The sequence below is a fragment of the Cupressus sempervirens genome, chromosome 7, assembly GCF_028749045.1.
Source record: "Cupressus sempervirens isolate cs-2001-9-10 chromosome 7, ASM2874904v1, whole genome shotgun sequence".
In the NCBI taxonomy this organism is placed as follows: domain Eukaryota; kingdom Viridiplantae; phylum Streptophyta; class Pinopsida; order Cupressales; family Cupressaceae; genus Cupressus; species Cupressus sempervirens.
This window is the reverse complement of record NC_143124.1, coordinates 75,323,453-75,395,541: the sequence shown is the minus strand read 5'-3', so window position 1 is coordinate 75,395,541 and position 72,089 is coordinate 75,323,453. Positions and strand designations below refer to the sequence as shown.

General features: G+C 32.9%; 1 pseudogene; it reads right to left on the bottom strand.

The window, feature by feature from the left end:
- Window positions 1–38,536: 38,536 nt before the first annotated feature.
- LOC149545574 (linoleate 9S-lipoxygenase A-like) lies at window positions 38,537–60,201 on the bottom strand (annotated as a pseudogene).
- Window positions 60,202–72,089: the final 11,888 nt, after the last annotated feature.

The following is a 72,089-nucleotide window of genomic DNA, read 5'->3' as shown; positions in this document are numbered from 1 at the left end:
AAGCTTTTAGGACAATTTTTTGCAACCATTTAGGACTCTTAGTTTTCATGATATTTTTAAAAGAACTTTAAAATATTTGGAAATGAGGTTCATTTTATCCTTGATTGATGCTTTGAGTTTGATTTAGATTTTAGTGTGCACTTAGTGTTGATTTTGAACCTTTTGAAATGGAAACTTGAAGTTCTTTTTAAATTCCCAAAAATGAAGTGTTCCTAACTTTGCATGAATGCATCTAAAACCTTGATGTTGTAAGGATGCAAATGATTGGATTGGTTTAGTTTCACTTGTTAAAAGATTTTTTCTTTTTTGCAAATTTTTAATTTTTTAATGGATTTAAGTATGATTTGGGGGTTCATTTTAAGCACTAAAAAGAAGTGTGTATGATTTTACTTCTTTCAAAAAAAATGGCCAAGATCTCCCACAACAAGAAGAAGAAGAAGTAGATGGAATAAGAAGAATATAGACAAGAAGAGGAAGAAGAATTCCAAGTGCTTTGTCCACTTATAAGCTTGAAAAATCTGCAAACACTATGAGATAGATTATGAGTTCCTTTGTCTTTTTCATGCTCATGTGGACCTACAAAACCAATTTATACAATCCTACCAATCACAGAAACAAACAAAATTAGCCAAAATTAGCCAATGACATACAAAACTTGACTAAAAATGCTAATGAAGATGACCCATGCGGGGTCCCATCAGGCGTGCCAAAATGTATATGAGCAATGTTAGTATGCTAATAGAAACGAAATTTAAATAAAGCTTCTACAAACTAAAAAAAATTCATAAACTTCAAGATAGACTAAGATGAGCTCTCAATTGAGAATATGAGCCATTAATGGGCTCTCTCAATGAGAAGCTCTCTTGTTGACTGGCTTTGTCTAAATAGATAGGATGTATACTCAAGCTTTATGCTTCAAAAAGGGCTTCAAATGGAGTTGGAATTTGGGTGTGAGTGTATGGTTTTGATGTAAAATGGGTTCTTAAAATGGCATTATGACTTTACTTCATGGATTGTGTTATTTTGCAAAGGGGAAGGATCCAATTTATAGGCAAGAGGCTTGATGGATTAAGGGCTAAGATGCAAGGATGGGAAAAAGCTCATGGAGGGCTCAGATTGCATGAGAGGAGAGCACATGGATTGTGCTTCCTTACAGCCAATCAAGGAGTGACACATGTCACAGGGTGAGAGGATGGAGGAAAGGGGAAGGATGAGTCAACGAAGGAGGCTCAAGGGATAAAATCTTCATAAAGACCCTCATAATGGCTTGTAAGAGCAATAAAAGGGTTTGGAAGAGTCATTTATGGCCTAGTGGGCTTCATAAGGTTTTATGGTTGATATATTTTGAGGGAGATGATAGCAATTTCGACTTGGGCTTGATTAGGAGGGTTTTAAGCTTGCTTAGGATTGTGTAAATGATTAGAGGATGGATAAGGATGGTTTAGGATTAGCTTAGGGATAGGCAATTGGATGGCATTTAATGAGGGTGGGTGAAGGAGGAGATATTTGTTAACTTTGGCTTGGGTTAGTAAGTTTTAACCCATGTTTAGGGAATGTGACAAGGTTATGAGGGGATTAGGGTTAGGTTTAAAGATATCTTCTAGAAGAGTCTAGACTTTGGATGAGGATAAAGGCTTTCTAGAATAGTCTAGAATTTCCTAGGATGAGGATGAAGACTTTCTAGAAGAGTCTAGAACTTCTTAGGATGAGGATAAATTAGATTTTTAGAAAATAAATAAAGTTTTATTTATTTCAAAGGTTTGGGTGGAGGAGATATTTATTAAAACTTTTTTAATAAACATGAGGATTAATATTTAATCTTAATTAAATATTTTGAGTTGGGATTAGGGGTAGGAAATGATGGGATTAGCCTTTAATCAAAATTAAAGAAGGATTAGAAGATTTTGGAAGAGGTTAGTGGTCTTAAGGAAATTGGCCAAGTTTTGGGCAAAAAATAAATTTTTTATTTATTTTGAGTTTTTTGGTCAATTTATTAATTAAATAATTAATAAATAAGGAAATAATGTTTAAATAAGAGTTAAACATTTTTGGGAGGGATTCCTTAATTAAATATTTTTAATTAAGATAAAGGGATTTAATGGCATAAAAATAAATTAATTAATTAATAAATGATGATGTCATTAGAAATTTTTCAAAAAATAAAAATATTTTATTTTCTAAAGGTTTTTAGGTGTCTACAACTATGGCTCTAAATCTTGACATATCCAAATCTTATGATAGAATTAATTGGAGCTTCCTAGAAGTAGTTCTCATCAGCAATGGATTCAAAAGAAAATTCCTCCAAATGATTATAATTTGTGTCACGTCTACAAAATATGTTGTTAATGTTAATGAGGGTCCTCTAGGTTTATTTTATATACATACTTGCCTAAGATAGGGTAATACCCTTTCCCTATACCTTTCATTTTGGTTGCATAAGTCCTTGGTAGAAATTTGTAGAAAGTAAGCTTAGATCATTCAATTAATGAGGTCATAACACCTTCTAAACTCCCCTTAGCCACCCACCATCAATTTGTAGATGAAACTATTCTATTTGAAGAAGCTCTTATCTTTGAAATGGTGTGCTAGAATCCTTCCCTTTCCTCCTATGCTTCTCTTTTTTGTCAAAAAGATAATTTTCACAAGAATTTTCTTCTTCGACATGGACAAGGGATCCCAAAACAAGATTTCTTATATTTTTAATTACATAATTGCTCCAATCTCAAAAACTTATCTTACTCTATCCTTCTCCCTAGCTCGACCTTTATTATCTTTTTGGAATAACCTTATAGAAAGGTTTCAAAAGAAGCTTGCTGGTTGTGGAGGAAAACTTATGAGTTTCAGAGGAAAGCTTCAACTATTAAAAGATTTTTTTTCAAATCATATTAGTCTATTTATGACCCTACAAATTTTTCCTTCATAGGTGGTAGAGGCAATTAAGATGATACATAAAACCTTCATTTGGACTAGAGCAAAAGACTAATGCAAAATGTCACTGGTGGACTAAGATAGAGTCTATTTACTAGGATCTAAAGGAGGAATTGACATTAGGAGTATTAAGATATTAATAAGGCCATTACTATTAAATCTAGTTGGAAAACCATAGAAGGGAAAAAATGTTGGACTAAGGTTATGAGAGCTAAATATATGAATTATGGTCCTTCAGATAGTTTCCTTGAGAATAATAGCATCAATGGTTTCTCTCTCTTTGTAAGTGCATCCATAAAACCAAAGGAAACTTGAGAGAAGGAAGATTAATGCTTATTAGTAATGGTGGTAAGGCTCTCATTTGGTTAGAATTATGGAAGGATAATACCCCACTAAGGGAGTCCTGCTTTGAATCTCATATAAAGTACTATCTCAGTACTAATATTAGGATCATAGTTTAAGACTATCTGGAATAGAATGAAGGTAAATATTTGTGGATTAATAATATAGCCTTGTGGGAGACATTTGAAGAAATGAGAATAATTCCAAATATTGAAAGAGAGGAAGTTATTCACCTTACCTCTTTTTCCATGATCCTAGTTTATTTCACCTCTTTGAGGAGGATAAATTGCTTTGGAGATATACTAGTAGTGGTTCCTTCTCTATTAGATATGCATTTAACTCTTAGGGAACTACTGAAGGTAAAGGCCCTTTCTTGAATTAAATTTGGATTCCTAATTTATTCCCTAAAATTAACTATTTCTGGTCAGTGTTGCCCAATGGGAGAATCCTCACTTAGATAACTTTTTCAAAAGAGGGTTTCATTTACAAAGTAGATGTGTTCTTTACAAGGAGGACTTAAATAATATATTGACCACTTTTTCATCCTCGTAACTTATTCTAAGGTTCTATGGAGTCTTGTTCTCTCCTCATTATAGACTACTTGGGTCATGGTGAAATCTATTGCCCTGTGAATCTCTCAATGGATAAATTCCCCCTTTTCCAACCTTATTCTTATAATGTTAATTATGGAAAATGATTCTCCCTATTGTGGCCCTAATCCTATTGAAGGAAATAGAAAACTAAAACTTGTAGAGAAGAATTGAATCCAACTTCATCTGTATTTCATGTTCTTAAAAGATTAATTAGAGAAGGAATGAATGATGCTTCCTTTCCCAAAGGTGCTTTGTCCCCTAGCCTTCTCAATTTAAGAATAAAGTAAAATTGTAATATTAATCAAAGCTACAATTAATCTAAATTAGAGTAACGTATGGAAAAGAAAATTAACTAGATGATAACTACTAGAAACTAGTTGGATGAAGAGTAATGTGGAGGGATATTCTAAAGGAAATTTGAGGCTCATAAGAGCTAGAGGAGTAATTAGGAACTAGGAGGGAAGCATTATTATTGGTTTCACAAAAATAATAGGAAATTAGTCTAACAATTTTGCAGAAGGGATGGTGATGTAGGTTGGGATTAAAACTATTAAGAATAATGGTGTGATAAGTATCATTCTTGAAGAAAAATCTAAACTAATTATTGATATCCTTTAAAATAAAGCTCAGTGCCCTTGGACAATTAAATTGTATTATGGAAGATAGTAGTAGAACTCTCTCTACTTTCCATAATGTCAGAATTCAACATATTCTAAGAGAAGGATATAAAGTGGTAGATTATGTGGAAAAATGGGGTTTCAACTTTGGGTAAAAGTACAAGCTTGTGTCACCCTTTTACAAAGGAAAAGGCTAACAAAAGCATAACTATTCACCTTCAATGACATAAATCTTGTATTATTATTTAGAATTTGAAAATGAAGCAAACTAATGAAATGTGTAGAAATGGATGATGTTTAGGATTATATTTTTTAATAATTATTTAGAAAAATAAATGATATAATTTCCTATTTTTTAAAGACAACTTTTTAGTTACCAAACATGTTGGAAATTAGGGATCTAGTTCCTACCACAAAACTACATGGAAATAAAATTATTTCCCTTTGATCTTAGATTATGTTATAGATAACATATGCAACTAGAACAATCAAAAATAAAAATAGGCTTTAGACCTATATTTTATCTTTTATAATGATTCAAATTTCAACTTATTCAAATCGATAGTTTTCATCTCCCACCACATTTTTAAAAATAAATCTATTCCAACTAAAATAAAAATTATAGATTCTTGAAGAGGACTCTATCCTCTAGAACGTCATATAATTTTTAAATTTTTCTGATATGATATAGTATTTTTTTCTTTCTCAAAATTGACATCTTTTCAAGTGTTAAAATACATACTTGTAGATTTGTTAAATTATAATATACTATATCTAATTAAATCACTATGAAATTTATATGAGAATATTCTTAACTTTGAGCTCTATAAAATGGTTTTATATGTTATTAAAAAGATGTCATAAAAAATTATAAGAGTTATTGAAATGTTAGTTTTCTAAAATAATTTTTTTTCTTTAGTGATGGGATACTAACTACTATAAAATATGCATTTAATAGACATTTTCAATTGGAAAAGTGTAAGACTATATATTACTTAGCTAAAATAAATTTATTAAGGTCATATGTTTGAAAAAAATTGAGTTTGAGATAAAATTACTCAAATTTAGTCATTTTGATAAGTCAACTTGAAAGGTGACACAACTTTGTACTTTCACCCCTTTAAGGAATGGACAGTGGTAAATTGTGGTGATCACCCAAGAGCTAGAAGAAATATCTTTAAATGAAAGCACTAAAAAAAGTAAGATTTGAGAAGGGAAAGGGATGAGGTAGGTCCCTTAAGATTTTTTGGCTTGTTTGATTCTTGTTTACCTTAAGGCTGAGCCAATGGTTTCAAACTAATAGTAGTGACAATAATGATTTGCAAGACTTCATATTTTAAAATTCTAATAGAGGGAAGAAACTAAATTATTTCTTTCATCACATTAATACCCCAGAGGAAAGATGAATGAAGAATAAAACTAAATTTAGTAATCCCTATCTTTTGAGGGCTGAACATGGGACTTTCCCACATTCTGCTAACTTTTAACCCTTCTCTTGATATAGTTATAGGTAATAATGGAAAGTTGAGAAAATGTATATTATAGGAAAAGAAATATTTATTGATCTGGTGGAAGTGCCTAAAATTAGTGCATGACATAAGCAACATGTCAATCAAATCATGCTAGATTAAGATCAATAATAATAGTATTTATGTCATTTTGCATGATGAAAATAACTTGAGTCAATGTGTCCCTTTAATTTTTTTTTTTTTTGTGATTATTAATTATTATTGTAAGCCTTGCAACACATTTAATTCTTAGACTTAGAGATTTCTTAGCAAGCATATTTTAGCTTCTCATGACTCTCTAAGGGTTAATATACCAGTGAAATTTCAAAAGAGAGAAAACTTTATGAAAGAAAAAGGTGTTTAAATTCATTGATAAGGAGATCTGGTAATGGTGAATGAAGTAGGCGCTCCTCCTAAAAAGGTCATCCCCATATACTATTGAGAACTCATTTAGAATGTAGAAATTTATGAGTGTTTCAACAATGCAAAGTTGGATAACTATATTATGGGAATGAGGGGAATCAATAGCCAACTATCCACTGAATTCAAAAATCCCTTGCAAAATGGTCATGTTACCATAAGAAGTATCAATTTCATGGTGACTCTTGATATTATTAGGGAGGAAACTAGTCTGAGGTGTACTAAGGAATGTGTGGAAAGGAACAGTGTTGAAGACTATAGCAAGTAAAAAAATAAGTTCTTTAAGAAGAAGGAAATCCCTATTTGGGTGAAATGAAATAATGTGTATGATCACCTTTCTCTTCCTTCCCTCTTTGTTGTTATCTATCTTTGGCTTATGAAATGTTCTACTTTGAAAAGTCATTTTATGACCCACCATGGCTACTATCCACCTATTTACAATTTTATGAGATACAATAACAAGAAAAATGCTTCCTTCTTCATGTATTTGTCTCTTAATTAAAGTGTTGTTAAAGGGGACAATTTACATCTCCACTAGAGCCTTATTTATGTCCTTTAGTGACATATTTACTCCCACTCCTTGAGTTTAGGTAAGCATATTACATATGCTAATAAGGGCAAGGATGTTCCACAGATGGGTAATTATTTATTTATATATAGCCAAACTGACATTCATTTTGCACAAACTTTTACTCTGCGTTCAAAGAAAAAACACATATCTATGTTATGATACCATTTCATTTGGTTAGTTTTGGATGATGGCTAGTTAAAGTTGGAGAAGATACAAATAGATGATAATCTAGTAGATATATTTACAAAGCAAGTCAAAATGGAGAAGCTAAACTACTCTTCAGCTTCAGTTTGTCTCCTAGACTAAATAAAATAAAAGAACAATACAGTCCAAGGTGGTTTGACATTCTAATGGGAGCTATAGGTTTAGTGGTGCTATGTTCAGTCTCCACATGGGAGGTTATTTATTTGGAGTTTGATTAGTCTCCAAGTGGGAGATTATTTTGATATGGAGCATAATCAAACTCAAAGGTTATTTGACATAGTTTTCACCCAATTATTTCTATAGGAGTTCAGGGGCAATGCCCCATATGTGCTCCCTATAAAAAATGACTACTAATTTAAATGGTGCCGATTGCTATTTAGCTATAGGAAGACTTATTTTAGCCCTAATTTTGTAAGTGGCAAAAATCTTGTATAAAATGGCTTAGGATTACGGATTTCATAATGTATGATGATATTGTAGCTTCTTGCAGTGGTATTGAGTTGTAAGGGATTGTGGATTGTAATTACTAGCTAATAATAATAGTAGATTTTCTAATGGTGGACATATCCCATGGATTCGGTGAACCATGTTAAATATTTGTGTCTTGTGTCCTCTTTTGTGCAATTTATTATTTTCTAATATTATTTATATTTGCATATTATTGTTATTTCTATCTGTGGTTAATCCTAACATGCTTATGTCTTGGTTTTCTTGTGAAAAGCTAAAAAAATTCCACAAAGATCTTCGAACTTTAAACTAGGTCAAATTATATATCAAAATTTATCATTTGAGTCTTCTAAATGTAATGGCAGGGCCTGTTTGCCCTAAAATGCTCTATTTTGCATGCACTCTTCCATATTTGAGCTACAACCATGAGTTTGTAACTAATGCAAATGAACATTGATTTGGATTCAAAACAAAAGTCAATATTCACTTTCTCAAGCCTTTTGGACACAACAAAATTGTCAGAAATGCTCTAAGAATTCTCTAGAGTGATGCAATCACTAAATCAAGGAAACATCATATATGCAAAAAAAACTTGTTGAGTCTTCATAAATCCTTTATAATTACTCAGTTCATATAGAAACATAAGAGAAGAGCATACAAGATTTTCCAAGACCTTTGAAGAAACATAATTTCTTTCAAAACAACATTGATATTCTTGTTTGATTCTCATAGGCATAACAACATTGATATTTCTTAATGTATAATACATAAGAGATAACTTGTTTATATAGGTAAGTTTTGGTAGGAGACTTGGACAAGATTGAGACAAGTGTCTCAACTTGGAGAAAGTAGATTCCTAGTGGAATCAACCACGTACCATCCACCCACAATCTATAAGGGTGGTGTCCAAATTTGATTTAACCATATCTTAGGAGAAGATGGATCAAAAGAATGACTAAATATAACAGTGAAATGAAGAGGAACAATTTACTCTAACATAGAACCCTGTGGGGCCACTGCCCCTTGGCCCCTCCTTTTATTATGACAGGGAGTGCTCTTGGGGCTCTTCCCACCCTAGAAGGGGGCATTGTCACTTGACCCCATGGAAAAAAATTGGGAGGAAATCAAATTTAATGAAGTGGGGATAAAATTAACTTATTGGTATGATTAGGCTCCACATAACAAAATGTATGTATTTTTAAAATTTTACTCAAGTCAACTAGATTGATTTAATATTAGTTAGTTTTAACTAAATCTTCTCTTGGAAAGTGACAATTCATGTGTGCATCAAATGACATGAGTTTAAAGGAATTTAAATTGCAATCTACTTATATGTATGTGTGTGTGTGTGTGTGTGTGTGTGTGTGTGTGTGTGTGTGTGTGTGTGTGTGTGTGTGTGTGTGTGTGTGTGTGTGTGTGTGTGTGTGTGTGTGTGTGTGTGTGTGTGTCTGTGTGTGTGTATGTGCACATGTGTGTGTGTGTCTGTATGTATATATGTGTATATGTTTTGACATTTTCTTAAGTCAACTTGATTGATTTAATATCAATTAGTTTCAACTAAATCTTCACTTTGAAAGTGTTGATTCATGTGTGCATCAAATGAAATAAGTTTAAAGCAATTTAAAGTGTAATCCACTTATTAATGTAGAATGTGTGTGTGTGTGTGTGTGTGTGTGTGTGTGTGCGCGCGCACGCACGCGCATGTGCATGTGTATTTGTATGTGTGTATGTATTTCTATGTGTGTATTTGTATGTGTATAGATATGTAATACATTTTTGTATATGTATATATATATGTACACACACAGATATATGTATGTATGTATATATGTATGTATGTATGTTTGTATGTATCATCTTAAAATAGGCACATTTCATGCTAAGATTCCTCCACTAGTAGATGTCTTGGGGCCCTCTTAGCCTCTTTCTTTGTGTCATTTCCCTTTTCCTTAGTTTAGGAGTCTGATTGTGCCTTGTATCCCTTATATGGAGTCTAGTAGGCAATTTCCCATTATTTATACACTTTCCCCAAGACCCCAAGGCCTAATCCTAAGGTCTTATCCATATATACGAAGGATGTGGTTAGCCCTATCCTAGGAAAAGGATGAGGATAGCCATGTCCTTATGATCAGAGATAAGGCATTATATATTCTTGGTAGGATAGAACCCTTCAATTCCAAGCCCATATCTTAGATAATTAAAACTATTCTTGAGTCTGCCCTCTTACATGTATAGTCAGGATTTGATAAATAAGAGGTTATCCCCTCTTCATTTTGACATCAAGAATAATCAAGAACATTCAACATCTATTGCATATTGATCCATCATCTAAAAAATATCATTAAGGAGCATGCAAGAATTTGTAATCTCTATAAGCATTCTAGTTGTTCAAGTAGATTTTCCATTGAAGAAAATGATTCAAACACTTAAGCAATTGAACAAGTTTATAGAAGTTCTAAAATATCACATTTGAAATCTCCCTCCATATATTTAATATCCTTTATTCCATCTTCTATATTCATCTCTCCAATATCTATATTCATTCCTAAAGTAAATTTCAAGCACATTCATTCATGAAGGCTTTCATTTGTTTCAAGTTCCTTTCCTAGGGTTTTGAAGTTGAGTCAAGGTGATTATATCAATATATTTGATTACATTATAGATATAAGAGCATATTCATATATTCAAAATACTTCAAGTTAGATCTACTTCTAATTCTTGCTAGCATCTATATTTTAGATTTGATTTCAAAATTAATTCCTAAACTAGGGTTTGACCAAGGAAAACCCCCCATCAACAAAAAAAACTATTTTCTTTGCAGGTTGCAAGTCTCAAAAAGTAGAAGAAACAACAAAACTGAACACTCATTTTGAAAAACATTAAAGATCAAAAATTAATTTTACTATTGGGAATAAAAGGCCTAGGATGCATTTCTTCCCCATCCCAAAAAGTCATCTTTGTCCTAAACAAGGATGCATTTCTTTCCTCTCCCAAAAAGTCATCTTTGACCTAGAGATGAATGATTTCTAGTTTTCATAGATCTCATAGTTTCATGTCCAAAACTTGAGGTCCAATAGTTTTGGATATTATATATATCTATGTGTGTCTTTATATTTCATTGATAATCCATCTACTCTATCAAAGCGATATCAGATAAAGTGAGAGGTGAGAAAATCCTAGTTTTTGGTGAAGGAAACAATCTTAGTCATAGAAAGAAATTATGTAAATTCACCCAAAAATTTGTAGGAGGAAATAACTTTGATAAGAGAAGTTATCACTATAAAAAGGAGTAGAATATTATATCCTAAGGAAATGATTGATGATTAAGACCATTTTCATTGGAGGAAAAGTAGATCATTATTTTAAAATTACAAGTGACAATTTAGTTGTCACTAAATAAATCTTTTTTCAAGAGTTTTGTAAGCCTTAGTGTAGAAAAAAAATTGGAAACTACTAGTTAAAAAGATATCTCACATTGTAAGGAAATCACAAAAAAATTTAGGGGTTAGACAACTAAATTTTCTTTCAAACTTCTCAAAATCTCTATATTGCTAAAGGAAGAAGTTTATTTGTCAAACTCACCTTAGCTTTATTCAAAACAATAATAGATTAGATATGGAGTTTTTTTAAGTGAGTAGTTTGCATTTATATATTGTTTGGTGAACAATAGAAAGAGTTTCTAAGGGATTGTTATTTGAATGAAGAGGCTACAAGAGTTTTGGTGAGTTGAAAAAATACTAGTAAGATTGTTGATTATTATTTGTGTACGTTATTTAGTGAGATCATGCCTAATGAAAAATGTGGTAAAGAAATTATTGATATCTTATCCAACAAAGTGTAGGTTGAGGTAATATGTGTGTTAAGTGGAAAATATATATTGAATAATCTAAAATGTTTTACATTTTTTATGATATTAGTTACCATTGAAAAAGTTCCTAGCTATTAAAATTTAAAGGAAAGATTGAAGCCCAAATATTAAGGTTTTGGATGAGAGGAAACTTAGGCAAAGCCAAAGCCATTAAGGTCACTAAGGTAATCATGGCTTGTTGAATTTTTAAAAATTATTTAAGATTTTATTATTAAATGAGGGAAATGGGTAAATAGGCATTAAAAGAAAGTGCACATTTAGAATTATTTTTTAAAAGGGAGCATAGTAGTCTTTTGATAGATTTGTGGAAAGTTGAACAACAAAATAAAGGTTTTCTAAGGAATGCAAGAGAATGTATGTCTCATATAAAATGGGAAATATATACTTTGTCTTGTCAAGGTAATCTTGCATATGAAAAAATAAAACATATATGAGGCATGGAGTTCCAAGGTAAAACATTGAAAGGTTATCAAATAGTATGACACACTTAGAAGAATATACAGAAAAGAAATTTAGAAAATATGATAATTATATATTAAATATAAGGAGTCAATGGTTCTCAAAAAGATATTAAAATTTAAGTTTGTGTGATTTAAAGCTATTATTTTTCCAAATTTAGACTTTTTTTTTTCTCAAAAAATTAGTTTCTAAATGGTTCATCTATTGGCTTGGTCTACTAAGAAATTTTTGCATTAAAGAGATCATATCTTATATAATTGAGCTTCCCCACCTCTTTGGCATACCCTTACTACACTAAGACCTGATTGATGGTTATTTAGCACTTTTAAGTGATTGATACAGGTAAGACTTAATGGTTTAAAAATAAACAAGTGTCACTAGTGGCATGTATTTGTCATAGGTTGAAATAATTTTAAAATAATAATAAGGTTATTAAACGAATCTAATAAATGGAAGGAGAATACAAGTAATAAAAGTTTGATGACAAAAGTTTATTTAAATAAAATAATTTTATAATATTAAAATCTAAAAAATTAAAATATAGAAATAATATATACAAGTATTCAAAATATTTATGTATTTTTTATATATAAATAACATAGAATGGTTAAAAATTGATGAATTGGTGGATGATTTTAATTTTTAAATACTTGTAGAATATAAATATGATGAAATATTCAACTATAAAAATATAAATTAAGATAGAGTTTGATGCAAACTAATGACCATGTGCATGTGTATGTGTATGTATGTGCATGCATGAATACATGTACATAGATGCATATCTTTTTTATTGATGGTTATAGATATGTCTTTCTTCAATATTTGATAGGCTATGTCATTGTTTGTTAAATATCCTTGGTATTACAAACCACAAGTGTATTTATAAATGAAATATTAGAGGATTTAGTTATAGAACATATTCTAAAGATTTACCTTAAGTTATTTAAGCTATTAAAAATATATACTCTTTTTTTCTATCTATAACATTTTGACTTTTCATTGATATTAAAAAGAGGATTTACATTGGATATGCCATTTGTATAAGTTGGCCAAAAATATATTTTCCCTACCCCACATACATATATAGATGGTAAACAGAAAAAAAAAAAGGCATTAACACCCCATCGAAAAGAAAACAACATCCCCACCCACAAAAATGAGACATTTTATATGCCCAAGGCAAAGACACTATCCACGTCTGCCAAGGACCTGTGCTTAGCCATTAAACAATCATGGTGTCTAGCAAAGACACCATCCACGTGTGCCAAGGACCTTCATAGACCCCCACCTCTCCTCACTCGACACCCATATCTTCTCTTGTAGGAATTCCATAATCCTCATTTATCCTTTCTTTGTTTGCGAAATGTGCATCCCTTATGGATTTTTCGAGGACCAGACGATAAGGGGTTGAACCAAAGAATCCCCTCCCCTAATCAGTCTCCATGCCTCTTATCTCATGTCTAATATGACACCCAAAACAACTCTTTTTACAATATAATCCAACCCCTATAGCCATTACGAGTTAACACATGATGATATGACCCTACATACTTCCTCCTTAGTCTCACCAACTAGCAGTGCCAATGCCACAAAGAGTGAAACTACGTCCAAGTTGGAGTGTCTCCTATAGTAAGATTACAAGTACTCCATTCCAAACATTTTTTGGATGTCTTCTATGAACTCCTAATTGTCAAACATAAAAATGTTCTTCATTAGCCTAAGTGTTATCTTTCCTTCATACGATTGCACCTGATTGTATGATTCAAGCACAAAACTAGCCTCCATTTGCATCTCTCTACTGAAAACCCTATGGAACGCCCTTCCTTTGCTCCTTAAAATCACACACTTCAAACAATATGGGTACTTTCATTATATGAGGTTCCAATAAATAATTATCATCTCTACCATGCATAATGGATTGATATTTCATGAATGCCACTAGGATTGTTCATTCAATTGTACTCCCTTCTTTAGTCAGCAAAAAATCTTTCTTGGCTTCTTTATTGTGTTTTCCAAACTTTATTCCAAGTCAAGAAGCCTGAGGTCTTCAAAATTTTCATTTTGAATCCCCAATTCTACATTTGTGCCCATGTTGGCCCGCTTTTCCACCACCTTATTTGCTTCTTTGTAAACATGGGAAACCTTAAAGTCCTCAAACTCCATTAACATGCATCTATTTTGTTTTATGTGTTTGTCAAGATGTCATACCTCCAACCTTCCTTTCTTAATTCCATTAGTGATTATCTCTAAATCCCCTTCAAGATGCGCTTTACGGAAACTCAATTTAGCACCTAAGACTAAAGCCTCTTTAGCCACTTCACATTTTTCCACATTGTTTGTTCCATCCCTCAATCGTTTGGCCACAAACACAAGGGTATTGCCCCAATTATCTCTTGCTATACAACCACATCTTGACACCCCAAGATTTCCTTGAGCTACCTTGTCAAACTTGATTTTTACCCACCCTTCCTTTGGTGGTAGAACACACCTTTTCCCTTCTTTGTTTAGGATTAGCCCTTAAAAGCCCATTACCATGTCTAAAAATCTCTATTCTTATTTATGTATCAATTTTTTTTTCAAATTTGATTGAAATTTTGAAATAATATTAATATTAATGTAGAATATGTAAGAAAAAGATTATAATTTTAGAAGAAAAGAAAATCATATTATATATAGCCTCATAATATAAGTAGTGTTTCTTAAAATTCTGCTCTTATAATACTCAAATATGTTAGCCAATCAAATTGCATCAAAATAATTTAAATAATTTTAAATATTAAAAAACTCACATGTATACTTTGAAAAAATTAAAAAGTGACAATAATAATTAAGAATACTTAGATCTAATTGGTTGAAATCAAATATATTAATTACTAATTTGGTACGTGTGATTGCAATAGTATAGCCTAGACCAAGTATAATAATAAAAATTCTTTGTATAGTATTTAAAGAACCAAGTGGTATATAAAATCGAAGTATATTCCAAATAAATAATTTTACAAACTTTGTTAGTTGATTTAGTTTGATTAAAATAATAGCCTCCAACTATACATATATTAAGAGTGCCCCTGTATCTATAATGTTTATTAAAGATCCCACTCTTTTTCTTCTTCTATCACTCTGTGTTGGAATTTATCCATCACTCTGCAAGACAGAATCCTACTAAATTAAATTGTGTAGATCTTTTCTTCACTGAATTCTGCAGCTTGTTACCCTAAACTTCTGACCAAAACCTTGGAGGATTCTCTTATGTGCTTGACAATTAGATCAACAAGCTTGTCGAATTGATAAACCTCCAATTAATTTGCAATCCAAGATTATTTTGCATATCTTGTACATGGCATAAGGTTTTGCTATGATGATTCCACCCACTTTGGCAATTTCAACAAATTTACAAATAAACTCTAGTTAAACCGGCTAAACAGATATCAAAGTCGATATTATTCCTATAATTTTCTAAAGTAAAGCTCTTTTCTTTTTTTGTGCCCAAGTTTGATAGTACTCCAATCATGATTGAAGACTATCCTGTTCTAAGTAAAAATTGCATCCATTTTTATTGGTTTGCGTGAACAAAAGTTATTAAAACAACATGTTCTTTAGCTTTGCCATAGAATAATCAAAGAAAATATTGTCTCGTTCACTCTCCTTTGTCTCCTGACAGAAACATTATGTACATTCTATTGCTCTTGAATTCTCAGATAATCGCTACTTGTGGCTCCCATTGCGACGTACTTAATCTCCACATTTATTTGAGCTTTTCCTCTAAAATAAATTCAACATTCCTTAAATTAGCAACCAAGCGTGGTGCCCTCACTGTCCACTTTATTATGTTTGCCTCCAGATTTTGATATTTTTATAAGCGTTTTTGGTTTGCGAGGAGCCCAAATTGTTAAATTATCATTTAATGTATCAAAGTTTTCATGTTTTAAGTTGGATTCGACCTACGGTGACTAAATTCTTTGGTTTTGTTTCAAGTATGATTGACGGGAAATTTGATGGTCTATATTAAATATTTGATAGATGAATTACTGGTGGTGTGTCAAAGTATTAAATGCAATTGTTTTTACAGCTAGTAAATTGACTTAATCCATACATATTGCAGTCAAGCATTTAGGCTTGGAAAATAAGGTGACAATGGTATTAAAAACAAAATCCATATTAGAGGTGATAACAAAGGCGTCGAAGAGACCGGATGGAGAAAAAAAAACAATCCAAATCATAATATTACAGCCATAATATGTAGTCTTGGTTGACTATAAAAAAATCATAGCATGTAACTATACATTAGAAAACAGGTCGCCATAGTCTATCATGGTGGATAAAGATGCTTCATTTACTCCATCTATCACTCCACAGGCGAATCCTGCTAACTCCATGGCTGCGGATATCTTATCTTCTCTGAATTTTGCAACACATTTCCTCGAACACTCGAGTAGAATCTGGAGCAATTTTGTGACGCACACGGCAATTAGATCGAAAACAATGTTGATTAGATAAATCTACGACTCCTCTACGCTGTAAACTACATGAGAATCCTCGAGTAACTTGCATACCTTATACATATCATAATCTTCTACAGCGCGACACCAGTCTGTATCAACAACATGTGGGCTGTGATCTCCGAGCAGCTTACACATGCTAAGTTTTCTCTGCGCTTTGTTACGCAGCTTTTCAACTGCTTCTGCAATAGAGGAGGACTCATTGAATTCGAAGCGCACATTATGGGATGGACGAATTGAGGCAAACACCAACATAAAAGCTTCCAAATTGGATATTTTGAAGAAATCCAAAGAGATTCTTACGTTACCTGGGCAGTCCAGAAAATCCATCAGCTCCTCTGCTTCTTTAAAAGTTACATGCACATCCCCCTTAAACTTGTTATCCATCATGTACTTGGGCACACATGAGTCATCCATGAGTAAAATAGTTTCTGTAATCCTCCGGAAGGAATCCTCGAGCAAGGGAAAATACTTCCTCACACTCTCCAATGGCTCCGTCAATTTTTTCACATCTTCGCTTAAAGGAATATTATCAGCAAGCCTGATTCCAATCACTTTCTACAACTTTTCGCTTTTTCTGCCTTTCTCATAAGCCTGGTTCCACATGAAATTCTTCATATGATTGAAAGATTTTTCATTGGCTACCCATAAACTCTCTGGCTCATCTCCCAGCATGCATACTAGATCCAAAGCTTCCTTGCATTTGGTAAAATCAGCGTGTGTAGACGACAAAAAGAATTTAGTCCTCTGGAACTGGATCATGGGATGGCATACAAACAATATCATGATGGCTCCAAGCCATCCAAGACTATATATGAGGGAAGGGAGTGAGTACAAAAATGATAACAACCCGAATCCCATCTCTACTGTGCACCGACAAATTGGGTTGTGGACATCTTGCAGTATCTTCCTTCTTAAAACAAAAATTGGTGACACGTACCGCATTAGGGAGAATATAACACTAACACTTGCACGGCTACGCTTAAGCCCAATTCTTTCTTGAAAGGAAGAAACATTCTCTAGCTTTCCATACCTGATGAAACATCTATAATATTTGATTTGGTTTTTCAACAGTGGACCTTTGTGGTCTCTTTTGTGCATTTTCTTTCTTAGCATTCACATGTCAATTGGAGGAGACATAGTGATTATTTTTAAATGGATTCATTTTCATCGTAGCTAAACTAAATGTTCAACTACTAGAATGAAAAAAGTTGGAGTCAAATAGCTAGGTAATAGTGACTTTGGTTTACTTTAGTCAACGTGATTTTGTTTGAGCTCGGTGAAATTTGATTTCCTCTAGGATCACAATCAGTAGAAATAGAAAACGAAGTAATTAGAAAATTTTTTGAGCTCAACATTAAGAATTTTTCAATCTTATCTTTCTATAGTGATTATCTATCAAGTGAATAGGTATTTTCTATTTAAGGTTGAACTACAAATACAACTAACATCATATGAGAAACCATACTAGAACAATGAAAATGGACTGGATTGCAAACAAAAGGAACGGTTTTTGTAATTGAGATCTTAGAAATATAAGCTTCATTCCCATGAACAAAACTTTGGTTGTTACCAAACATGCCACTTCAAGACTGAAAAAGGAGCGCCCTAACATGTATTCGGGCTGGGAAACATGTGCTATAATCCATGATTTAAGCATCTCAGATTTGAAAGTATTCTAGAATTATTCTAGAAAATGTAAATCATTTTTCTATTTTTCACTCGAGCATATTGCATACTAGTCCAATCAAAATTAAGTATTATTCTATTCTAAAGTCAGAAAGCATTCAATTAGATTAATGGACATAAATAAAAGATGCTAAAGTGACACCCTCTCAAACTTTGGTACAATCAAAATTAAATTAAAGATCATTCTATATTCTAATCATGTAAGACATCCTCACTTGATTATTTTAATCCATTCTATGCAAAACATGATGAGTATGCGCTGTTACACTTACTTTCTGCCCATTAACATGAAACTTAACGCCTTCATCTTTACTAGGTATAACAAAAAGACAATGCCATTAACCCCCTATTATCTGCTCAATTGTATGCCAATGTGAATTGGGGTTTTAGTTTCAAACATGTGGTCTATCAAATTTGGCATTAGTATTTTTACATCATCTAAAGTATCTTTTCTAGTGTTTGGGGAAATAGCTTACAATTTAGCACGCACTCTTTTTTAAAGGAAGGATTAGTTGTTTTAGTGAGTGTGTACTTTTCATCTTTATAACTAAAATAAAATTGAATTTCAAGTTGTTCATATCATGTATGTTAGAATTAATTCCCCCTGGTCTATTTCCATAGACTTGTTTACTTCTCCTCCTTTCATGTCCCATCATTTTGTCTAGACAAGTTTGTATTTAATATATTATTATTATATTTTCTAGAGACTTTTGTATAGAATTCAAATATTTATAGTGTGTGCTTAATATATGAACACGCTCTTTTTAAAAGGAAAGATTAGTTGTTTTGGTGAGCCTGTACTTTTCATTTTTATAGCTAAAATAAAATTGAATTTCAAGTTGTTCATATCATGTATGTTGGAATTAATTTTAGTTTCTCTATTTCCATAGACTTATTTACTTCTCCCCCTTTCTTGTCCCATCATTTTGTCTAGACAAGATTTTTATTTAATATATTATTATTGTATTTTCAAAAGAATTCTATGTAGACTTCAAATATTTATAGTTTGTGCCTAATATACTTGTCGTGTAATGCTCTTTTTGCTGTTAATATTCAATGTACATGGAGTGGAGAATTAATTATGAAGAATGTTCAAAATTAGGTGTTTTTCTGTAGTAGGGCACAATAGTTTGAGAATTTAAAAAAGAAATATGTTTGCTATTGTAGCAACAACAAAGTACTCAAATGAAATAGAGGACTATTTTTTTTTCTTTTTGCATTTGATGTATAGAGAAGCAACTCTATTTTGATGAGTAAATTTGTATCTGTTGAATAAATGAAATATGTATTGAAAACTTGTCTTCAACTATCTTTTTTTGTCCTTGACTATTTTCCTCTGTCTCTTTCCATATATTGTCCATTGGGGGTAGACAACTAAATGTTGAAGCATTTATATGAATGAAAACTTTACTACTTTATCGATAATGACATGAGTAGCTGATGTTGAAACTTGAAAAGAAAAAATCAAATATTATAAAATTAACTAATTATTTTCTAGATAAAGTGAAAAAAGATATTTTTTGAATAGATAATGGATAAAAATATTAATCTAGTATTAATGAATGTTTATGAAGTTTATAATATATAGAGAGAATATTATTTATTACTTTTATTATTTATTAAATCATTTATAAATCATTGTAACAAGAGTCTATAATACAATGGCAAATTGTGAGCCTTTTGTATGGAAGCTGATACACACTGACAATGCGGGGAAATATGTGAATTAGTCTTTCAAAGATTTTTACACCGAGTCTTAGGTTTTATTCTACTCGAGCTTAATAAATAATAATAATAATTAATCACAACACATAATAATAATGAATATTGCTTTTCTAAATAATGATTATGCCCTCAAGAGGTATTAGACAAGGAGATCCTTTGTCACCATTCTTATTTATTATTATGGTAGAAGCTTCTTGGAGGTCAATAAAAATAACTCAACTAGAATGTAAAATCGAAGACATTATAGTCACCGATAACATTCCAAACATTACTCATCAACAATTTAATGATGACACAATTCTTCTAGCAAATAGCTCTATAGAAGAAGCCCAAAACTTCAAAACGATTATTCATTGATATATGGAAGCATCTAGTCAAAATGTAAGTGCAAATAAGTTAGAAATTTTCTTTATTAACACTAAGCCCAAATTAGAAAACTAGATATGCAACATTATGGGATACAAAAATAGATCATTTACATATAAATATCTAGGTATAGAATTAGAAAAAGGGACGAGACACAATAAAGGATGGAACAATATTTTAGAAAGGATGGACAAGAAAATTGGAAGTTGAAAAGGAAAGTGGCTAACAAAAGTAGATAAATTTACAAAAATTAAAGTAGTACTTCCAGTCCTTCCCACATATCAATTATCATGCCTCTTGCTCCCTAAAAATGTGAATAAAAAGCTAGAAGGAAAACTAGGAAGTTTTTTTTGGAATAAAACAAAAGAACAAAAGAAATTGGAACTAATAAAATGGGAGAAATATTGGAAACCTAAGGAGCTATGGGGCTTAGGTATTAAAATTTTCAATCGAAAATATGAAGCTCTAGGAGAAAAATTGTTTTGGTGCCCAACAACCCCCTATCAATTATATGGGCTTTGGCCCCTTCAAATTATGTTTAGATAATGCCTGACCCACCCATAGGGCCACCATAAAATTATAAGGGCTAGCTAGAAGAAGTGATGGGGATCGATTGACTTGGGCAGCAAGGTGGGTGGTTATAACATGTCCCTGGCCTATATCAAGAATGAGAACAAAAATGGGAAAACATTGTGTACAATAAGTACTTAAATGAAGTCAATCTTACTTCCCTCTTTAGAATGCACAATTTACCAAAAGGATAAAAAAGTTGGAACTTCATAGTAAAATATTAACACATGATAAGTAAATATATTATATGAGATATAGGTAAGCGAGAAGAAGCACTTTTTTGGAAGGATTCATGGGATGGTCTTCCCTCCATAGATAGCTTAGGCATACCAACTAAAATAAAAATATGTATTTATTAATGCATGGTGGGACAAAAGCTAGCAACTAAAAACATCTTCTGAAAGAAAATGGGATAGACATGTGGGTTTGGAAATCATTATAAAACATAGAATTGGATCCTGAAGAAAAGAAGACCTTTTGAGGGTATTCTTTGACAATGAAAGGTTAATCATAAGGAAAGAAGAGACATAATCATCTGGGGAGCATCCAAAGATGGAAGATACAATGTTAGAAAAGGAAATAATGTAAGGCCATGGAGGTTGATTAGGGGAGGGGATTCTTTTTTTCAATCCCTAATCATCTAGTCATTGACAAATCCACAAGGGGTGCACATTCAATAGATAGAGAAACGGTAAATGAGGATTATGGAATTCATGTAGGAGAAGATATGGGTGTCGAGTGAGGAGAGGTGAGGGATTATGAAGGTGACACCACAAAAGAGTGTGACAGATCTAAGACTGCCCTTGTGTCACCAACTTCCAAGGAAAGCCCCAAAGGATGTTGGAGATTCAATGATGCATGGAATGTGGTTGTATATCTCATTCACTGAAGAAGAAGGCGCAAGTGAGGGTAGAAAGCATCGCCAAGGAACTAGTCCTCCCGACATGCCAAGGTTAGTTCATGATGACTATACCATTCCAAATTTCACAAGGGAGGAGGTGGCATAGTTGTTTAAGGACTAAGTATTGGTCATTGGCAGAGGTGGATGGTGTCTTTGCCTTGGGTAGATAAAACATTTCTTTTTTGTGGGTGGGGATGTTGTTGTCTTTTGGATGGGGTGTTAATGCCCTTTTTTTTTTTTACCATCTATATATGTATGTGGGGTAGGGAAGATATATGTTTGTAATGCTTTTGGCTGACTTATACAAATTGCATATCCGATGTAAATCCTCTTTTTAATATCAATGAAAAATCAAAATGTTACCTATAAAAAAAAACAATATAGATTTTTAGATAACTTAAATAATTTAAGGTAAATCTTTAGAATATGTTCTATAACTAAATCCTCCAATATTTCATATATAAATACACTTGTGATTTGTAATACCAAAGATATTTAACAAACAATGACATAGCCTATCAAATATTAAAGAAAGACATGTATCGATAACCATCAATCAAAGAGATATACATCTATGTACATGTATGCATGCATGCACATACATGCTCATGCACATGGCTATTAGTTTGTATCAAACTCTATCTTAATTTATATTTTTATAGTTGAATATTTCATCCTATTTACATTCTAAAAGTATTTAAAAAATAAAACCATACACCAATTCATCATTTTTAAATAATTATATTTTTTTATATATAAAAAATACATAAATATTTTGAATACTTTTATATATTATTTCTATATTTTATTTTTTAAAATTTTAATATTATAAAATTATTTTATTTAAATAAACTTCTATGATCAAAATTTTATTACTAATATTCTTCTTCCATTTATTAGATTTATTTAATAGCCTTATTATTATTTTTAAATTATTTCAACCTATGACAAATACATGCCACTAGTGAGACTTGTTTATTTTTAAACCATCGAGTCTTACTTGTATTATTCACATAAAAGTGCTAAATAACTATCATTCAGGTCTTAGTGTAGTAAGGGTATGTCAAAGAGGTGGGGAAGCTCAATTATATAGATATGATCTCTTTAATGCAAAAATTTCTTAGTAGACCAGGTCAATAGATGAGCCATTTAAAAAATGATAATTTTGAGAAACAAAAGTCTAAATTTGGAGAAATAATAGCTTTAAATCACGCAAACTTCAGTTTTAATATCTTATTGAGAACCATTGACTCCTTATATTTATTACAGATTTATCATATTCTCTAAATTTCTTTTGTATAGATTCTTCTAAGTGCATCATACTATTTAATAAACCTTTCAATGTTTTACCTTCAAACTGAATGCCTCATATATGTTTTATTTTTTCATATGCAAGATTACCTTGTCAAAACAAAGTATATATGTTCTAGTTTACGTGAGACATATATTCTCTTGCATTCCTTAGAAAACCTTTTTATTTTGTTCAACTTTCCACAAATCTATCAAAAGAGGACTATTCTCACCTTTTATAAAATAATTTTAAATGTTCACTTTCTTTTAATGCCTTTTTACCCATTTCCAACATTTAATAATAAAATCTTATATAATTTTTAAAACTTCAACAAGCCATCATTACCTCAGTGGCCTTGATGGCTTTTTCTTTGCCTATGTTTCCTCTCATCCAATTCCTTAAGATTTTGGCTTCAATCTTTCCTTTAAATTTTAATAGCTAGGAATTTCTACAACAGTAACTATAATCATAAACAACATAAAACATTTTAGACTATTTAATGTATATTTTTCGCTTAACCTACATATTACCTCAAACTACACTTTGTTGGATAAGATATCAATAATTTCTTTAACCACATTTATCATCAAGCATGATATCACTAAATAATGTACAAAAATAATAAACAACAATCTTACTAGTATTTGTTCAACTCACCAAAACTCTTGTAGCCTCTTCATTCATATGACAATCCCTTAGAAACTCTTTATGTTGTTCACCAAAAACTTAAAACTTATAAATGCAAACTATTCACTTTAAACAATCTCCATATCTACTTTATTATTGTTTTGAATAAAAATAAGGTGAATTTGACAAATAAACTTCTTCCTTTAGAAATATAAAGATTGTGAGTAGTTTGAAAACTTTTTTAGTTTTCTAGCATCTTTTTTTTTTTGTGATTTCCTTACAAGGTGAGATATCTTTTTAACTGGTAGTTTCAATTTTTTGTTCTACACTAAGGCTTACAAAACTCTTGTCACAAGATTTATTTAGTGACAACTAAATTTTCACTTGTAATTTTAAAATAATGATCTATTTTTAATCCAATGAGAATGGTCTTAATCCTCAATCATTTTCTTAGGATTTAATATTATACTCCTTTTTATAGTGCCAACTTCTCTTATCAAAGCTATTTTCTCCTACAAATTTTTGGGTGAATATAAATAATTTTTTTCTATGACTAAGATTGTTTCCTTCACCAAAAACTAGAATTTTCTCGCCCAAGATCTCTCACCTTATCTGATATCACTTTGATAGACTAGATGGATTATGAATGAAATAAAAAGACACACATTGGTATACATAATATCCAAAACTACTAGACCTAAAGTTTTGGACACAAAATTGTGAGATCTACAAAAACCAAAAATCATTTGTCTCTAGGACAAAGATGACTATTTGGGATGGGAAAGAAATGCATCCTCATCTAGGAAAAATATGCCTTTTGGAATGGGGAAGAAATGTGTCCTAGGCCTTTTATTCCCAATAGTAAAACTAATTTTGAATCAACTTAATGTTTCTCAAAATTAGTGTTTGGTTTTGTAGTTTCTTCTACTTTCTAAGACTTGTAACCTACAAGAAAAAGAGTTTTGTTTGTTGATGGGGAGTTTTCCTTGGTCAAAACCTAGTTTAGGAATTAACTTTGAAATTAAATCTAAAATATAGATGCTAACAAGAAGTAGAAGTAGATCTAACTTGAAGTACTGTAAATATATGAATATGCTTTTATTTTTATAATGTAATCAAATATATTGATATAATAACCTTGACCAACTTCAAAACCCTAGGAAAGGAATTTGAAACAAATCAAAGCCTTCATGAATGAATATGCTTGAAATTTTCTTTAGGAATGAATGTAAATATTGGAGAGATGAATCTAGAAGATAAAAATCAACGATCTTAAATGTATGAAGAGAGATCTTGAATGTGATATTATAGAACTTCCATAAACTCATTCAATTGCTTGAGTGCTTGAATCATTTTCTTCAATGGAAAATTTGCTTGAAGAATTAGAATGCTTATAGAGATTACAAATGCTTGCATGCTCCTTATGATAGGTTTTAGATGATTGATTGATATGAGATACATGTTGGATGTCATTGATTATTCTTAATGTCAAAATGAAGAGGGAATAACTCCTTATATATCAAATCCTGACTACACATGCAAGAGGATAGACTTAGGAATAATTCTAATTCTATAAGATATAGGCTTGGAATCAAAGGGTTCTATCCTACCAAGATTATATAACACCTCATCTCTTTCCATAAGGACATGTCTAACCTCATCCTTGTCTTAGGATAGGGCTAACCTCATCCTTGGCCTAGATGGATATGACATCAGGATTAGGTCTTGGGGTCTTGGGAAAAGTGTAGAAATAATAGGAAATTTCCTGCTAGACTCCATATAAGGGATACAGGGCACAATCAAGCTCCTAAACTAAGGAGAAGGGAAATGACACAAAGAAAAAGGATAAGAGGGGCCCAAGACATCTACCAATGGAGAGATCTTAGCATGGAATCTGTCTCTTTTAAGATGATACATACATACATACATACATACATACATACATACATACATACATATATATATATATATATATATATATATATATATATATATATATATATATATATATATATATATATATATATATGTGGGTGTGTGTGTGTGTACACACATACATTCTACATTAATAAGTGGATTACACTTTAAATTACTTTAAATTTATGCCATTTGATCCACACATGAATCAAAACTTTTAAAGAGAAGATTTAGTTGAAACTAAGTGATATTAAATCAATCAAGTTGACTTAAGAAAAATTCAACACACACACACACACACATCCATGATAAGTAGATTCCAATTTAAATTCCTCTAAACTCATGTCATTTGATGCACACATGGATTGTTACTTTCCAAGAGAAGATTTACTAAAAACTAACTAATATTAAATCAATCTAGTTGACTTGAGAAAAATTGAAAAGATACATACTATATATATATATATATATGTGGGTGTGTGTGTCTGTGTGTGTACACACATACATACTACATTAATAAGTGGATTACACTTTAAATTACTTTAAATTTATGCCATTTGATCCACACATGAATCAACACTTTTGAAGAGAAGATTTAGTTGAAACTAAGTAATATTAAATCAATCAGATTGACTTAAGAAAAATTCAACACACACACACACACACACACACACACACATCCATGATAAGTAGATTCCAATTTAAATTACTCTAAACTCATGTCATTTGATGCACACATGAATTGTTACTTTCCAAGAGAAGATTTACTAAAAACTAACTAATATTAAATCAATCTAGTTGACTTGAGAAAAATTGAAAAGATACATACATTTTATTATGTGGAGCCTAATCATAACCATTAGTTAATTTTCTTCCCCACTTCATTAAATGTGGTTTTCTCCTAATTTTTTTCCATGGAGTCAAGTGGCAATGCCCCTTGTAGGGTGGGAAGAGCCCCAAGTGCACTCCCTAACATAATAAAAGGAGGGGTTGAGGGGCAGTGCCCCCACAAGGTTCTATGTTAGAGTAAATGGTTCCTCTTCATTTCTCTCTTATGTTAAATTTACATAGGTGAGCTCATAAATTAGGTGGAATTATTCATTTTGGATATTTTTATTAGGAGGATATTTTGAATTTATCACTCTATGTTGGAATTTATCTGTCACTCTGCATGATAGAATCTTGCTAAATTAAATTGTGTAGATCTTTTCTTCACTGAATTCTGCAGCTTGTTACCCTAAACTTCTAACCAGAACCTTGGAGGATTCTCTTATGTGCTTGACAATTAGATTGACAAGCTTGTCGAATTGATAAACCTCCAATTAATTTGTAATCCAAGATTATTTTGCATATCTTGTACATGGCATAAGGTTTTGCTATGATGATTCCACCCACTTTGGCAATTTCAACAAATTTAGAAATAAACTCTAGTTAAACCGGCTAACCAGATATCAAAGTCGATATTATTCCTATAATTTTCTAAAGTAAAGCTCTTTTTTTTTCTTTTTTGTGCCCAAATTTGATAGTACTCCAATCATGATTGAAGGCTATCATGTTCTAAAGTAAAAATTCCATCCATTTTTATTGGTTTGCGTGAACAAAAGTTATTAAAACAACACGTTCTTTAGCTTTGCCATAGAATAATCAAAGAAAATATTGTCTCGTTCACTCTCCTTTGTCTACTGACAGAAACATTATGTACATTCTATTGCTCTTGAATTCTCAGATAATCGCTACTTATGGCTCTCATTGCGACCTACTTAATCTCCACATTTATTTGAGCTTTTCCTCTAAAATAAGTTCAACATTCCTTAAATTAGTACATAAGTGTGGTGCCCTCACTATCCACTTTATTATGTTTGACTCCAGATTTTGATATTTTTATAAGCGTTTTTGGTTTGCGAGGAGCCCAAATTGTTAAATTATCATTTAGTGTATCAAAGTTTTCATCTTTTAAGTTGGATTCAACCTACTGTGACTAAATTCTTTGGTTTTTTTTCACGTATAATTTACGGTAAATTTGATGGTCTATATTAAATATTTGATAGATGAATTCCTGGTGGTGTGTCAAAGTATTAAATGTAATTGTTTTTACAACTAGTAAATTGACTTAATCCATACATATTGCAGTCAAGCATTTAGGCTTGGAAAATAAGGTGAAAATGGTATTAAAAACAAAATCCATATTAGAGGTGATAACAAAGGCGTCGAAGAGACTGGATGGAGAAAAAAAACAATCCAAATCATAATATTACAGCCTTAAAATGTAGTCCTAATTGACTATAAAAAAATCATAGCATGTAACTATGTATTAGAAAACAGGTCGCCATAGTCTATCATGGTGGACAAAGATGCTTCATTTCCTCCATCTATCACTCCACAGGCGAATCCTGCTAACTCCATGGCTGCGGATATCTTATCTTCTCTGAATTTTGTAGCCCATTTCCTCGAACACTCGAGTAGAATCTGGGGCGATTTTGTGACGCACACGGCAATTAGATCGGAAACAATGTTGATTAGATAAATCTGCAACTCCTCTACACTGTAAAGTACATGAGAATCCTCGAGTAACTTGCATACCTTATACATATCATAATCTTCTTCAGCGCGACACCAGTCTGTATCAACAACATGTGGGCTGTGATCTCCGAGCAGCTTACACATGCTAAGTTTTCTCTGGGCTTTGTTATGCGGCTTTTCAACTGCGTCTGCAATAGAGAAGGACTCATTGAATTCGAAGCGCACATTATGGGATGGACAAATTGAGGCAAACGCCAACATAAAAGCTTCCAAATTGGATATTTTGAAGAAATCCAAAGAGATTCCTACGTTATCTGAGCAGTCCAGAAAATCCATCAGCTCCTCTACTTCTTTAAAAGCTGTACGCACATCCCCCTTAAACTCGTTATCCATCATGTACTTGGGCACACATGAGTCATCCATGAGTAAAACAGTTGCTGTAATCCTCCCGAAGAAATCCTCGAGCAAGGGAAAATACTTCCTCACACTCTCCAATGGCTCCATCAATTTTTTCACATCTTCGCTTAAAGGAATATTATCAACAAGCCTGATTCCAATCACTTTCTGCAACTTTTCACTTTTTTGGCCTTTCTCATAAGCCTGGTTCCACATGAAATTCTTCATACGATTGAAGGATTTTTCATTGGCTACCCATAAACTCTCTGGCTCATCTCCCGGCATGCATACTAAATCCAAAGCTTCCTTGCAATTTGTAAAATCAGCGTGTGTAGGCGACAAAAAGAATTTAGTCCTCTGGAACTGGATCATGGGATGGCATACAAACAATATCATGATGGCTCCAAGCCATCCAAGAATATATATGAGGGAAGGGAGTGAGTACAAAAATGATAACAACCCGAATCCCATCTCTACTGCAAATCGACAAATTGGGTTGTGGACATCTTTCAGTATCTTCCTTCTTAAAACAAAAACTGGTGACACGTACCGCATTAGGGAGAATATATCACAAACACTTGCACGGCTACGTGCAAGCCCAATTCTTTCTTGAAAGGAAGAAACATTCTCTAGCTTTCCATACCTGATGAAACATCTATAATATTTGATTTGGTTTTTCAACAGTGGACCTTTGTGGTCTCTTTTGTGCAGTTTTTTTCTTAGCATTCACATGTCAATTGGAGGAGACATAGTGATTATTTTTAAGGGGATTTTTTTTCATCATAACTAAACTAAATATTCAACTACTAGAATAAAAAAAGTTGGAGTCAAATAGCTAGGTAACAGTGACTTTGGTTTGCTTTAGTCAATGTGATATTGTTTGAGCTCGATGAAATTTGATTTCTTCTAGGATTGCAATCAGTAGAAATAGAAAACAAAGTAATTAGAAATATTTTTTAACCCAATATTAAGAATTTTTCAATCTTATCTTTCTATAGGGATCATCTATCAAGTGAATAGGTATTTTTAATTTAAGGTTCTTCACTAGAAGTTAAGAGGAAAGAACTACAAATACAACTAACATCATATGAGAAACCATACTAGAACAATGAAAATGCACTGGATTACAAACAAAGGGAACGGTTTTTGTAATTGAGATCTCAGAAATATAAGCTTCATTCCCATGAACAAAACTTTGGTTGTTACCAAACATGCCACTTGAAGACTGAAAAAGGAGCGCCCTAACACGTATTTGGGCCGGGAAACATGTACTATAATCCATGATTTAAGCATCTTAGATTTGAAAGTATTCTAGAATTATTCTAGAAAATGTAAATAATTTTCCTATTTTTCACTTGAGCATATTGCATACTAGTCCAATCAAAATTAAATATTATTCTATTCTAAAGTCAGAAAGCATTCAATTAGATTAATGGACATAAATAAAAGATGCTAAAGTGGCACCCTCTCAAACTTTGTTACAATCAAAATTAAATTAAAGATCATTATATATTCTAATCGTGTAAGTCAGCCTCACTTGATTATTTTAATCCATTCTATGCAAAACATGACAAGGATGCGTTGTTATACTTACTTTCTACCCATTAACATGAAACTTAACACCTTCATCTTTACTAGGTGTAATGAAAAGACAATGTCATTAACCCCCTATTATCTGCTCATTTGTATGCCAATGTGAATTGGGGTTTTACTTTCAAACATGCGGTTTGTCAAATTTGGCATTAGTATTTTTGCATCATCTAAAGTATCTTTTCTAGTGCTTGGGGAAATAACTTACAATTTAGCATGCACTCTTTTTTAAAGGAAGGATTAGTTGATTTAGTAAGTGTGTACTTTTCATCTTTATAACTAAAATAAAATTGAATTTCAAGTTGTTCATATCATGTATGTTAGAATCAATTCTCCCTGGTCTATTTCCATAGACTTATTTACTTCTCTTCCTTTCATGTCCCATCATTTTGTCTAGACAAGTTTTGTATTTAATATATTATTATTATATTTTCTAGAGACTTCTATATAGAATTCAAATATTTATAGTGTGTGCTTAATATATAAACACACTCTTTTTTTAAGGAAAGATTAGTTGTTTTGGTGAGTCTATACTTTTCATTTTTATAGCTAAAATAAAATGGAATTTCAAGTTGTTCATATCATGTATGTTGGAATTAATTTTGCTTGCTCTATTTCCATAGACTTATTTACTTCTCCCCCTTTCCTGTCCCATCATTTTTTCTAGACAAGATTTTTATTTAATATATTATTATTGTATTTTCCAAAGAATTATATGTAGACTTCAAATATTTATAGTGTGTGCCTAATATATTTATCTTGTAATGCTCTTTTTGTTGTTAATATTCAATGTACATGGAATGGAGAATTAATTATGAAGAAAGTTCAAAATTAGGGGTTTTGCTATAGTAGGGTACAATAGTTTGAGAATTTAAAAAATAAATATGTTTGTTGTTGTAGTAATAGAAAAATACTCAAATGAAATAGAGGACTATGTTTCTTTTTCTTTTTGCATTTGATGTATAGAGAAGCAACTCTATTTTGATGAGTAATTTTGTATCTATTGAATATATGAAATATGTATTGAAAACTTGTCTTCAACTATCTATTTTTGTCCTTGGCTATTTTCCTCTGTCTCTTTCCATCAATGTTGTCCATCAGGGGTAGACAACTAAATGTCTAAGCATTTATATGAATCAAAACTTTACTACTTTTTTGATAATGACATGAGTAGCTAATGTTGAAACTCGAAAAGGAAAAATCAAATATTATAAAATTAGTTACTTATTTTGTAGATGATGGATAAAAATATTAATCTAGTATTCATGAATGTTTATGAAGTTTACTATATATAGAGAGAATATTATTTATTACTTTTATTATTTTAAATTTTTTTTTTAAATCATTGTAACAAGAGTCTATAATACAATGGTAAATTGTGAGCCTATTGTATGGAAGCTAATATACACTAACAATGGGGGGAAATATGTGAATTAATCTTTTAGAGATTTTTACACTAAGTCTTAGGTTTTATTCTACTTGAGCTTAATAAATAATAATAATAATTAATCACAACACATAATAATAATTAATCTTTCTTTTCTAAATAATGATTATGCCCTCAAGAGGTATTAGACAAGGAGATCCTTTTTCACCATTCTTATTCATTATTATGGTAGAAGCTTTCTGGAGGTCAGTAAAAATATCTCAACTAGAATGTAAAATCAAAGGTATTATAGTCACTAATAACATTCCAAACATTACTCATCAACAATTTAACGATGACACAATTCTTCTAGTAGATAGCTCTATAGAAGGAGCCCAAAACTTCAAAACAATTATTCATCAATATATAGAAGCATCTGGTCAAAATGTAAGTGCAAATAAGTCAAAAAAATTATTTATTAACACTAAGCCCAAATTAGAAAACTAGATATGCAACATTATGGGATACAAAAATGGATCATTTACAAGTAAATATCTAGGTATAGAATTAGAAAAAGGTATGGGAGACAATAAAGGATGGAACACTATTTTAGAAACAATGGACAAGAAAATTGGAAGTTGGAAAGGAAAGTGGCTAACAAAAGCAGGAAAATTTACAATAATTAAGGTAGTACTTCCAGTCCTTCTCACATATCAATTATCATGCCTCCTGCTCCCTAAAAATGTGAATATAAAGCTAGAAGGAAAGCTAGGAAGTCTTTTTTGGAATTAAAAAGAAGCACAAAAGAAATTGGCACTAATAAAATGGGAGAAAAATTGCAAACCCAAGGAGCTAGGGGGCTTAGGTATTAAAAATTTCAATTGGAAAAATGAAGCTCTAGGAAAAAAATTGTTATGGTGCCCAATGGTCCCCTATCAATTATATGGGCTTTGGCCCCTTCAAATTATCTTCAAATAATGCCTGGCCCGCCCGTAGGGCCACCATAAAATTGTAGGGGCTAGCTAGAAGAAGCGATGGGGATCGATTGACCTCGGCAACAGGGTGGGGGGTTATAACATCTCCCTGGCCTATATCAAGAATGAGAACAAAAATGGTAAAACATTGTATACAATAAGTACTTAAATTAAGTAAATCCTACTTCCCTCTTTAGAATGCACAATTTACCAAAAGGATCAAAAAGTTGGAACTTCATAGTAAAATATTGACATCTGATAAGTAAATATATTACATGAGATATAGGGAAGGGAGAAGAAGTACTTTTTCGAAAGGATTCATGCGATGGTCTTCCCTCCATAGATAGCTTAGGCATACCAACTAACATAAAAATATGTATTTATTAATGCATGGGGGGACAAAAGTTAGCAACTAAAAACACCTTCTGAAAGAAAATGGGATAGACATGTGGGTTTGGAAATCATTATTAAACATAGAATTGGATCCTAAAGAAAAGAAGACCTTTTTAGGGTATTCTTTGACAATGAAAGGTTAATCATAAGGAAAGAAGAGACATACTCATTTGGGGAGCATCCAAAGATGGAAGATAAAGTGTTAGAAAAGGATATAATCTAATAATATAGTCACAAATATAGGAAGTGATTAATATGCCCCTTAAACTCTGCTGGGCCACATCTTGCCTGGCAAAAGTAGGAATGTTCCTATGGGAGGAACTTCAAAATAGGATATCAACAACAAATAGACTTATGAAAATAGGTATTGAGTGAGTCAACAAAACATCTTAGTCAATAGAACATCTCTTACTTCAATGTTTGTATGCAAAGGAATTCTGGGAATAGCTCTGACAAAAGCTTTGTTGGGCATCACCTGGAGTTGGCAACCTTGAGAACCATTTGATAGCTTGGCCTAATGGTAGCTCATTTAATATATCAAAAAAACTTTGGAACATTAGCCCATCCATTCTTATGTGGGAAATCTGGAAGGAAAGGAATATGTGAATATTTTCTAAGTCAGAAATGAAAATAGCATCATTACTCAAAAAAATAGAAGCATGTGTAATAGAAGTCATGAATACTCATTTAAGAGAAATAGTAAAAGAGGAAGGATCCTTCATAGAATGGAATGGTAAAATGAAAAGAAATTGGAGAAATGTTATCAACCCACCACTATTATATAATAAGAACAAATAGGAAGCAAGGAAAAATTGCAAATGGGAACTACCATGGAAAGGATGGTCAAAATTAAACTTTGATGGAGCATCTAGGGGAATCTAAGAAAACCAAGAATAGAATGTATCACTAATATGGACTCTGGAAAATGTATCAGTAAAAGAGAAAAATATATGGGGATTATTATGAATAATTTAGCAGAACTAGAATTCCTTCAAGAGGGACTTCAACTAAGTTTAAGTCTAGGTATTAAAAAACTAGTAATAGAAGGGGATTCTGAAATTGTTCTCAATGCCTTAAGAAAAAATAATAGTGCAAACTAGGTGCTAAATTTGAAACTAGAATAAGTTCCTAAATTATTCAACTTTATTGAAGAAACAAGAATTCAACATATATTATAGGAAGGTAATAAAAAAGAAAATTATCTGGAAAACAAAGGGGCAAATGGTAAGGATATATTAATATATCAAAACCATTAAATTGATGAATTAACATCATCCTTTATTAATAGTATATTTCTATTAATCATCTTGGAACATATAAATCCACTATCCTTAGGAGTTTATTTAATAATTATTACTAATATCATAAAAATTTAGTGCCAATCTTGGTGGTGAAAGGTCATAATTGACAATGCATTTTAATCATAACATTTTTGAGCTATTCTAAATTCTTCAATCTTGACTTCCTTACAAACTTGGTTTCATTGTCTTTAGTTCATTATCTATTTCGTTGTCATAGTTTTTGGGTATTTTTCTTAGATTTAGTATGGAGACATATTTTGTTGTTTTCCATGCCCTAGAAACTAAAACTATGTCATTTTGGGGCAATGGTAAGCCTAAAAGGTGGAACATAATTCTAAACCCAATGGATCATTTATCTAAGGTTGTAGTTAGTAGAGTCTTAGGCTAGCAATTTTTCAATTATGATTTTACTTAGTGCACAAACAACTCAGTAATTGCGTCCTTCATAGCTTGCTTGGCTAGGGAAAACATAGGTCATGTGGAGATTATCATCCTATGTGACAATGTTTTTTATCCTACTTGGCTAGAGGGATTAGAGTGTGTTGTATTTAGCATTAACCATCAACAAAAGATTTCTCTTCTTGAGCTTTATATGAACCACACATTTGGTAGTCTGGGGGAAGCTAATGCCTATAGGCATCCTATTCTGACTATAAGGGACAATGTGTTGTTTTATCAAGCATGGTCATAGATGGAAGCAATGGAGAGGGAGCATTGTGGACCAGAACGTGGAATGACTCCAAAATTACCTGAATCTATACTCTCCCTGTATTGAGCTAGAGATGGAATTAGACAATCTAGAAAATGTGGAATTTATTCTTCCCAATTTTCTCAAGTCTAGCAAGGAGAAGACAACATATCTATTTCCTCCAAGGTGCTTGGTGTCAAATATAAATGAAGCCTCAAAAATCATCATGGTCAGTGTCAAGAAGGATGAAGTTTAGAGATTTGTAGATAGGTGTGTCTATCATTTTGTTTTGGTGGTCTTCTAGTTTTTAGTGTTCTAGGCTTTTTGTTATGTGGTCAATTAGGTTTTGTCTATATCTATTAGATATATCCATTATGTATCTTTTTCCTTGGTGACCCCTTTATATTCTAGGGATTTTTTATATATGCATTATAGTTGTTAGTTTACCTGATTCTATTAGGGTTTGGATATCAACTTTAGCTACTCGTTTCATTCTATGGAAACCCCAAATTGTAAATTTTCATCTATATATAATACAACAAAGTTATGAAGCATTTGCAACATGCTTTTGGTGTAAATTTGGTATCTGGCGTTTACTGTAGAGGGATATATTTGTATTTATTTTATCACTTATGAAATAATTTGATTATGGGAAACCAAGTACTTTTCACATTTCCATTAGTTTGATGTTTCATTCCTCTCCCCTGCTCTATCACAGTTCAATCTCTTGGTCTTATTATTAGGCAGGATTCAAATCTAGATAGTTCTAATATTTTCAGTTAAATTTAGATAGATTACATTTACTTGAATTAAACATTGGTTTACCTTAGTGGATACATGCATATCATATAGAGACTTCATCTCTTTCTCCTTTTTTGTTTGTAGAATAATAAATAGTTCAAAACATAAGCCCCAATTAGTGTTTTAAGGTTATGGCTTTCTAATATTTTCAAATTAGAAATTAATCCAAATAGGAAGCAGGAGCAACCCCAAAAACTAACAATGAAATATAAATTTAAACCATCAAACAGGAATTAGAAATCCAAATATTATTTGAACTTAGCATTCAAATCAATTAATTGTTGATGTTACTAACATTTTAGTTCAATTTCAGAAACATATTAATAGGTAAGGGTAGGAAAAATCTATCTTCTTAGTGTTTTTCCCCTCGGAACCAAGGAGATTACTAAAAAATGTCGAAATAGTTGTAAAGAATAAATTCTAATAAAACATTTATGATGTAAATAAAATTGGGGTATGCCCCTTTAATATGTAAATGGTATAGGATGAATGTCTTGGGTAAGACTGGAGGTTTTCTTTTTTGTTCTTTCCTACCATTGCCTATTTGAATGAAGAAACATTGTATTGGTATTGTAATTCTCAATATAATAAAAGGCCTTGGCTGTTTATTGATTCAGAAAAATAAATAAATAAATAAAATCTTGATTTTGGCCTCTTATGATTAAGGTTTTTATTCTAGATCATCATTATCTATTGCATTGATAACTAATTCTCAACTTATGTAAATACTAAAATTGACAATAATTGAAAACTACTTCTCAACTTATGTAACTACTAAAATTGACAATAAGTCATTCAAGACATATTATTCTAAATCATCATGAAGTATTCTATTGAAAATTAAATCTTAACTCATGTAAATACTAAAATTGACAATAAGGCATTCAAGACCTATTATTTAATAGTGTGTTTCTTAAGATTTACATTATTTAAAAATAAAAATAAAAAACAAAGGGATTTGTACTTTTGTATTGAACATTTTTCAACTACATTTAGAATGTTGGTTTGGAAGATATGGTTAGAAATGAATAGAAGAATTTTTCAAGATAAAGAGAGTCTACTACAAAGGATTGAAAAGTAGGTTGAGAATAACTTCTTAAAAATTGACGATATCATATATAAGGAAGATAAAAGAAGAAAATTGGATATCATATATCATATATAATTTATTTAGTCAATAGAATATTTGTTAGAGACGTTATTTTTTCATATTATTATTTTTCATCTCTCTTATTAATTTTTCATAATAGATTTTTTGATAGAGTTTTTTTGAATTTTTTTTCTCATATTTGATAAATTGAATTTAAACAAATAATATTCATTAATCTATTTACAAGATTTTAGTAAATATTATGTTATTTAAATTTCAAATTATTAATAATCTAAATTGTTCACATAAGATTATATTTTAAATTGCCACTTTCCACTATTGTTTTTTATTATTAAAATATTTAATTCTGATCTTCACATTAGCTCATGTTGCAATCTCTATTTATTTAACTTTGAATTTTTATAATTGATTTAGATTTTAGTTGATTTTAACTCTTAAATTATTTTAATTTAATTTTTATATTAGTTTAGTTTTTCTTTAAATGTTGTTTTTTAGTTTCTATAATTTATTTAGTCAATAGAATATTCATTATTTTTTCATCTTATTATTATTTATTTCTGTTATTAATTTTTCCTAATTGATTTTTTGATGGAGTTTTAATAATGAAATTTTTTTTCATATTTATTAAATTGAATTTAAATAAATAATATTTATTAATCTATTTAAAATATTTTAGTAAATATTATGTTATTTAAATTGACAATTATTAATAATCTAATTTTTTCAATAAGATTATATTTTGAAAAATAATTTTATTATCAAGTACCTATCGCCTTATGTTGCACCCACAAAAGCGTGCAACTGCTAGTTGTAGTAGTTTGAAAAATAATAACTTCTTAAGATGTCTAGTGATAATTATTTGTGACATTATTAATATTAGTAGTAGTAGTTATAGGTGCTGTAATTTTAAAAAAAAGGTTGTTTGTGATTAATTTTATAGTCAGTTTTTTTGCTCGCTCTTGACACTTATGACCTTAAGTATGGGTTTTGCTATTGTCATTCTTATCTACCATAGAAGATAGTTCTCCATTGTGAATTTAGGTCCTTCCTTTCACACCATCTTTGTATCTTTGCATCAACTTATCAAGCTTCAATACTACAAAGATCATTGAATCTAATGTCAATTATTAGTCATAAGTGATGTCAATTATTAGCCATAAGAGGGGACTTTAATGAGCAATCAATTGATTAAACAACTTTCGAGCCTAATAAAAATTAAACATAATGTCTTCTTAATAACAACAAATGGAATCATAAAACATTTAAGCATGTCCTCAAAATAATGTAATACTTCACACAAATATTTTGGCCTTGTGGAAACCCAACTTGGGTGAAAACTACAATGGGAGTTAGTACCCATAAATTATGTTTAGTGTCTGTTCCATTGTACTAGGATCAGTGCCCTCTCCTTGATAGCTTAAGAAACAACATTATATTCTGGGCTCTTTTTACAGTGAGAAAACAATGATCAAATAACAAAATGCTTATTCACTTTTTTCTAATGGAGAAAAGGAAGAAGTATATGGGTTTAGCGATAGATTATAGTAATATACACTATCTCATATTTCTTATGGAAAGGTCTTAACTGTCCTACAAGTGATAAATAACTTAATTCTTATAGAATTTGAACTTGCAAACTCTCTTTCAAGATTACAAGTTTCACTAGACCAATTCAAATTGACAATTAGAAAAGAAATTTTTTTATCATAGAAAAAAACCATAACTACCCAAATGACATCAGAGAAACGACTTTATTACAGCCAAGTAGAGTCCAAATAACAGTAACAGCCTTGAACTCTAAGTCGTCACCCAACACTAGCACAACTAAAAACTTGCAATAGAGAGTTATATCTAGATGGAAACACTGTTTGGAACTCCCATGCCAGTAAGTCCGCCTCCGTTGGAATGATCAAAAGTGGAAGGATAAAGCAGAGTGTATGGAACTTGCGTCGGTCCATGCCTATTTTTAAGCTCCAGATTTTTGTTTCTCTCAGTGACATTCTTCTCGAGATTCTCAAGGGCGGAAGTGAAGCGAGCAAACACTGGTGGGATCCTTTCATCGTCGGTCCATTCAGGGGTAGAGCCTTTCAACTGTCCCAAATACACTTCGTCTGTTGAATGATGGGATAGCCGCAACAGTATTCCCATCACCTTGATGGCCTGGTCCCTACGAGATACAGATTTCATTGGATATGCTTCTTGGTCATTCACCATTTCCATGAACTCAACAGAACCTTTCTTGGGAATGAGGCAAGAGCTCATGGATGAAAGATTGGGCATATACCCTCCATACGCATATTGTCCAAAGTTGGGAAGATTTTTGAGAATGTGGAGAAGCGTTGGCTGCCGGCTGGGCTAGGGTTTTTCCCCTAGCCTATTCTTGGTGTTTGATCTTTACTATTTTTTCTGTTCTGTTTGGATTGCTAGCTACTGGACATAATTTGCATGGGTGTTTTTGGAAATATTTTGAAGTCAATTTTGGATTGGGGTTTTCTTGTTTGCATGGCAGGGCTTGGAATTTCTTCTGCGTTGGTGAGAACAGATGGTTCTTCTCCAACTATGCATGTAATGCTATCTGAATCATTTTATTCAGGAGAGAGCTTCAAGCTGAAAAAAGTTAATGGTTGTTTTCCGCATAGCCATGATCGCCCTGTTTTGGTTATTCCTCCAACGGCTGTAATGGAGGACATTGATTATTGGACCAAGCATGCTTTGATATGCAAATTTCTTGGAATCCGGATTTCCTTATCCGCTCTTGAGGCATGGATCCGCCGCTCATGGCAGGTGGAAGGCGATATGGAGATTATGTTGGCAGGGAATAGTTATTTTTTTCTTGTATTCTCTTGCATGTCTGATCGTGATCGTGTTTTTGAAGGAGGCCCTTATTTCTACAACCATGTGGGGTTATTTTTCAAACCTTGGCATTCAAGTTTTAATTCTGCTGAGTATCTCTCTTCAACAGTGCCAGTTTGGGTTCGCTTGCCTCGTCTTCCCTTGGAATTATGGCGTGAAGACATCCTTCGACAAATTGTTGCTTTGTTGGGGAAGCCGGCTACGATCGCACATCAATCCCTTGATAAAAAGGTTATTTCTTATGCTAGAATTTGTGTTGAAATTAATTTGAATAACCCATTACCAGATTCTTTGGAAATTTGTCTGGGGGATTCTTCTTGGGTGCAGCAGTTAGATTATGAATCCCTCCCTTTCTGTTGCCGAATTTGTCATGAGTATGGTCATTTCTAGCGTCAATGCCCCCATAACTTGAGTTTCAAAGGAGTGGATGGTTCTACAGCTAGCAATGCTGGTGGTTTGGCAGATACTACAGGGAAAGGACAATCTCAAATGGCTAATACTACCAAGGGGATGAATCTGCAAGATGCTACAGGTAAGGGTAAGGCTCAAATGCAGGATAAGGATGGATTTATCCCTGTTTGCCCTTGAGCTAAGGGACGTGGTCAAAAGAGGCCTTTGAAAGAAAGATTATCTGATTCAAGTTTTAACCGCTTTGAGGTACTAGATAGTATGGTTCTAGAGGAGGGTATTCCTCCTCCTATCTCTTCTGATCTAGTTTTCCCAGATGAGAGATCTATTCCTAATGATGCTTGTGGGGCATCCCAAGTTGTAGTATATCAAAACTGTGAGGTCCCTGTAGCTCTTGTGACAGAGGCTCTGGTGACTCCTGCAGTGTTGGAGGATAATGATGTTGTTTTGGCTGACTTGGTTAAGGATGTGCTACCATCAGGTAAGGGCAAGGGATCTCCTCTCCCCTTGGGGTTGATGCCTCAACCCTTTAAGTGGGCTTCTTTTACTCCCCCTCTAAGGAGTGGGCGCAAAACAGACCAAGAGAAGATTAAACTCATAGGAGATATATTGATTGAGTCTGGTTCAGTGAAACCTTTGGATTCTCATTTTCCCAATTCTACCCAATGATGATTATTCTCTCATGGAATGTAAGGGGGTTGAATAGCATCCCTAGACAAAAGGCTATTCATAACTTGGTTGTTGATCATAGTCCTGATTTTTTTTGTATCCAAGAGACTAAGCTCTCTATGGAGTCTATGGTCCAACATGCCTCTAGTATTTGGTCGCGTGGCCAATGCCAGTGTGTTGGGGCAACAGACAGTGCTGGTGGTTTAGCTATATTTTGGGATCCTCAAAAAATTTCTCCTCTTGGCTGGATGTCTTCTCGCTCAACTCTCTCTATGGTAGCTTCTGCTCTAGACTCAGGAGAGGTAATCATGGTTACTAATGTGTATGTACCTATTGATCTTGTGGGAAAGGAGGAACTTTGGGAATATATTCAATATGTTAGAAATTGTCATCCTTATCATCCTTGGGTATTAGTAGGGGACTTCAATTCAGTTTTAAGGCTGGAGGAGAAGCATGGTGGTTTGGCTAGATTGGGGCCTTCTTCTGCCCTTCTTCAGCAACACATATCTCTTTTGCATCTCTTTGATGTTAAGCCTTCTAATCGTCTCTATACCTAGAATAATCGCAGGACTGGTGTTGTTGCTATCTCAGAACGTCTGGATAGATTTCTTATTTCTTGCTTCTAGGTTAGTGGCACCCTTACTATTTCTTCAGAAATCCTTAATTGGAGGGGTTCAGATCATTGTCCAATCAAATTTTCTGCTATAGGGGCTTATGTTCCGAAGCATCCTCCTTTTAAGTTCCAGTTGATGTGGCTTCGTGACTCCTCTCTTCATGATTTTGTTTTTTGTTGGTGGAAAGATGGTGCTCTTGCATATGGTACTGCAATGTTTTCATTTTCTAAAAGGCTTCAATATGTTAAAAGGCAGCTCAAGATATGGAATAGGCAATGCTTTGGGAACCTTCACTTTATGAAGAGGCTTGTTCAAGAAGATCTTGATGTCATCACGAGGGAGATTAGAGATCGAAGTTTCTCAAAGGATCTTGGCAAGGCTGAATCCCTTGCATCTAGAGCTCTAGAAGAATGGGAACTTCGAGAGGAAATTTTTTGGAAGCAAAAGGCTAGAGTTGATTGGCTCCAGGAAGGTGATTGAAACACTGCCTTTTTCCATAAAATAGTGCAATCTCGCCGGAATCAGAGCACTATCTCTTCTTTGGTTAATTCTCAAGGTATCCAACTAAATTCCTTGCCAACTTTGTTCCAGGAGGCTATTTCGTATTTCTCTACCCTCTTCTCTGAGGACTCTCCTCCTACTAATAATGAAGAAAATAATATTTTGTCCTGTATTCCTTCCCTTATCACTTAGGAAATTAATGATTATCTCATGCGTCCAATCTCTTTGGAAGAGCTAGAGGAGGTGGTCTTTGGCATGCCTAAGGGGAAGGCTCCTGGTCCTGATGGCTTTCTAGTTGAATTCTTTTAGAAATTTTGGGACATATTTAATCATGATTTGTTGGAGGTGATTAAAGAATCCTATGCTAGCAAGCAGATGCTTCGAGCTTTGAACTCTACATTCTTGACTCTTATTCCTAAGAGAGAGGGTGCTAATCAATTGGAGTTTTTTAGACCAATCGCCTTATGTAATGTGGTTTACAAAGTTATTACTAAGTTGATTGTTGAGAGACTGAAAAGGTGGCTTCCCATTATTATCTCAGAAGAACAAGGTGGTTTTGTTGCTGGCAGACAAATTTTGGATGGGGTGGTTATTGCTACTGAGGCTATTCAGTCTATGGCTACTTCAAGGGAGAGAGTCATGTTTGTTAAGTTGGATATGGCTAAGGCCTACGATAGAGTTAAATGGAGCTTCCTAAGGAGTATTCTTCTTTCTTTTGGATTTAGCTCTGACTGGGTGAGTTGGATTATGAGTTGTGTTACTTCTGCCTATTTTTCTGTTCTTATTAATGGTCAACCTTCTCAACTATTTGGTGCTTCTAGAGGCCTCCGCCAGGGTGACCCTCTCTCCCCATATCTATTCATCATCATGGTTGAAGGCTTGGGCAGATTCATTAAGCATTAGGTGTCCCAGAATTCTATTCAAGGCTGGCGGTGGGGTAATGGCTTACCTTCTCTTTCCCATCTTCAATTTGTTGATGATTCTGCTCTTGCCGGTCTTGCTAGGATCAAGGAAGCTGAAGCCTTTCGACATGCTTTGGACATTTATTTGGCAGCCTCAGGCTAGAAAGTTAATGAGCACAAATCTTCCATTTACCTTTTTAACACTCCTGATTCTATTCAGCACATGATTGTTGGTATCCTACAGTTTTAGATAGGACCACTTCCTTTGACTTATCTTGGCATTCCTAATACTGTTTCCAGGCAGCCACGTCTCTTCTGGAAAAATTTGATTACCAAGCTTCAGGATAAGGTAAATCATTGGACTCATAGATGGCTTTCTACTGCTACCCGGGTTACTCTTCTTCAAGCTGTTATCCAAGCTCTTCCTACTTATAGAAGCATGGTTCACGCTACACCTATTTACTTTCTCAAGGAGTTTGATGCTCTTTCTCGACAATTCCTTTGGAGTGGTAATTTGCGTAGTACTAAATGGAGCTTGGTTAATTGGGCAACTATTTGTAGGCCTAAAAAGGAGGGTGGTTTTGGTCTTCAATCTACTCTATTGAGTAGTCAAGCTTTGGTTGCTAAACTTTATTGGCGATGGTGCTTTGGACAACATCAACTTTGGGCTTGTATTATCACTCATAAATATTTTCATGGTGCTGATCCTTGCTCTATTTCTGCACTTCCTCTTGAAGGTCGTAGCTCAATAGTTTGGCATACTTTAAAGACAGGTGCGATGTTGGTGAAGAGGGGTCTGTTCTGGATATGTAAAGGAGGTTCTCAGGCTTTTTTTTGGTCTGATGCTTGGGATGGATTCCCTTCCATTTTATCCATATACCCTCATCTTTAGCCTCTTTGTGACTCTTTTCTTGCCGCTGGATGGGATAAAGTGGCTCATTACAAGACTCCTTATCAATTGGGACCTGTTGTTGGTTACAGATGGAAGCATTCTTCTGATTGGCCTCCTGGAGGTACAGACATGGATCGTCAGGAGCTTTCTCAAATTCTGGCCTTTAGAGAGTGTTCTTCTTTGCTTGGTCCAGATGTTTTGGCTTGGGGCGGTACCTTGTCTAGTAAATATCATGTCTCTGCTGGGTATCAGGAGATAACTAGACAATTATTTGGGGATGCTGAGGTCCCTTGGTGGAAGCAAGTTTGGAATAAAGTTTCTTGGTCCAAGTGCATTTTTTTCATGTGGCTAGTGGCTCACAACCGTTGTCTTACCTGGGATAATCTTTGTAAACGTGGATTTCAGAGCCCCTCTTATTGTGTTTTGTGTGGTAATGGAGAGGAGTCTGTCTCCCATCTGTTCTTCCATTGCTACTATTCTACTCAGATATGGCACCTTTGGTGGAGCACTTGGGGTTGCTCTTGTCAGCATGCTTCCTCTTTGCCTGAGTTCTGGGCCCGCTTGGGTAGTGCTCCCTCCAAGTCTTCTTCTCTCCATGCTGCTTGGATTGCTAGCCCATCTTTCATGCTTTGGCATATCTGGTTGGAGAGGAATCATCGCATATTCCAAGATGTTCGGCTTGGTGTTTTGCATCTTTGGTGGAAAATATCATATTCCCTTCAGGAAACTATTCTTGTGAAGTGTGAGCTTGATGGGGGTATGGATCCAGTTGATCTTGCTATCTATAATCGCCTCAATTTTCATCTTCGGGATGGGGCTGCAGCTCATAGGTTTCCTTCTATGTCCAGGTAGCTTCACCATCAGAGGAAGGGTCGGGTTAACCAGGATGGACACTGGACTCCTCCTCCCTATGGAGTTCTAAAAATTAACACTGATGGTTCTTCTTGTGGGAATCCTAGTCCTGCTGCTATTGGCGGAGTGGCTCGTTGTAGTGTTGGGGATGTTAAATTTTTCTTCTCAGTTCATAAGGGTGATTATACTAACAATCTCATGGAAGCTCAGGCTATTTTATATGCTGTGGAACAGTGTTGCTTGCGGGGATGGAGTAAGATTATTTGTGAGTCTGATTCCCAGGTGGTGGTGAACATGCTTTCTTCGCAAGAGCTTGAGGATGTTAGTTGGCAGCTGGCCACTGTTGTTAAGCAGATAATTTTCTTCTCTTCCTCTTTTCAGTTCATTAGGTTCACGTATATTCCTCGTGAATGGAATAGAACTACTGATTGTTTAGCCAAATGGGCTTCTAGTCATGATCCGAGTTGGAATATTAGGGATAGGAGGCAACTGTCCTTTGAGATGGTGCAAGAATTTGATGATCTTGTTGCTCAGGATCGAGCTCTTTGTTGAGCTCTCCTGGTTGTATTCCTTTCTGTCTTAATAAATTTTTACCCCTCTTTTTGCATATTGTCCAAAGTTAACTGCTGCGTGGTGAGCGGATGCAACCCAGAGAAGGGTGGTGATTGCTTCCGCTACTTCCTCCACCGACTCCATCTCATACCATCCACTTTCAATATTCCCCAGCCTAACGTCTCCATGCCCCACATTTTTCACCTCCTTGCAAAATTCTTGAACTTCTGTGTCTTTCTTGATGTCATCGTCGCTCTTGTAGTACAGAGACAGGTAATCAGTCGCCCATTGCTTCAAAGCAGCCCACATCTCCAGACCGTCCACTTCATCTGGGTAGTCATCTATCACAAGCCTCAGCCCGTGAGGAGCCATTGAGTCTGTAACTGCCATCCCTCTGCACATCTCCTAGCTTAGAATTATTTATATTCACTGGTAAACTATATTTGACAGTAGAGAGTAATTATGTACAGCACCGAAAGAGCACTATACCTTTTGATTAGATCGGCGGGTAAGCCTTGTTCGCTGAATTTCCAGTGTTTGTAAACTTCAGAGGACAACTCTATGGCGTATTTGTAGGGTGTGAAACCATATTCGATAATACCGTCTGCATTGATCAGGGATTGTCGGGCAGTTGCATTAATCTCCATAGTGCCAGCGTAATGGAGGATTAACAGCTTGTGAATGGGATGCATTTTGCTTAGTTGCCTATGGGTGGCAATGATGAAGGGCTCCATTATAGCATGAGTTCTTAGCGTGTGATGTGCATAAAATAATAGTGAATGTGATAATACCAGACCAATTATAAGAATCCTTGATAATTTCAACGTGACCTTACCAATGACTGATTAACTGGTGATGACCGGCATCGTTGACTGCTGAATGTGCTTTGGCGAGCAGCCACAGGGCTCCTTCTTCTCCCTCTTGGGCAAGGGTGTAAACGTTTCTTTCGAATCGGTTGTTACTGGTGGGAGGCAGACACAACTCGATCGCAACAGTCCTGAGAATACCTCGGTCTGTAAGAAAGAAGAGAGTGCGAGAGGCATACATTTTATGATAATCTGATTGGTTGTTAATTCGTTCGATGTAGGGCATGTAAGCATCATAGTAATCCAGGACGAACAGTCTCTTCGCTTCTACAGCCTGTTTAAATTATAGACGACATTTAGTCATGACAGAACAGTGGTAGTTTATTGGGTGGAGAGATGCAATATGTTAGTAACAGCATACCTGCTCCACTGAAAGACCGTCCAAGTTTTTCTCGATATGTTGTGCGGAGATATAACTCTCTCGATGACCATGTAACTCGGTGTCCAAGCTGCTCGAGGGAGGAAAGCTCTGTGCCAAGTGCGGAGTAATATAAGCAATAATATTCAGCTACACTGGATTCAAGATTTCTGAAAGCTTTTAATTAAACGTTCTTGAAACCTAATTTGCTTGCCTGTAGACACTAAATGGCCATGGGATTTATCCCGGAAAGGGCTTGTCGAGCGAACTCTTCATCCGTCATCCAGGCGAATTCATTAGCTGTGAATCATACACCAACTCAAGATCGAATTATAATTTGATATCAGCTGGGGGAGAGAATCTAATTGGGCATGTGTCTCGCTGTTTAGTTAGCAAGACCAAATAAACAGTTCGCGGTAATCATAATATGTTTTGACATACTGGTATTACATCATTTTAAAATCTACTAATATATTTCATTTAGCCGAAAGATTTGAAGGTTGCATCTATTGATAGTATCAATTTTGACAAAAACATTTGTTCATCAGGTACCCTTAAAAACTTGAGGAGTTGGGTAAACGGAAGTGCTGTAAAGAGGTTTGACTTCCTCGAGAGATGAGAAAAAATGATCATCAAACTTTCGCTGGGGCGACAGGTTTTTGGCGAAGGCCGGCACCGAATCAGCTCTGTAGTCGGAGTCGTTCCTGTGAGGGATCTTTTCGTCTGGTGGAATGAAGAACGGGATTTCCGTCAAGCTTTCCGAGTTGATATCTGTCATGTTAAGGTCACGTAAGTTGAATATATGCGAATATTTGATTTGTAAGAGAATGAATTTGTATTGGCACCGCCTTAAAAATACCTGTTTTAGTTGTGGGTCTTCCTGTTCGACACCTCCTCGGATAAGGAATCTTGTAGGACCTACCCAACACTCGTCTGTGAAGATTGGGACTCCCGTCTGGGTTACCCAGATCATTGTAAACATCATAATCATATATACGTTCCCAAAACTTCCTCTCTCCTCTTCCATTTCCTCGCAGAATGTACAGCTCCTGCTCTCTCAACTTTTTCAGTCTGGCAGGTGTTTCATCTCGAAGATGGCGCTGAGACGAAAGTAGAATTGATCCGATAAGTTTGCAAAGCGTAGGAGAAAAGTGAACGTATTATGTGACAGTCAATGTGTTTGATATCTATTTCCCTAGATCGACTTTATCAATACTTGCGAAGTAGCTATCGCCAATAATTCATAGACAAGTAAATTTCTATATATGTTTCGAAAACAACAGCTGTTAAAATTGTTATTGTCTACTTTGTCTTCTCTTGGCTTTAGAAAACACGATAAATGAGGATGGAAAGCTTGTCCAAAAAAATGCTAACCCCATTAGACCCCGTTTGGTTGGGAAGATGAATTTTTTTCATAATCAGGTTATCTGATAACCAGGTTTTCGAAAATCTGGTTATATATTTTAGGAAGATAGTTGGATCGTTTGGTTGACACAGAAGATGAATTTTCAAATCCATATTCTGCGTTTGGTTGCCAATTTATAAATTGGAATTGGAACGGAATATGACTGGGAATATCTTTTTCTTGCGTTCGGTTGTTCATTTTCGAATTGGAATTGGAATTTGATGTAATTTTTTCTAATCTTATTTAATTAGTGAAACACAAGGATTATAATGAGTAAAGTATTAATATTTATGATTTAATTTATTTATAATTAGACTACATTATTATTATTTTTTATTCTTGAATATTCACAATTTTATTTTGTTAGTCAAGAATAAATAAAATGATTATTATTTTTTATTTTAATTCTATTTATTAGCAAAGAAAAGTAAAAAATAATCATACTTGCAATCATTTGTACAAAGTTATTTTTTGTCTCATTGTTGGAAATTGTGATCATATGTATTATATATTTTTGAAAAATTATGTAAGACAAATTTATCGTCAAATTGAATTTATTGTCAAGTTCATCTAAACTTCATAATTGTCGAACTCGAACTCAAACTCGAACCTTGTGACTTAGCCACTAAATATGTGTGTGTTTGTGTGCTCCCTCTATCCCTCCCCGTGTTTGTGTTCATCCATGTTATTTGTCAGAAGGATTGGACACAATAAATGTTGTTTATGCAGATGAATTATTGCCTACACTATATGAGAATTCTTGCATCTCTTAGGACCAGTTACCGACATAGAGAGGGAGTGTGAGGCATGCTGTGGCTCTTGGTCAATATCTTCAGAATCCATTGGCCATGGTTGACACATTATATAGTCTTAGCAAAGAAATATTATCATTGAAGCTTCATTCGTTGGAACATTTCCTTACTCTAGATGAAAAGTATGAAGTTGTTGAGCAGGTAATGGTTACAACAACCAACTGTAGAGGCTATGAAGCGACTTGTCTTTATAAATGCTATTGGTTTTTTAAAGGTTTAGAGGGAATGGACAAGCAGCTTCCGGAAACCATGTTATGGATCCATTGGATGATACTAGAATTCATCCAAAGTCATATGAACTTGCCAAGAAAATGGCTAAGGACATATATTGTGAAGAAGCTGGACATGATATAGATGATATGGATGAGGAAACACAAGAAATGGCTGTTGAGCATGTCAAAAAATATCCTAATCTGTTAAATGCCCTTGATATTGATGAATATGCTAGAAGTGTGGAGCAACTGACATCCAATAAAAAGTAGGAAACCCTTGCTGACATAAAGAGTGAATTGTTACATGGATTTAAGGATTTGAGATCGCCATATAAAGAGCCATCCCAGGATGAGGAATTTTATCTGCTGACTGGAGAAAATGAAGAGACCATATCAGTAGAAAAAATTGTCCAAGCAACAGCCCGTAGAGTCCAAAATCATCGTATAATTTGTGATCTGGAATTAGGCTTGACAGGAATAATATTGAAAGAGGAGCTTTCTGATGATCTAGATATAGATCCTGTAGAAAAAATTGCAGAAGGCAGCATCCTTACCTGTTGGGTGAAAACTATGACAAAAGTGAAGTGCCTAGTTGAGTTAACTTGCAAAGAGAGTTCACTGATGAATGATAACTATCAGGGCGAACAGGATAAGGATAAGGAGGTTAATGATCCATATTTTGTGGAAGAGGATTCCACTTCATGAAGTGAACAAGAGAATGAAACCATTAAGTTCCTAGCAGATAAAGAGCCAGGGGAGAGTATTATCCATCCAAGCTTGAAAGGTCCTACTCACTTGATTCTAACACTGAACATTTTCAATGGAGTTTATGCACACAAGGATATTGTGGAGGGAGGAAAAGACCAAAAGGATTTTGCTAGCTATCTTCGACTTGAAAAATACTTTCAATTGGGGAGGAGACATTTGAAGATCCTGATGAGGTCATAGACAGATATATATTCAAGAGAGGATAAGATATTTCGGTATTTTGTTCTACTATTTGGTGAGTCATAAAATACACATCAATAGACACCTTTCTACAGATGCAAGAACACACAAGCTCCTCTCTCTCTCTCTCTCTCTCTCTCTCTCTCTCTCTCTCTCCGTCCCTCCCTCCCCCCTTCCTATCTCGCACTCTCTGCCCCTCTATGTATCTCTCTCTTTTAATAAATTTATTAAGTTAGTTAATTATTCAACAAAGTATGCAACAAAAATTTTACGTGAAATATTATATAGGAAAAAATATACCATTTTACATTCACAATACATTAAACATTTGATGATAACTTTAACAAGAAAAATGATGCTTTGTCAATAATTGCTCTTAAAAAATGTGGAATTTTGGCAACATAGATTTTACATGCAATTTAAAAAAAAAGATCATGAAAATCATTAATTATATAAATCATATTTTAATATCATGAAATTCTGATAATGAATTTCACATAATTACTACAATATGAAAACTTGCTAACTTGATAGAACAATATCCATGATTTGAATGGTGGTGTAAAAACACACCGTTAAATACGAAAATACTGAGAAATCCATGATGTATGCCCTTGTGCCCCACATTCGACAGCACACCGTTAAATATGAAAACACTAAGAAATCCATGATGTATGCCCTTATGCCCCACATTTGACAGAAACCCTCTCATGCTGCTCAATCTTCCCATTACTGTCTATATTGTTAAATGGTCAATCCTGCATATATGAACTAAACATGCTTGAAAAATTAAAACCTGATTATTTTTTTAATGGAATACACCAAGGAGTGGCATCAAAAATATTGATCGTTTACAAACATAGTAAACAATCATCAGATAGCTCATTTTTTATCAGCATGTGTGGTCTTATAATATCAGCAAATCAAGAGCAATAAAAAAAATACAAGAGAAAGACTCTTTATTTTTGACAATCTTGTCAAGAAGCACGTACATAGGAAACCAAATTGTGAAAAAAAAAAAGAAATTTAAAAAATATCCAAGCAAATTAGGAATATACATATAACATGGGATAGAATCATGACTGTACAATCATCTACCCGAAATCCTCAATACTTTTGATAATCTTGTCAACAAGAACATACATAGGAAATCAAATAGGGACAAAAAGACAAAAAATAAAAACATATGCAAGCAAATTAGGACTATAGATATAACATAGGACAGAATCATGAACTATACAATCATCTAGCAAATCACATTTCTCTATGCTTTCAAGTTCTACAATTGAGCATTCATCATTTGCCACTCCTTGTGTATTTCATGTATGTATGGTTCAAATATAACTCTAATTAACAATGCAATGAACAACTATACCAAATGTTTACAAGATCATAAACTACGTGTTGTGAGAGATCAATGTAATACCATTAAACAAAGCCAACTAACCATCTAGAATTATTTCACATGCCAATTGTGTGAATACCAATGAAATGAACAACTAAACTATGTATTGACCAATGCCAATCATGTCAATGAAATGAATGACTAAACTATGCATAGATCAAGTATGTATACATACGTGCATACATGTGTGTACATACATATGCACAAACATACATACATACGCACATACATACACACATACACACGTACATACATGTGTACATACATATGCACATACATAAATACATACACACACACATACATACATGCTTAACAAAATAATTAAAATGTGCTCAGTAATGATTTACAATATAGTGTTGTGACAGATCAATGCAATACCATTACAGAAAGCCAATTAACCATCTGGAATGACTTCACATGCCAATCGTGTGAATGCCAATGAAATGAACAACTATCCTGCGTATTGACCAATGCCAATCATGTCAATAAAATGGATGACTAAACTATGCATAGATCAAGTTTGTATACATACGTACATACATGTGTGTGCATACATATGCACATACATACATACATACGTACATACATGTGTGTACATACATATGCACATACATACATACATACACATATACATACATACATGCTTAGCAAAATAGTAAAAGTGTGCTCAGTAATGAGTTCCAGTATAGTGTTGTGAGAGATCAATGCAATGCATAGAGCAAGTATGTATACATGCATACATACATGTGTGTATATACATATGCACATACATACATACGTACATACATGTGTGTACATACATACTGTTTGTTTCAAATCTGTTTAGCAAAATAGTCAATATGTGCTCACTAATGAATTCCGGTATAGTGTTGTGACAGATCAATACCAGTGAAATGGACAACTAAACTTTGTAACAGTTTCTTGCTAGTAATGAGTTCTAGTATAGTGTTGTGAGAGATGAATGCAGTACCATATAAATAGAGCCAAGTCATAAACTATGTATAGATCAATGGCAATCATGGCTTTTATCTAGACATAATCAATATGTGCTCAATAATGAAATTTACAAGTATATCACTAGCTTTTATCTATACATAGCTGACCTATACATAGTTTATCATGGTTCTATTTCTATCTACTATTTGCTTAGAAATTTAGTCAATATATGTGGTAACTGTTTGTTTCAAATCTTTTTTTAAAATAGTCAATATGTGCTCACTAATAAATTTCAATATAGTGCTATGAGAGATCAATAATAGTTAAATGAACAACTAAACTTTGTAACAGTGTCTAGCTATTTGTGTCAAATCTGTTTAGTAAAATAGTCAATATGTGCTCAATAATGAATTTCACTATGTGCTCATGTGATTACCTATATATATCATAATGCCAATCATACTAGCAAAACATGGCAATCATGCTTTCATCTATACATAGTTGACCTATACATAGTTTATCATGGTTCAAATCTGTTTAGCGAAATAGTCCAATATATGCTGTAACAGTTTGTTTAGAATCTGTTTAACAAAATAGTAAATGTATGCTCACTAATGACTTCCAGTATAGTGCTGTGAGAGATCAATGCAATACCATTAATCAAAGTGAATCATGCCAATGAAATGAACAACTAAACTATGGCTATATCAAGTATGTATAGATCCATGCAAAATCATTCAACATACTTATGACATCATAAACTATGTACAGATCAATGCAATACCATTAAACGCAGCCAACTCATAAACTATGTATGGATACATGGAAGATCAATGACAATCATGTCTTTTATCTATTCATAGTTGACATATACAGAGTTTATCATGGTTCAAATCTGTTTAGCAAAACAGTCCAATACATGTTGTAACAGTTTGTTTAGAATCTGTTTAACAAAATAGTAAATATATGCTCACTAATAACTTCCAGTATAGTGCTATGAGAGATCAATACAACCATTAATCAAAGTGAATCATGCCAATGAAATGAACAACTAAACTATGGATATATCAAGTATGTATAGATCCATGCAAAATCATTCAACATACTTATGACGTCATAAACTATGTACAAATCAATGCAATACCATTAAACACAACCAACTCATAAACTATGTATGGATACATGGAAGATCAATGACAATCATGGCTTTTATCTATACATAGTTGACATATACATAATTTATCATGGTTCAAATTTGTTTAGCAAAATAGTCCAATACATGTTGTAATAGTTTGTTTAGAATCTGTTTAACAAAATAGTAAATATATGCTCACTAATGACTTTCAGTATAGTGTTATGAGAGATCACTAATTAAATAGTCAAAATGTGCTCAATAATGAGTTCCAATATAGTGATGTGAGATCAATATAGTTTCAGTTTAGTGCTATTAGAGATTAATGCAAAACCATTGAATAGAGTAATCATGCAACATAAGTCATTGCAATCCAATCAGTAGCTGAAATAGTTAAATGGTACCAAATGTCATTGCAATCCACTCCACTCTCTCCACCTCATCCATCATCAAGAACCCTTTGTCTCTTTCACATTGAAGCATGAAGGTATCATGTTCTTTCATGAAAATTGCTCGACTCAGTTCAGGGATAGCTTTGAGAGTAGTATATGCAGTAGTCAAAATATTATCATCTTCAGATTTATCCACTCTTACAATCTGAGGCTTACCGAGGCCATCTTTTAGTTCCTTCATAGTTTCGCATATCACATCCAATGATGTAGCCAAAGATGTCTTCTTCTTCTTTCCCCTCCTTGATGATGATGGTGGAGGAGTCCCTCTAGCACTTGCACTCGATTGATTGGAATGATATAACTCTTCATCGATATCTGGTTGGCTGTCAAGAGGTGTACCATAATTAGTATCATCCTCATCAAGCACATTAAATGCATTGTTCATAGGGTGCCCTTATTCAGCATCAAGGGGTGTTGTACATGCAAACCCTTCAACAATGTCATTATCGACAATTACAGCCAACTCATTGAAATATTGGAAAGGTGACCTCTTATACATTTTTGCATTTTTGAATTCTCTCCTCTACATGTAAGCATTAATAGATGGATTAGATTGTAAGTTTTTCATTATTAAAATAAGAAGGGAAAATTTCTTCAATGAAAAGAGTACAAAGATCATCCTACCTTCAAAAGGTCATCCCACACTGAATCCTCAGCATCCATAGTTTGAGTTTCTTCATTCCAAGCTAACCCACTTGTATTTTTCAAGTCCTTCATTACTTTATATCCTACTTTCCATGTTTTCAGCTTATTCTTAAAATGATCTCGTGACAGATTCAAGTTCATCACTGCATTGAATGTCCTCTCTATTGCAGTCCACGCCTCTTTTTTAAACCTACCTTCACCTTTTTGTCCGAGATAGACTTGTTCGAGGAGCAAGTCTAGAAACTAGCGTTCCATCGATTTTGTCCACATTTTCTTCTTTGAAGAAGAAGATTTGTTGCTCATAGTGAGGGATCCATCTATATTACTCAAAGTAATGGGAGAACACATCTAGCTCACATGATCAGATCCGTCCATGCTCATCATGAGCTCGGTATATGCCATTGTGTACTCCTTTGTGTATTTCATTTAAATTTGAAGGTGAAAATATTTAACTATCAATTTGTAATACGTCATAATGGAACGAGGCTAACATATTGAATAGGTAAATGTATTACGATTTAAAGTAATCATATGAATGAAATTGAAAGTTATTGCTCTTTAAATTTAAATGGAATGTAGCAAGCAGTAACATCAAAAAAATAGGATTTTCAACAAATTCGTTGTTCTCTTCTTACTAGTGGGATTATGATCTTCATCATTTGGTACTCCTTGCTGTATTTCATTTAAAATTGAAGATAATAAACTTTAAATATCATTTTTTAATACATCCTAATGCAATGAGGCTAACATTTAATAAACTTGAAAGCATTTAACTGAAGATGATACACATTTTAAGCAATAATTGATGATAACACATCAACATAAAAAAAACTACCAGTAAGACAAAATGGTGATATCAATGGCAAGTAAATAGTCATAAGCCCCATTATGAAGCATGTTATTGTACTTTCTCAATGCAAAGATGTATAATAATTGTGCTTTCTTGCATTTAAAACAATGTAATCTATATTTCAAGTTGGATTGTGTATTGCAGATATGATCAACAATTTTTGTACATAATGTAGGTGTGAAATTGAAAGTTAATGTTCTTTTTATTTAATTAGAATGTAGCAAAGACTAATATCAGAATAATGAAATCACACACCATCATTGTATATGCATACATCAATTTAATCATATAAAGCACATTGCCTTCTAATAAATCATTTATTCTCGAGATCTATAATCTACCCACATCCTATTTGCTATATCTTCTCGAAATTGGGCCCACTCATTTCTATCCTCCTAAGACAACCCATATGTCTCAAGCAGTGGTACCTCTATCCCATCATGATCATCTTCCTCTTCAATAGCTTCTTCTGATGGAAGGCCATCCTCTATCGTAATGAAATTGTGAAGTATGCAACATGCTAAAATAATATAGGATAGTGTCATAATATCATAAGACATTGCATGTCTTAAGATTGGGAAACACTACTTCAGAATACCAAATGTACATTTTATTTCATTTCTAAGAGAGGAGTGTCAATGGTTTAACAACTCATGTGCGAAGTTTATTGGGTTTTCTCTTGACCACTCTTTCAAGTGGTAGCATGTACATCGATAAGGAGTGAGAAATCCAGGTGCATTTGGATATCCAACATCCACGAGATAATATTTTCCTACATAAAGAAAGTATTTTGTCAATACTTGAAACATTTAGCATAACCTTGAGTATATTAAAATGTGATTTGGCTTACGAGGGGGAACTACAAGTGGATCTAATCTGGATAGAGCTGAGGCTAGAACACAGCTATCTGTAGCAGAGCCTTCCCAACCAGCAAGGCAATACTGAAACTTACAATCAAAGGAGCAGAAACCCATAACATTTTGCGATAGGTTCCCTTTTCTATCATGATATTTACCCTGTATGTTGACATCGACTCGCACTGGAATATGGATTCTGTCAATGGCTCCAATGTAGTCCTGTGGGATATGATACATTGATCAAATGTATGCTCAAGTAATAATAAGATAAGGAAAACATTCTAGACAATAAACTTGTAACAATGTGTGATTTACCATGAAGAATGGTTCAAAATGATCCTTCCCACTAATTTCAGGAGGAGTGCTTGGAGCAGGTGGTATGAAGTAATCTCTGTGAAGGGCTAAGACAACCATCAAAACCTTGTGGAAGTACCGACTGACTATCTCTCGTGAGTGCCCAAAGTTATGGGCAATCTTGTGGTTCCTTAGATTGTGCCCAAGGGTGTGGAGGAACATCACTAGTTGTTCCTCTAACTTCAAGTGGATCGTATCTCTCAAGCTTCCTTTCAGCCTCAGAATATGAGCTAGAGAAAAGAAGGCTGCCCTACTCATCCAAATCTGATCATGACAATCCACCTCATTCGAATGAATAATGTCTCTACAAAAGGAATTTCCTTTTCTTATTCATTTACCCATTTGACTGCCTTCTCGGGCTACCAGTACTTTGGCTATGCCAACAAAAGCAAAAAGAATTGTGAGAATGCGGGTGTATGTGGTCTTCTTAACTATGCTTCCTTGGACCTCTATACTCTCCATAGGATCCATCAGTGACCTGAAAGGTGGACAATTTAAACACTATCAGTTATGAGATATCAACTATCACCTATCGAGATATAACATGATTATTTGGTAGCCTCATTGCATTAAGAAGTCAATTATTTATTCAAATACAGCAAAGAGTACCAACTACTGAGGATCATAAGCCCATCAAGAACAAATTACAATAATGTGTCATTATACTCCATGTAATCTATCTATACCAATGAAAGCATAATACTAATTCCATTTGTCTATATGTATACACACATGTATGTATATATGTATGTGCACACACATGTATGTATGCATGTACGTACACACACACACACACATGTATGCATGTACATGTATGTACACACACATGTATGTATGCATGTACGTACGTACATACACATGTATGTATGTGTGTATGTACATACACACACATGAGTGTATGTATGTATGTATGCATGCATGTACGTACACACACATGTATGCATGTATGTACATACACACACACATGTATGTATGTGTGTACGTATGTACACACACATGTATGTATGTATGTATGTATGCATGTACGCAGATGTATAAATGTACAGACACATGTATGTATGTACACATACACATGTACAAACTATAACCTGAATTTGGGCTTTTATGAATGTGTTTTAATGAACCGTCAGGTCCGTTGAAACTGAGGCTCATCTTTTAGAAGATGAAAAGTAGCATTGTTGGCAATGGGAATCGAGTTTCTTTCTACATTGATCTATACATAGTTTGAAATTAGGGCTTTTATCTATACATAGTTTATGACCTCATAAGTATGTTGAATGATTTTGCATGGATCAATACATACTTGATATATCCATAGTTTAGTTGTTCATTTCATTGGCATCATTCACTTTGATTAATGGTATTGCATTAATCTCTCACAACACTATATTGGAACTCATTGGACTGTTTTGCTAAACAAATTTGAACCATGATAAACTATGTATAGATAAGAGCATGATTGTCATGTTTTGCTATTATGATTGGCACTATAATATATACAGGTAATCACATGATCACATACTAGAATTCATTATTGAGCACATATTGAGCACATATTGATTATGTATAGATAAAAGCCATGATTGCCATTGATCTATACATAGTTGATCCATACATAGTTTATGACTTGGCTCTATTTAATGGTATTGCATTCATCTCTCATAGCAGTATACTAGAACTCATTATTGGCAAGAAACTATTACAAAGTTTAGTTGTTCATTTCACTGGTATTGATCTCTCACAACACTATACTGGAAGTAATTAGTGAGCATATATTGACTATTTTGTCAAACAGGTTCTAAACAAACTGTTACAGCATATATTGGACTATTTTGCTAAATGGATTTGAACCATGATAAACTACGTATAGGTCAACTATGTATAGATAAAAGCCATGATTGCCATGTTTTTCTTGATTGGCACTATGATATATACAGGTAATCACATGAGCACATATTGGAATTCATTATTAAGCACATATTGAGCACATATTGATTATGTATAGATAAAAGCCATGATTGCCATTGATCTATACATAGTTGATCTATACATAGTTTATGACTTGACTCTATTTAATGGTATTGCATTCATCTCTCACAGTAGTATACTAGAACTCATTACTGGCAAGAAACAGTTAGAAAGTTTAGTTATTCATTTCACTGGTATTGATCTCTCACAACACTATACTGGAATTTATTAGTGAACACAAGTTTATGACTTGGCTCTATTTAATGGTATTGCATTCATTTCTCACAACAACATACTAGAACTCATTACTAGCAAGAAACTGTTACAAAGTTTGGTTGTTCATTTCACTGGTATTGATCTCTCACAATACTATAGTGGAATTTATTAGTGAGCACATATTGACTATTTTGCTAAACAGATTTGAAACAAATAGCCAAAAACTATTACAAAGTTTAATTGTTCATTTCACTAGTATTGATCTCTCACAGCACTATACTTGAACTTATTAGTGAGCACATATTGACTATTTTAAAAACAGATTTGAAACAAACAGTTACCACATATATTGACTAAATTGCTAAGCAAATAGTAGATAGAAATAGAACCATGATAAACTATGTATAAGTTAGCTATGTATAGATAAAAGCTATTGAAATACTTGTAAATTTCATTGCTAAGTACAAAAAATTAAAACTTTAACTATGATATATAAAAGTAATCAAACTTAAACAGACTGGGACTCATTCCTGAGCATATATTTTAACTAGTTTTATAAGCAGACTTGCAACATGCAATTATGTTTGAATGAACAAAGAAAATCTTAAAAAATCTAGTATGCAAAGGTGGGTGTCAGAAGAGAACCGTTTAAAGCCACCGTCGCTGTTCAAAGCAGAGAAACCCTAGCCATGGCCACAGAGAAGTCGCAAAAAATGCCACGGCCACAGGAAACCCAACAAACCCAAAAAATGGCACGGCCATAGAAAACCCACAAACCCAGCAAACAGCCATACCCCAACAAACGCAGCAAACCAGAAACCCTCGCCTTCGCACAACAGAGCACGAAAACAACACAACCGTCGTTTTCCAAAAAACCCAATTTTTTCTTCCAAAAACTTAAGGCAGATTCGGTGGACCCGACGATTCATTCAAACGCATTCATAAAAACCCAAAACCTGGTTTTCATTTCAACTTCCACCTATTTCCTGAAAGAAGTTTCTTCCAAGTTTTGAGCGAAATTGGCAGACGAAACCCGAAACCAGGTTATGCGTTTGATGAACCAAATGCCATAGTTTTCCTCCATAACCTAGTTTTGGTGCTGAAAACCCTATTCCGCGGCCGATCTTCCCATAACCAAACGGGGCCTTAAGGAAAATGATTTTTAAAAAATAGCATTCAACAAATCCTGACAATATGCTGCGAACATGGGAATCCATTGAAGGAAAAAGATAAAAGAAGACCCGCGGGCATTTATCGAATAAGTAGAAAGGGAAGATCCAGGAATTGCAGAAAAGATGAAGCTCGGGCAGTTTGCCAGGAACAGCGAAGAGGGTGAGTGATTTCAAGAAGAACTCTCGAGCATAAGCATTCTTCACTAGCAATGCGCCGGGCTCTCCCATTTGAAGGTTATGTTATACCGCGTATATTGATCTTTTGGATCATCCATTAAACTTACCGAAATCTCCTCTCCTCTCCTCTCTGCCCCTCCCCCGTCTCTACAGTCCATACATCATTAGTAAATCCAAATGTGAATACAAGTAAACAAAGTTCAATGTTTGAAAAAATGAGAGATAATAATCTTTTTTTTACCTTCATCAATCTTGTGGCTGCTGACCAGCTGCAGATACACTTTCTGCAGTGTCTCTTCAAGCAACGAGCTCTCAATGGTGGAAGAGTAATCAGTAACGCCTTGGAGATATGTTCTCAATAACACAATTTCTCCATTGATTCCAAACTCCTCCACATCACAGTTATCCTTCGAGATGAATGGCAACACGTTCCCACTCATTTTGACAAAGCTTTAACAAATAGCTGAATCCTTAAACTCGGAAGGCCAAACAACTCTCTGGCCTTTTCCTCTCACAGTCGTGAACATTGAGATGCATATGCTGCTGCAGGAGATACCTATTTATGTACGGTGTCTGAAGATTGATGCCGAGATTTACTCCGGACTCCTTGTTTCCAACTCCAGTTTCACAGATTCCTCTGTGTTTCTAACTTCAGTTTCACCGTATTTCACGTCTCGTGTAGTTTGTATTTGAACTGATTACGTTCAGCTCTTCTTAGATTTTCAACGCATTAAAAGTGAATTCCAATTAGGAATGCATAGTTTAGTCATAATTCACTTTTAATAAAGTAATTCTCCACCGTAAGCTTAGCAAGTGGTTTGCATAAAATAAAGATAGGGAGAACACATGTATTTGTCTTTGTGCATTGCCAAATTATTCTTGAAGAAAGATAAATGCTTTGACCTAAAGATATGAACAAGTGAGTCTACAAATTGGGGTTCTCATTCACTATAAGATTTGAATCTTTATGATAATTGCAACATACCAACTGAACCATCACAACATATTGATAAATAAAACTTACTAATTTCAAATAGTTAAAAAAATCTTCTCATTTTATTTCAGAAATGTGATTCATTTTTATTTTTGAGAGAAAATACAATTTTATTTTTGTAATACTTAATTGTTATGGTTGTTTGGCCTTAGTCCCAAGTGACTCTCGCAAGTTGATCTTGTATTCCCTTATCTTATTTTTGTGAATATGTAACTTAAATTTTATGTTAATAGTAAGAAACTACTCATAAAAAAGATTATTCTTTTAATTAAAAAATGTTATTCCTTTCTTATACAAATTTGTGATATTTATAGCTTCCAAACAAAATTTAGTTTTGACAATACTAATTCATGAAAGCTATTCTCTATCAAATTTGGTTATTTTTTACAAAGTATTAAATGTCTCCTAGAGATTGAATTTTGGTCTCCTACACCTTGATACAAATTTGTTGTGCATGACCTAGGGTAATTACATATATTTTGTTTGCCAAATTCAACTAACCAATATCTAATCTAAAAAAGTCATACTATCAATTATTCTTTCTTTTTTTACTTCTTCATATTCAAATGTAAAATATAAGTCCATTCTATATAAGATCTAGGTTGGAAGACATCAATTACTACAACCCGTCACAATTACTTGTTGACTTAAACTACTTACACAAATATTTTGAAAATAATACAATTAAAAATAATAGTATTAGTTAAAAGGGAAAAAAAGAGTTTGCTAAATGGAAAAATAAACATACATTTCAACTCTACGAGGTGACTTCTCAATTTTGTTCTTTAATGAAGAATGACCACATGAGTTCTTTGGATAATTAGTTTTAGCCTATAGCTACAAACAGAGACAACTCTTTGTTTGAAGAGCATTCTTATACCGTGTTGAACATGGAAGTCTACAACCCATATTTGGTTAGAAACCACAAATCACTCCCAACATCAAGGATAGGGAGAAACGATTCATTCATGCTAGTGCATGTAGGGTAGGCAATATCTCCTACCACATGGTAGACATTGAAAATGATAGCAAAATAAAAAATTTCACATATGTTTTTGAAAATATGACGTTGTGCATGGGCACACAACACCAACGCACCCCATCCCACGATAATCCTGAAGAGATTGGAATATGCTCTATTGATCATGCTAATAATATAGAAGACAATAAATTATGTCCATCCCCACCACTACCAAATGAGATGAAAAATAAAATAGAGTACATCCAAGAGGCATTGGTTTGATTTCTCCAATATCATCTCCAGTTGATTCATTGATTATCCATGAAAAGGCCTCAAAGTATGGCATTGCACTATCCTAAAATGGATACATTTGTCCTTTAAGACCTTTTAGCATTTGTCTCTTAGTGACTTCCTGAACAATGGATTGATCTATGCTTGTCGCTCCCTTTTCCCTAGTTTCTTTCCCCCTCTTTTCTAAATCTGTCCACATTCATCCTAAGCTTTTGATTGTATTTCTATTCCCTCCTCTAGTTATAGGTCAACTGAAGTTGACCTCTTGTGGAATAGGCTGGCAAGGGCATACACTCCAGTCATTGCTTCTAATCATGAGGTAGAAAACATGGATTTTGATTGTAGCTTGGAGTACTTCATCCCTAGTCATTTGATATGATTTCTAAGGGCCCATTTGGTTGTAGGTATAGGAATTGAGAATAGGAATGCATATTGAGAATAAGAATGGCTATTCTAATAACACCTATTATTTGGAATAGACATAAGTTCATTTTATGAGAAAAATGGAAAAATGTATTCCTATTTCCTTTTCCAATTGGCACACCAAATAGAAAATATAAAACATATTTCTAATTTCCTATTCCTATTCCAGTAACCAAATGGGCCATAACTTACTAAAAAATATATGCCTCCTATTAGTTTCCTAAAACTATTAATAGTTCCTAAGGGCTTGGTCTCTTTGGATCTTTGTCCAAACTATTGAGTATTTTGTAGGTTCGATCCTTGTTTTTGACTAGTTACAATTTGGTAAGATTGGTCTTATCTTGATCCCATAGGGACACACATATCCTTATACCCATGTCACTTTTTATTCTTCTTTTTAGGACACGGAGTTCCCTTGAAGTTGGATTCTTTGAAAGATTGACTAGAATGTCAGACACACTTGCTAAACCATTCAATTCATCCCCAATGGGTTGACTAGCATGCCACACACACTTGCTAGACCATTTGAAACCATCCCCTTTGGAGAACTTCCCACCTATTTTTTTGTTTCTTTTCATGTGTATTAACAATAAGGCACAAAAACCTTATTTGGCTAGTAACTACACACCTTTATAGTCCCTTTTCTCTTATTATGATTTTGTATATAAAGACTCAAGTCTTTTGGGGGCTTGATGATTTCTTTGTCTCCTATATCATGATAATATTTTCTATTTTCTTTTGATCTACTTTGTCATGAGTTTGAGGTAACTCATACTCATGCTAAATTGGGGACTAAATGTACCATCTTAAAATGGACACACTTGTCCTTTAAGACATTTTAGCACCTATCTCATAGTAACTTCATGGACAATTATGGCGCATATCTAGGTTTCAATGTAGCTTTTCTACATTAAAAAGTATTGCCATCTTTTTAACACCTAGCTTTTGCTGAATTTTTTTAATAATTTCTGAAAATTGGAAAATTTTTAAAGGGTTGTTGAATGATTTTTTTTAATTCAGTCTAAGATATAATGTATTGCATGTTTAACATCACACTTTTCCTACAATATTTTAATCATTTCTAGAGACTGCAAAACTTTTTAAGGAATTTGAAATTGTTGAAGTAGATACTTTTCCTATAATAGTATGCTCTCTTCATACATGTTGTCAACATTTTATGTCTTGTGCAATCATCATTTCTGAATGTATATTAGAGTCATAAATAATTATTGATTTGATGTAGACTTATTGTGTACACATTTTGGACTAAAGGTGGGTTTTTCTCATGTTTTTCTTCCCTTGTATGCATATGAAATTTTTCACTATCATTTCTTGGAGTGATTGCTTCTTTCTCATTGACAACACTACTACATTTTCAGATTTCTTGGAGAAGCACTTGGGGTTGGCTTTGTAAGAGATTCTTGTGGTCTTTGCATTGAACCTTTCACCTACTATTAATAAAACCCTATGTGTTTCTATATCCAAATCAATAAAACTAAGATTATATTGAAATACTAGTTGACTAGTGTCTACCCAACTAGATTTTTTTCCTATATTAGAAGATTGGAATGACTGAACGTAAGTTGGAAATTATAATTATTATTATTTAGTTTGGGAACTTAATTGTTTACTCATTATTATAGTTTCACATTTTTCCCTTCAACTTTCTATTGTGTTTGGTGAGTTAGCCAAAGCTTCTTTGGTTGTGTATATAATTTTAAATTATCTTTTCCTACTTGGATTATTCATTTTCTAATAATTATTTGTGTGACTTGCATGACAAATGATATGCAATACCCCTATAACCCTAAAAACTACAAGTAGAGTTTTGATGATAGTGTAAGTACACTTGGACTATGTCCAGAGCTAAGATAACTTTTAAAACTACTTGATTTCACAACTATACAAATTCATGCTTAGGTAAAACTATAAAAATGATACTTATATACTTAGAAACCAATAATCATCTAGATACTTATCTTATAATAGATATAGAAATATTTCTATACTTATAATACTCATCCTTCTCACTTATGATGTCAGATATTACTATTGCTTTACATTAGACACTTTATCATGTTCTACATAAAGTATTTAAAAGATTAGGTATATTGATAATTTGTATAATTCTTTATACACTATGCTAAAAAATTTATTATTCTTTCAATGACTTGTTTATAATCTTATGATTATTATCTAATCTTAATTTAACCTAGCTAACCCATAATGCCTTATATATGTGTGTGTCTAGTTTACTTGGCATGGCTTTAGGATGAGGAGAGGCAATCATAGTAACTTCTTTAGGATATCTACACGATGTCACTCTCCCTTCCTTTCCTATCTGTATTTGTGTATGAGAGAGACTCTCTCTCTCTCTCTCTCTCTCTCTCTCTCTCTCTCTCTCTCTCTCTCTCTCTCTCTCTATATATATATATATATATATATATATATATATATATATATATATATGTATGTATATATATAGATATATGTATGTATATATATATATATATATATATATATATATATATATATATAGATATATGTATGTATGTATATATATATATATATATGTATGTATGTATGTATATATATATGTATGTATGTATGTATGTATGTATGTATGTATATATGTATATATATATACATACATACATACATACATATATATATATATATACACACACACATGTATTGTGTCTTTTTGGTCAGTGATGCATGTGTGTGTAGGTACTAGGAGTCAACTCCTCCTAGCTACATAGGTTTGAGTGTGGCTTAAAATAACTACATAGCTTCTAAGATAATATAAGGCTTATGTATGTATCGGATCTATTCAATGTTGCACCCCCCCTCCTTTCCTATCACTATTTGTATATATAGTTATAAATGTATTGTATCTTTTTGGTTGATGATGCATGTGTGTGAAGGTACTGGGCAATGCCTTCACCTAGCTACTCTTGGAAATGTAATGACATAAAAAGTGACTAAGGAGGAGGGGGTGGTGAATCAAGAAACCACTTGAACTTTTCACACTTAGATAACTTATGCTTTAATGCTTTAGATTATCTAATCTACTTGTATGCATGAACATAAAGGAATGGAGAAATCAACACAATTACACTTTGAAACAATATTCAGTAACCCATAAACCCTCCAAGGAGAAGGAAAAATAGGAGTGGGGATGACATTCACAATGCTTCACTAGTGTAGTAATTAATTTGGCCTATTAGAACTTACAAATGATCACTTCTGGTGATCTACTCTATTAGGAGTATGAAGGATTGTTAGGCCCACCTTATGAAAGGATTCTACAATATAATGAAGTATGTGATCTATTAGGAGATTCAACAAACATCCATTAGGTCCACTTGGTTAGAGGATTTGACTGATGTATATGTTAGGATGAATCAATAGGTAAAAGCACAAACTTATGTCATCCTTTTGAAAAGGAAATGGCTAACAAAAGTATAATTGTTCAGCTTCAATGACATAAAACTTGTATTATTATTTAGAATTTGAAAATGAAGTAAACTAATGAAATGTGTAGAAATGGATGAAGTTTAGCATTATAATTTTCAATAATTATTTAGAATAAGAATTGATATATTTTCATATTTCTAATAGATAATTTTTTAGTTGCTAAAAAATGCTAAGAATTAGGGGTTTAGTTCCCATCACAAAACTATATGGAAATAAGCTTATTTACATTTGAACTCTAACTATGTTATAGATAATATATATAGCTAGACAATCAAAACTAAAAATTTACTTTAGAAAAATATTTTCTCTTTTATAATGATTTAAAATTCAACTCACCTAAAATCTAAATTTTTCATCTCCCACCACATTTTTCAAAATAAATCTATTCTAATTAGAAGAAAAATTATACATTGTAGAAGAGGACTCTCTCCTCTAGAACGTCATATAATTTTTTAAAAATGTTATATATGATTTAATATTATTTTTTCCTCAAAATTGACATCTTTACAAGTGTTAACATACATGCTTGTAGAATTTTTTTAATGAAAATATACTATATCTAATTAAAACACTATAAACTCTATATGAGAATATTTTTTTACTTTGAGCTCTGTAAAATCGTGTTTATATGTTACTAAAAAAATATAATAAAATATAGTAAGAGTTATTGAAGCTTTGATTTTTTGAAATTATTTTATTTTGTTAGGAATTGGCTACAAACTAGTATAAAACATCCATTTAATAGACATTTCCAATTGGAAAAGTGTGAGACCATATATAAGGTAGCTAGAATGAATCTATCTAGATCATATATTTGAACAAAAGCTATTTTTGGATAGAAATACTCAAATTTAGCCATTCAAATAAGTCATCCTAAAAGTTGTCACAGCTTTGTACTTTTATTCTACCTATTGATGTAGATCCTTTGAATACTAAGATCACCTAACTATGATAGATAAGTCTCTACTTTTCCCTTTATACTGCTTTGTAGCCTTCTTACTCAATTTGCTTTATTTTTTCTTTTTGTCTTCAAATATTCATATCATTGCTTCTTTCAACACCTAGGACAAATGAATTTTTCTTCCTTATATATTCCTCAAACAATAACTTCATACCAAGTAATCTCACACAATAGATACCTTAATAGTTACCAAAATATACCTTCAAGTCAACCAAATGGTGATGCTTAGGCAACACTATTCATTTTGATGTTTTTTTGATACTCAAGAAACATAGTGAACTCAACTGATACTATAGCACTCAGGTGGAACTGGATTCTTGGGACACTCTTTAGAACTCAAGTGACACTAGAGCATACTAACTTGAGACAAGTAGATTGGTTCACATAAAGAGCTCAACTAATATTTTGAGCTTGATTCACACTAAGAACTTGGTTTCCATTGATAACTTGGATAACTCATCTTATATTGTGAGCTCAGTTAACATAGTACAAATTCATCTGATCAGGCTACACTAAAATCTTCTTACTAATGGAAAGCTCAATTGCAGTATTAGCTGACCATACTAGATAATTAAGTCATTTGTCACTAGAATTGACAATATGTCTTTCCATAGGGTCAACAATATTCCCCTTTGGTATTAGTGAAAAAACCACTTATCTTGAGTATTTATATTAGCAAAAAAAATCTTTCTTAATCAAAAAATTTCTATAAAACCCCCCCTTTCCATATGCTTGGTACTCCAACTTGGTTTGAACTAAAAACTATGGCTCAGTCACAACTAATTTGAATTTGGATTTTTTTTAAAAATTATTTGTTTATCTAATCAACTATTTCATATACATATTATTGTATAGATATTTTCCCTTGATTAGATATTGTATATACATGTTTCCTCCTTATTTTTGTTACAAATGCCTTAACATATACTTGCAAGGTAATATCAAAATGTGTGAGAAAATCATTATGCACTTTAAAAATTAAAGATGTAATTTTATCCCAATTTTCTTGTACCACTTTCAAAATGTGCAACTCAATCTAAAGTTTAGCTAATAACTCCATCATGAGATCTGCAACTGAGAAGCTTGTGTCATGTACTAATGTCTCTACATGTGGAAGATGTTTCTACATCACATCCATTTCAGGAAGTAGCATACTATGGATGTCTTATACTAATGCTCTTATTTTTGCTTCCTCACTCAACAACTCTACCTGCAAATCTATCAAAAATATGACTTTTAGAAAATGTTTGGATCCAGAACTTGGTTCAAGTGCTAACTAACTAGAATTTTTCTTTAGGTCTCTACATCTTTCTCTTCATATTTTCCTATTTTACCTTCTTCCTCAAGATTAGTTTTCCATAACTTTTTTATGGACTAAACAACCTCCTTAATATTATTTGACAAAATTTGAAAAGCCTTGAATATTGGAGTATGTGTGTTCTCATGCTTTGCCATGGTCTCTTTGACTTCCTGATTTGTGAAGTTGGGTATTATGCTCTTCAAGGCTCTCTCTCTCTCTCTCTCTCTCTCTCTCTCTCTCTCTCTCTCTCTCTCTCTCTCTCTCTCTCTCTCTCTCTCTCTCTCTCTCTCTCTCTCTCTCTCTCCTATTAGTTTCCTAAAACTATTAATAGTTTCTAAGGGCTTGGTATCTTTGGATCTTTGTCTAAACTACTAACTATTTGGTAGGTTCGATCCTTGCTTTTGACTAGTTACAATTTGGTAAGCCTGGTCTTATTTTGATCCTATAGGGACAAACACATCCTTATGTCTAGGTCACTTTTTATTCTTCTTTTTGGGCATGGAGTTCCCTTGAAGTTGGATCCCTTGATAGATTGACTAGAATGTTAGACACACTTGCTAGATTATTCAATTCATCCTCAATGGGTTGACTAGCATGCCACACACACTTGCTAAACCATTCAACACTATCCTCTTTGGAGAACTTTCCACCTATTTTTTGTTTCTTTTCTTGTATAGTTAACAATAATGCAAAAAAACCTTATTTGGCCAGTAACTACATACCTTTATAGTGCTATCTCTCTTATTATGATTTTGGATATAAAGACCCAAGTCTTTAGGGGCTTGATGATTTCTTTGTCTCCTATATCATGATAATATTTTCAATTTTCTTTTGATCTACTTTACCATGAGTTTGAGGTAACTCATACTCATGCTAAAGTGGGGACTAAATGTACCATCTTAAAAGGGATGCACTTATCCCTTAAGACCTTTTAGCACCTATCTCTTATTAACTTCATGGACAATTATGGTGCATGTCTACATTTTTATGTATCTTTTCTACATAAAAACTAATGTCATCCTTTTAACAACATGCTTTTGGTAAAAAATTTAAATAATTTCTGAAAATTTGAAATTTTTTAAAGGATTGTTGAACAATTTTTTATTTTTATTTTAGTCTAAGATATAATGTATTGTATGTTTAACATCACACTTTTCCTACAAAATTTTAATAATTTATAAAGAGTGCAAATCTTTTTTAAGGAATCTAAAATCATTGAAGGAGATACTTTTCCTATAAAAGTATGCTCTCTTGATACATGTGTTGTCAAGATTTTGTGTCTTGTACAATCATCATTTCTTAGTGTATATTGGAGTTATAAATTATCCTTGATTTGACGTGGAATTATTGTGTACACTATTTGGACCAAAAGGTGGGGTTTTCTCACACTTTTCTTTGTTAGTGTAATATGGAATTTTTTTCACTATTATTTCTTGTAGTGGTTGCTTCTTTCTCATTGACAACACTATTCTATTTTTAGATTTTTTGGAGAAGCACTTGGGGTCAGTTTTCTAAGAGATTCTTGTGGTCTTTGCATTGAACCTTTCACCTACTATTAAGAAAACCCAATATGGTTTTATAGCCAATCAGTAAAACTAAGTTTATATTGAAATACTAGTCAACTAGCATCTACCCAACTTGATTATTGTCCTATAGTAGAAGATTGGAATGACTGAACATAATTTGGAAATTATAACTGTTTTCTTTTTTTTGGGGAGCTTAATTGTTTACTCCTCATTATTATAGTGTCACATTTTTTCCTTCAACTTTCTATTGTGTTTGGTGAGTTTGCAGAAGCTTCCTTAGGTGATTATATAATTTTATTCCTTTTTCCTCCTTGGATCACTCATTTTCTCATATATATTCATGTGACTTGCAAGAAAAATGATATGCAATACCCCTCTAACCTTAAAAACTATAAGTAGAGTTTTGATGATAGTGCAAGTACACTTGGATTATGTCTAGGGCTAAGATAACTTTCCGTACTACTTGATTTCACAACTAGACAAATTCATGCTTAAATAAAACTATAAAAATGATACCTATCTACTTAGAAACCAATACTCAACTAGATACTATTTCTATACTTATCATACTCATCCTTCTTGCTTATGATGTGAGATATTGATATTGCTTTACGCTAGACACTTGATCATGTTCTACATAATGTCTTTAAAAGATTAGTAATATGGATAATTTGTATAATTCTTTATACTCTATTCTAAATTTATTATTATTCTTTCAATAACTTATTTATAATGTTATGATTATTATCTATTCTTAAGTTAACCCAGTTAATCTATGATTCCTTATATATGTGTGTGTTTAGTCTACATGGCATGTCTTTAGGATGAGGAGAGGTAGTCATAGTAAATTCTTTAAGGTATCCACACGATGTCACACTCTCCCTTCCTTTTCTATTATAGACACACACACACACACACACACACACACACACACATGTACATGTATTGTGTCTTTTTGGTTAGTGATGCATGTCTGTGAAGATACTAGGAATCGACTCCACCTAGCTACATAGGTATGAGTGTGGCTAAAAATAACTACATAGGTTCTAAGATAATATAAGGCTTATGTATGTACCATATCTATGCAATTTCACACCCCCCTCCTTTCCTATCAGTATTTGTATGTATGCATGCATGTATGTATGTATGTATGTATTGTATCTTTTTGGTCAGTGATGCATGTGTGTGTATGTACTAGGCATCAACTCCACTAGCTAGTCTTGGAAATGTAATGAAAAGTAAGTGATGGGGACGGGGGGTGGGTGTGAATCAGGAATGAATTGAAATTTTCACACTTAGATAACTTATACTTTACTTCTTTATATTATCTAATCTACTATTATGCATGAACATAAAGAAATAAAAAAGTCAACACCATTATACTTTGACACAATATTTGGTAACCCATAAACCCTCCAAGGAGAAGTTAAAATTGGGGTGGAGATAGCACCCACAATGCTTCACTATTGTAGTAATAAATTTAGCCTATAAGGTCTTACAATTGATCAATTCTTATGATCTACTCTATTAGAAGTATGAAGGACATTTAGGCCCACCTTGTGAAAGGATTTTACAATATAATGAAGTATGTGCTATATTAAGAGATTCAACAAACAACTATTAGGTCTAACTAGTTAGAGGATTTGATTGATGTAGGTGTTAGGATGAATCAAAGAGGTTGATCTCTACTTTGATTGAAGGGTAAAAGAACAAACTTGTGTCACCCTTTTGTAAAGGAAAAGGCTAACAAAAGTATAATTGTTCAACTTCAATAACATAAAACTGGTATTATTATTTAGAATTTGAAAATGAAGTAAACTAACGAAATGTGTAGAAATGGATGATGGTTAGGATTATATTTTTTAATATTTATTTATAATAAAAATTGATATATTTCTCTAATTTTTATAGATAATTTTTTAGTTGTTAAAAAATGCTGAAAAATAGGGGTTTAGTTCTCATCACAAAACTATATGGAAATAAACTTATTTTCATTTGAACTCTGACTATGTTATTGATAACATATATATAGCTAGAAGAATCAAAAATAAAAATTGACTTTAGACCTATATTTTCTCTTTTATAATGATTCAATATTCAACTCACTTGAAATCGATAGTTTTCATCTCCCACCTCATTTTTCACAATAAGTATATTCTAATTAGAAGAAAAATTATACATTCTAAAAGAGGACTCTCTACTCTAGAATGCCATTTCATTTTAAAATTTTTTTGATATCATTTAATATTTCTTTCTTTCTCAAAATTGACATCTTTTTGAGTGTTAATACACATGCTTGTAGAATGTTTTTAATTACAATATACTATATCTAATTAAAACACTATAAATTCTATATGAGAATATTCTTGACTTTGAGATCTATAAAATGGTTTTAATATGTTACTAAAAAATATAATAGAAAATAGTAAGAGTTATTGAAATGTCAAATTTTTGAAATAA